Below are 72,089 nucleotides of genomic sequence, written 5' to 3' on the forward strand. Positions count from 1 at the left end.
ACAGCTTCAGTGTTTACTGTAACTGTGGTTCTCTGTTTGAGCCCCAGTAACACAATATAACACCATAAAACATAACACAGACACGACACAGCAGAACATCACATAACACACAATAACTCTGGGTAAAACTTAAGAGTTTGTATCATCCTGAGAGTCTGCACCAACACACACGGAGGAACAAGTTTATTATCTGTGTTAATAAACCTTCAGATACACAATATAATAACACAGATATCTCAACATTATCTGTGAAGAACATGTTTTTTTAGCTTTGCTCTGTCAGGAAACTACAGCTCTACCATGCTGGATAACACATTTCCCATCATGCAACTGGGAGGTAACGTTCTTCAGAAAGTGAAACAAAGATAGGATGGAACTTTGTTAATCCTGAAGGAGTTCATAGTGCCAGATTTATCCAAAAATACAGTACAAAATTAGATAAATACAAAGAACTGAAATATAACAGTAAATATAAAGTACATGGGTTAATGCAAAAGAGACAGTGACTGTAATAACAATATTACAATAAGTGATCTACAAAATAAGCCCAAAGTTTTTGTTGCAGTTAAATCGACAGTAGTATTGACAAAGCACAACAAATTGCCAACTAAACAAAGCAAAGGTTCAGGTATACACTGTATATGAAGAGAGGCTGAGGAGTGGACACAGGAGAGCAGGTGACTCCAGGTGTGATTCTTGCAGTAACAGGTGTCTACATGTAGAGAGGAGGGGGAGTGAGGACAGCTGTTGGAGGGAAGGAGAACTGCAGGATCAGAGAGTGTCTTTGTGTGTTATGAAGAGTGAGGAGGTATTTTCTGATAAACTGCTGTTCTCTGTTTAAAGTCTGAATGATAATGGACACAGAGGTTTTAATGAATTTTATATTTTACATGTTTATGTAAATTTAAATATTTTATTTGTTCGTAGTGAATGTAATATATCCTGTTATAATCTGTTGTTATCTGTTATAATTTGCGATCTGTTATGATCTGTTGTGATCTGTTATCATCTGTTATCATCTGTTATCATTTGTGATCTGTTATGATCTGTTATAATCTGTTATCATCTGTTATCATGTGTTATCATCTGTTATCATCTGTTATAATCTGTTATCATCTGTTATCATGTGTTATCATCTGTTATCATCTGTTATAATCTGTTATCATCTGTTATGATCTGTTATGATCTGTTATCATCTGTTATCATTTGTAATATGTTATGATTTGTTATGATCTGTTATCATCTATTATGATCTGTTATCATCTGTTATCATCTGTTATCATCTGTTATCATTTGTGATCTGTTATGATCTGTTATCATCTGTTATAATCTGTTATCTGTTATGATCTGTTATCATCTGTTATGATCTGTTATCATCTGTTATCATCTGTTATCATTTGTAATTTGTTATGATCTGTTATCATCTGTTATAATCTGTAATGATCTGTTTTCATCTGTTATCATTGGTTGTAATGTGTTTGACCTGTTATGATCTGTTATCATTTGTTATCTGTTAGGATCTGTTTTCATCTGTTATCATTGGTTATAATGTGTTATCACCTGTTATGATCTCCTTAATAACTGTGTTTATTTTGTTAACAAACATTATGATAAAGTCTGTATTCATAGTGTACTGGCCCTTTAAAAGTTTGTGTGAGTGCGTGTGTTTTGAGGCCACTGCTGACAGCTGAGTACACGTTGAATGAAATGACCCCCCCCCCCCCCCCCTAATAATGAAGCTTTGTCTACAGTCTGCACAGAGTGAACCACAGAGACCTGCAGGGACACACTGAGAGGAAGCACAGGACCACCCAGACCCCACAGGATCACCCACAGGATCCACCAGAACCCACAGGATCATCCAGCAGAGGATCAGGATCGTTAGAGGAGGTTTTGGACCCTTCAGGATTAGTGAGTTTTTGTGTTTTCGTGTGTGTTGTTTCAGAAGCAGCTTGTGTTTCCTCTCTGTGTTTTCTTTCTGTTTTCTCTCAGTGTTTCCTCTCAGTGTTTCCTCGTTTCCTCTGTGTTTTCGCTCAGTGTTTCCTCTCAGTGTTTCCTCATTACCTCTCAGTGTTTTCTCTCAGTGTTTTCTGTCAGTGTTTCCTCTCCGCAGACTGATTAATAATTGTTCACAGATGTCTCTGCATAAAAGTAAAAGTTAAATAAATCAGAGTTCTGGTTTTATAGAGAGATCAACTGTTCTTTTCAGATATGTGTTTCTCAGCAGCATTAATCTCATCTGGAATTCTTAATCTGTGTGTGTGTGTGTGTGTGTGTGTGTGTGTTCTTATTAATGATACTGAAAAAACAACACTCATGTGTGCTAAACACACTCACACACTCCTGACACACAACAGCAAACATTCCTCTGAAGATCTCAACAAACAAACACACCTCCTCCTCCTCCTCACGTCAAAGATTGAAAATACAGAGTTCAGTTCAGAGAGTTAAAAGAACAGAAGAGTCAATGGTTTTAAAGACGAGTTACAGATTCAGTGACGGCAGTGTGATGTGATGTGATGTGTGATGAAAGTTAGTGAGTTAATATATTGCCGTCAAACGAAAGCTGACGTGTTCTGAGATTGAACATCTGAGGTTCTGATGTTTTGAGATAGAGCACACTTACTCTAATAAGTTAACACTTTATTCTCCTGATGTTAGCAGGTCTCTATGTCTGGCCTGAGGAGCTCTCTAATGGGGGTTCTGATAGGGATTCTGGTCCTGGTCCTGTTGGGCCCCTTCCCTGCCCTGTCGGCCCCCCCAGGAGAACCTGATGGAGAAGTGTTTGACCTGGAGAGCTATGACCTGACCAGTGAGACAGACTGGGAGAACCTGGACGTCAACATTTACGGAGATGGTTACGACTACGATGACCTGGACCAGGAGGTGAGGGGGTGGGGGGGTCATATAACATATATGATAACTTGTAGGGGGGGTTATATATGGTATATATGATAACATGTAGGGGGAGTATATATGGTATATATGATAACATGTAGGGGGAGTATATATGGTATATATGATAATGTGTACGAGGGATTATATATATATGATAACATGTAGGGGGGTTATATATGTTATAAATGATAACATGTAGGGGGGTTTATATGGTACATATGATAACATGTAGGGTGGGTTAAATATAATATATATAATAACATGTAGGGGGTATATATGGTATATATGGTATATATAATAACATGTACGAGGGGTTACATATATGATAACATGTAGGGGGTTATATATGGTATATATGATAACATGTGGGGGGGGTTATAAATAGTATATATAATAACATGTAGGAGGGGTATATATGGTACATATAACATGTAGGGTGGGTTAAATATGATATATATGATAACATGTGGGGGGGTTATATATGGTATATATGATAACATGTAGGGGGGTTATGATAAGATGTGGGGGGGGGATATATGGTATATATGACAACATGTGGGGGGGTTATATATGGTATATATGATAACATGTAGGGGGGTTATATATGATATATATGATAAGATGTGGGGGGGTTATATATGGTATATATGATAACATGTAGGGGGGTTATATATGGTATATATGATAACATGTGGGGGGGTTATATATGATATATATGATAACATGTGGGGGGGTTATATATGGTATATATGATAACATGTAGGGGGTTATGATAAGATGTGGGGGGGTATATATGGTATACATGATAACATGTAGGGGGGTTATATATGGTATATATGATAACATGTGGGGGGGTTATATATGGTATATATGATAACATGTAGGGGGTTATGATAAGATGTGGGGGGGTATATATGGTATACATGATAACATGTAGGGGGGTTATATATGGTATATATGATAACATGTACAGGGGTTATATATGATATGATAACATGTGGAAAGTAAAGCATGTTCTTCAGTCTGAGTCTCCTGTAAACAGTGTGGAACAACTGCAGCTGTTGGTGTTCCAGGGAGAGAAGGGGAGGAGCAGTGTTTACTCTGTAATATGATCAGAGAAAAAACTTCAAAAACAAAGACATAAATCCAACGTTCAGATAAAGACAAACAGTGAGAACTCTGAGAAAGAATGTTGATGGATCTCTGTTACAATGAGGTCCAAAACACACCAAAGGGCACCAAATGCCAAAGATGTCTCTGTCTGTCTGTCTGTCTGTCTGTCTCAGATCGAGGTGGGCTCCATAGCACCAGACTCCGCCCCCCCAACCCCCCAGCCCACACCTGAGCACCATGAGGAGGAGGTGACTCCGCCCACCTCTCACCCAATCCCTTCCCAGCCTCCAGCCCCTGTCACTCTGGACTTTAAGGGTCCAGGTCTGTTTGGACCTGAGACCGGTCTGGGTATGTCAGCCTTTTAATGTGCTTTCATTCAAAGTTTTTGTTTATACACCTGTGTTAAAGCTCAGCCCCCTGTCTGCTTGCAGGTATGCCCACCTGTCTGCTGTGTGTGTGTATCAGTGGGAGTGTGTACTGTGACGACACGGGTCTGGATCAGATCCCCCCCCTCCCCAAAGACACAACCCGGTTCTATGGACGATTCAACAGAATCCGGCACGTGAAGAACACTGACTTCATGAACCTGCGTGAGGAGACTCACCTGCACACATACATATTAAATATAAATATTATTATGACACACCTGTCGAACGGTAGATATTAATATATATCTGAGACGCCTCACCTGCATACATACACTGATTATCTGAGATGCCTCAGCTGCCCACATACTATGATATATTATATATATTATGACACACCTGTCAAGCCTCTCAGGTAGATATTAATCTAGTGTTTGTGTGTGATCCAGAGCGTCTCCTGTCTGTGGACTTGTCGGGGAACAGGATCTCTGGGATGGACGAGGACGTGTTTGTGTCTCTGTCTCACCTGCAGGAGGTCCTGCTGTCTGATAACCACCTGAAGATTCTACCTGAGCTACCACGCTCTCTGAGGCTCATCGACCTGAGGAACAACCAGCTGGGTAGCAGAGGCGTGCATGCAGAGGCCTTCAAGGTAAACTACCTTTATACTTAAAACTGGTCTTTAATGTATTAATTAGGCTGCAACAGAAACTTTATTAACAGGAGAATAAAACTGTGTCTCCATGGAGACGGTTGTCAGTGAAGTCACATGTCACATGATGTCCTACCTTTAGCTGAATCTTTATAAATAAGTTTTTGACAAACACACATACGATCACACAGACCAACCACGGACAGAGCGCGCTCAGTCTGAAGCAACATTTACACAAAGAGCTGCAGAATTCATCTGCCTATAACATGAAGGGGTGAATACTCGATTCTGATTGGCTTGTAAATTATTTTTACATCATTACATTATTAATCAGTTAGAACATGAGCACATTATTGATCAGTTAGAGCATGAACACGTTATTGTTCAGTTAGAAAATGAGCACATTATTGATCAGTTAGAACATGAACATGTTATTGATCAGATAGAACATGAGCACATTATTGATCAGTTAGAACATGAACATGTTATCCATCAGTTAGAGCATGAACACGTTATTGATCAGTTAGAACATGAACACGTTATTCATGTTATTGATCAGTTAGAACATGAACACGTTATTGATCAGATAGAACATGAGCACATTATTGATCAGTTAGAGCATGAACACGTTATTGATCAGTTAGAGCATGAACACGTTATTGATCAGATAGAACATGAACACGTTATTGATCAGTTAGAACACGAACACGTTATTCATGTTATTGATCAGTTAGAACATGAACATGTTATTGATCAGATAGAACATGAACATGTTATTGATCAGATAGAACATGAACACGTTATTCATGTTATTGATCAGTTAGAACATGAACATGTTATTGATCAGTTAGAGCATGAACATGTTATTGATCAGATAGAACATGAACATGTTATTGATCAGTTAGAACATGAGCACATTATTGATCAGTTAGAGCATGAACACATTATTGATCAGTTAGAGCATGAACACGTTATTGATCAGTTAGAACATGAACACGTTATTCATGTTATTGATCAGTTAGAACATGAACATGTTATTGATTCGTTATAACATGAACACGTTATTGATCAGATAGAACATGAACATGTTACTAATCAGTTAGAACATGAACACGTTATTGATCATTTAAAATATGAACACGTTATTGATCAGTTAGAACATGAAGACGTTATTGATCAGTTAGAACATAAACACGTTATTGATCAGTTAGAACATAAACACGTTATTGATCAGATAGAACATGAACATGTTACTGATCAGTTAGAGCATGAACACGTTATTGATCAGTTAGAACATGAACACGTTATTGATCAGTTAGAACATGAACATGTTATTGATAATTTAAAATATGAACACGTTATTGATCAGTTAGAACATGAACACATTATTGATCAGATAGAACATGAACACGTTATTGATCAGTTAGAACATGAACACGTTATTGATCAGTTAGAACATGAACATGTTATTGATAATTTAAAATATGAACACGTTATTGATCAGTTAGAACATGAACATATTATTGATAATGTTCAAGTAGAAGAATCACAGTAAGATCAGTTTTCTCATCTTGTAGCCTTACTGATTCTTCATGGAATAAAACGTGTTTAACATGTGTCTAAGTGAACTCACTTTGTCATTCAGAGTGTGCTTAGCTGTTATTCAGAGGCAGTGCTCCCCCTTGTGGACACTCTCATGTATGACTGTGATGTGTTTTTGTCGTCCCTGAAGGATATGAGTCAGCTCGAGTTTCTCTACCTGTCCGATAATAATCTGGATTACGTCCCAGCCCCGCTGCCTCTGAGCCTCAGAGTGTTACACCTGCAGGTACACACACACCTCAACACATTCTTTGTTTAGGTGAGCAGTTTAACATAAGGACTAAAAAACATATTTTCCTTACTCTCACATTAATCACAGCAGCATTCATCATTCACTTCACTATAATCACATATGTCAGACTCTGTGGAGAGCTTTGGATCAGTTACCATGTTTCTCTGTTTCAATGTTGATAACTTTGAAAGGGCAGGGTTTAAATAAATGGTGAAATATAATATACAGACTGAGCCTCCACAGATATTAAACTCTGTCTCTGCCGATCAGAATAACAACATCCAGTCTCTGCACGAGGACACCTTCTGCAACCGACACGACAGAAACTTCATCCGCAGGAACCTGGAGGACATCCGTCTGGACGGAAACCCGCTCAACATCAACCTGTTCCCCTCCGCCTACGTCTGCCTGCCCCGCCTACCTGTGGGGGGGCACTGATGTCCACGAGCGTCCTCCAAGATTCAACACAGAAATATACAACCTGTTATTTTACCTGTTTCATCGGTCTCACTGTTTTCTCTGATCTGTGGATGTTGGTCATGTGTGTTGAATCATTTGAGTTTTTTAGTGTTTTAAAAATTATTTAGTCTAAATATTTAATTTTCATTTTTACGCCAAAAATCTGCAGAATGAAAAAAACATGGATAATAACCTCTGCAGACCTGAAACGGATGTTTGATAATTAAATATAGGTAACATGTTAGTAAACAGTTTCCTATTTACAATTTCAGCTGACATGTAGCAGCATTAGCATTAGCTGTCCACTGGCAGGAAGTGTGAAGAGGGTTCATCAGAAAACAGCTGCTGCTTATTAGCATCTCTATTTAGAGACAGGTGGTCACTGCACGTCTAAACTTCACAACGTATATCAAGCTTCTGTGTTTGAATATGTTTAAAATAATTTTTGATATAAGTTTGTGAAAAATCTGGATTGTTATGTCGTCATGTCTGTGTTCACACACAAACAACAATCAGTGCTTGAAGTTTGGTTCTCTGGTTCACTGCAGAGCTCTTTATGTGTGTATGTTGTATGATTGCTGTGTGAGGGTCAGAATAATGTTTAGTCACAGTCACATGAATCCTTGAATGTGTGTTTAATGACGCTAAATGTTTTCAGCTGCTGTCAGGCGTCTGAATCTGTCTGTTAAAGTCAATAAATAAGATTTTCAAAGCGATACGAACAAATCACTTTGAATGATCTAGGTCTAAAACTTCAGTCAAATCTAAACTGTTATTTTCAAGGAAAGTCTAAGTTAGTTGTTTTACCATAAATCAAACTGGAACATTAAGAACTGGTTCTTATAAAGTGACTCACCTTTAAACAGATGGATCAATGATGAGAGCAGAAGGTTAAAAAGTGTGAACAGCTGCTGCTCACTAATGAAACCACCTAAATCACCGAATCACTTTCAGCTGGACTTAACAACACAAGAGTTAAGGAGAGTGACGTATATTGAAGAGAAAAGAGACTTTACAACATGTTTCATTGGAAGCATGAGTTATAGAAGTAAAATGTCCTGCTGCGGGTTGATGTTGAAATGCTGTTTTAAGAGTTTAAAGTGAAAGATCCTACCAGGAAATTCATCAACACTGAAACTTTAATCAGTCATTTGTAATATTTATCCTGGAGGAAGTGTGGGAATCAGGCAAGTTAACGCCTCTCCCACCTTAAATACATTAAAATAGTTTTAGTAAGAAGGACAATTAGATATTACCGTCAGAGAGGAAGATTTTGTTGCCATAAACATCAGGAGGAAAGTTTCAGATAGATGCACACCCCCACACATGACAGACATGAACAACAGGACTAAAAAGGACATGAATGTTTGTACAGCTTCTGACCAGGTGCAGGTCACAGAAAGGCCTAACAAGTATGAGGGATTCATGTTCTCTCATGAAGTTATAGTAGTGTGAAATAAACACCAGTTAACACGTTCTCACCCCAGAGTTTAAAACCTTATAAAAGTATTCCAGTCTCAGTCTTTTTTTGCTCTCATAGTTTCAATCAGAGTCTGCAGTGAGTCTAGAAAGTGTTGCTTTGCAGCCACTCTCATCACCATCGTCCTCTGCCTCCGTGAGGAGCTGCAGCTGAAGTCCTCCGTCATTGATCCGAGGTCAGAGGTCAGCTCTTCAAACTGTTAATACAGACTGAAAACAGAGAGAGTCAAACAGCTTTCACAGCAGGCTACAGACAAATCACTGTGAGAATAAATTTCACAAAAGCAGAATTCAGAAATCCAGGATAAGAGAAAAAGCCAGGATTGACCTACAGTAGCCTAGTTGGTACATCCTGGTTTAATCGGTTACACGTAGGCCAAGCCAGACTGAATAGGTGCAACTAAGTCAAGCCAGGTGTAAGAATGACTTGTCATTTGCTTTACAACTCCTATCAATTGATGTTCATACCATATTTGTCACAGTTCATGTCTTTGGATTATTTTATTTTGATATTTTTTTCCTCTCGTCTGTCTCCTGTGTTTTATTTTGTCGCTCACATCTGTCTCATTCCAGATCTCTCCACTTCCCAGCGTGGTTCCCGCTCCCTTGACTACCTGCAATTACCTGTCTGATAGTCTCCCCCTCCCTTTGGGTATTTAAGTCTCAGTCCGTGTCTTCCCCAGTGCCAGTTCGTTAGTCTTTGTACTTCGTTCCAGCACTCCTAGTAGTATTTCCTAGTGTTTCCTTGTGTGTTATTATCCCATTATCGGCTATTTGTTTTTTGATTCTTGCCTGTTCCTTTGGATACCTTTGCCACACCGACTTGTTTTTCTGGATTAAAGACCACTGTTTAAACTTTGAGTCTGCTTTTTGAGTCCTTGCCCTTTTGTGATTCAGACGATATTGGTTTATACAGAACAAATTAGGGCTGTCAATCCGTTAAAATATTTAATCGAGATTAATCGCATGGTGGTCCATCGCTAACTCATGATTAATCACAAATGAATCGCACATTTTTTACCTGTTGTTCCTTAAAGAGATATTTTTTAAGTTTTTAATACTCTTATCAACATGGACAAATATTCTTCCTTTATGCAAATGTTGTTTATTATTATTGCAACATTCCAAAACAATGACAAATACTGTCCAGAATATTCTACAGAATAACCTCAAAGGTACTGCATGCTCAGAGAATATGCTGAAAGCAGAACATGTCAAACTGAAACCCAACAAGCAACAACACACGGGCATGTTGACCTGAATGTAACATTCCTAAGTCATTGAGTCTGCAGGAGGAGATAGAAATAATCATTTTAGTCAAAGTGTAATCACTTAAAGACATGTTTCACAACCTGGGGCTCTCTGCATCTGCTGTGTGCTTGGCCAGCAAGCAAATCGACGGGCTCCGGATGTAATTCAGTTCACATCGACAGTAAATACAAATAACTGTTGTCTTGTCCAGAAAACCATCTAGCAGGGCTTTGAGGCTGAACTTGCCATTAAAAGACCCTTTTCTTTAATCATTTCTGTGTTAACGTATTATTATCGTGTTAACTTTGACAGCCCTAGAACAAACATGATGGGACAAAAGAGGATCTGGCAACAAGTAAAGATTAAATACATTTTTCATACTGGTAAGGGCCTCAATAACTTTGTTATAACGTTGATTATAATGTCCAGATGAGGTGTATCAATCCCAGTGAGCACCAACTGGGATTGATACACCAACGTTGAAATTTGATTGAAAACAGGGTGAAATCAGGTCTGAACGTCTAATACCTAATTTCAACCTTTTTTCAACTGGCTAAAATACGGTTACGACATCCACATGTCAGGAACACATTTTTGTTTAATCCTTTGTTAATTTGTTCATTTCAGCAATGAAAGGGTGACCAAAGTGATGATTGTAGCGGCATTTCTCCAAAATCATTTGCAGCGGTTGGTGTAATCCAGTCTACACAAAGACGTTATTTCAACGCATTTTATTTTTAATTTAAAAAAATCATAAATACGGAGTTTATGGGCTGTGTGATGCTGACAAGAAGGTTCAGAGACGTCGTAAAGGAAGTAGCTGTTCTGAACATTTTCCACAGAGGAAGAAAAGAGAAGACTGAGCATGCCAAGGTACCTGAGCTGTGCAGCTCTGACTGTAATAACCCCTGGATGCTGACGTACTTCATTTATACCTGACGGACATTAAATCCCCGAGACAATTCGGTAGCCGACAGGTTTGAGTACTCGGGGTGAATGCAGTTTTCATGGGAACGAGTCCAGGTAAACCCATTATGCAAAAAGAATTTCCTTGGTGACTGTGATGCACTGCTCACTTATATATTAATTTTAGCCGCTATGAGACTTGAAAATTGCAGGTAATATGTATGATGAATCTTGTGACAAGCTTTTCAGCAGGGGCCATAGTCGTCATTTAAACGTCTTTTCAATGGAAAAATGCTTGCTGGGATTACTTGAAGTTTCCTGCTCATGCACATATAGGTTTCCGATCGCAGTGACTGCTGACTGAATTGATAACTGGTACCAGGATTAACCAAGCCTGGCTGTTAGCCCGGCCTGGAGCAGGCTAGCTGCACAGAATAAATCTCCATGGTAACTGTGCCACTGCTTTCTTGAAACCGAGTCACGACTAAATTCAGCCAGGATAGCTGGAAAATCCCGGCTCAATCTGCTACCTAGGTTTTGTGTAACCTCAGGTTACAGTCATAGGCAGCTGGTGACTGACTCCATTCACACCTGTTGTCTGCTCTGATCTGCCCATCAGTCACCTGCTCACCTGTCTCATTCAGTCGCATTCTGTCTTTGTTTTTTGGTCATGTGATCCTGGTTGTGTCTTTAATATTCAGTGGGGCGCTCTGACTTTACCTTCCGTCGTGTTGCGTTCTGGTGTTCATGTTGTTGTTGTTGTTGTTGTTGATTCCCTCAGCCATCTGTAGGGGGCGCTGGTTGGTGGCCAGGTTGGTGTTGGCTGCGTCTCCCTCTACAGAGAACGGGTCAGAGTGGTTCCCAAACAGGCTGCCCTGCCTCTGTGTGAGAGGAAACGGGTATCGTGGGAAGGATTCAAACACATCTGTCTGATTTAATAATAATGTTAACATAGAAACACGGCAGGTTTTCGACGCTCCGTCATTTATCTGCATTTTTATAGTTCACTGTGTTTTTATTGGTCAGAAGTTAACAAGGACCACTGCAACGGAGCTGCAAGAAATGATCTCCAGCTCCCTCCGCAGAGTCACGGATATAAAACTCATGAGCTGTTTACAAGTTAAAAACCCTGTGATCTAAGCTTTAAATTGTCTCTATAGCCTTCAATGCTGAATGTTTAATTATAATAAAATCATCTGGACTCTCAAAACTTACAAAAATAAAACTGCAGTTCCTCGAGTGTCCACTTGAGGCTCCTAAAGTGAGTCAGTCCCCATAGAGCTCTATGTTAAAATAAACATGTCTACAGGGTTTTGTGTCTCAGGTCCTACATCCTCCTGGATCCATGTCTCATGTTTGTGATCTATCTGTAATTTGTGCTCTATAATGTGAATATTCTGTGATTCTTTTCTGTGCACTCAACGTCTACTTCCTGTCTGCCTGTCCTGGAGGATGGTGTTCTCTGTTTCTCTTCCTGTTTCCAACATTTGCTCGTCGGTTTGGAGGTTTCTTTATTCAAAGTGTTAAATGACTGGGGTCGAGGTGTGATGTACAGACCACCTTCTGTCAAACTGTCATTTGTGAGTTTTATACTAATTGAAATTAACTTCATGGTGTTACCCTGAAGATGGTCTCTGTCGCTTCATCAATAGCTCGTTCCATGTCCTCCTCAGTGACGAGGTCGCCGGAGATCGTTCTGTGGAGTTCAGGAGCCGCTTCCTCCTCGATGTTCCTCAGACCCGCCTGATCCACACAGAGGCAAACCGGGTTTATATTTCAGAACAAAATAATGGAAAATATTTTTTTATTCTAAATAAAAATACTAAATTAAATTTCTGAAGAAGAATTAAACGACTGGACTTCTCACCTGTATCTCATGTGTGGCGTTTTTCTTTGTAGGTCTGCAGCCGTAGTATTCCTCCTGTCTCTTCTTTAGTTTCCTGAAATAATCCTGGATCAGGAAGGTGGCGTAAAACTTCCCCACTGTCACCTCGTCATCTGTGAAAACACAGAAAAGTCTGTGCTGTTAATTAATTGTAATAATGGAGAGCTCGTTGTCCCCCTGCAGGTGTTAAACAGGTGTGTTATTTTGATGACAGCTGACCTCCTATTGGGGGGATGACCTGGTCCAGGAGTTTCATGCTGGTTCGTTTCCAGATCTTCTTTATAATCCCCCTCAGCTCCTCGTTCGCTTGTTCAAAGTTACCTGATAAGCCAAGAGGAATCATAAGTCAGGAATCAGTGACATTAAATTGATTGTAAAGCATATTCAAATATACGTGCTGTGTATGTATATATACATAAACATACACAGTACAGATGCAGAACATGCAGTACACACACAGACCTTCAGTCTTGATCTTCAGAGCCGTTCTGACCAGAGCGAAGAGTGTGGCATTAAATGTGACTGTCCCATCACTGTTCAGAGGCATGTTCATGGACACCAGCCTCTGTAAACACACACACACACACACACACACACACACACACACACACACACACACACGCACACAGGAGGTAAAGGTGCTGAAGGTGCCGACTCATTGAGGAGGATCAGCATCACACTGACGTTCTCTCACCTTGCAGGCAATACGATGAGGACAAAACTTTCCAAACCCCAGAGGAGGAGGAATCCTACGCAAGAGAGTCACCACGTCAAGGTGCTTAATACGCCCCCTACAGGAGAGAAACATAAACACACATGCTTATTACTCACACAATTGAATAAACAGTTTGGACATTTTTAAGAGGAGGCTGATCTGTTAACTGTTTACACCTGGGCCAACATGTTGAACAAGATTTCAATCTGAGTTAATAAGAGCATTTTAAAATCAGCATAGAGTGTTTACTGTATCATACTGTCACATTCTGTATAATACTGTAGAATATATGAGAAATAAACATATTAGGGTGGTTCTTACGTGGCTTCAGGATCGTATTCAGCCCAGATCTTCTTGAACTCGTCCAGGTGCTGCGGGCCGAGAATCGACCAATCACGAGTCAGGTAGTCGAAGTTATCCATGATGACGGCCACGAACAGGTTGATGATCTGTGAGGAACAACAAGGTGTGTTTACTGTGTGTGCAATCTTCGATCCCATCAGAGAAGGTAGCCGACGGTTAGCGATAAACAACTTGCTTTTTCCCATACAGAAAAAGAACCTGTTTTTCTTGTGATTTATTCATAATTAACGGGTCTGACCTTTGCAGAAATTTCAACATCATGATGCAGATTTGTAAGAAGTAAAAATGCAGCTTTGTCAGGTCTGTCCTCAAGAGGAGAGGAAAACTATTTTAAAATGCTCGTTTGTTGAACGGAGGTCGGATCGATCTGATGCATTCAAGGGAAATCTGAAAGCTGAACGGCTTTCGTGACACAGCATCAGGGAATTTATCTCAAGTTGAATTTAAGATCAAGAACGGATCGTTAGCTGTTAGCATGCAGATGTCTGTTTATAGAGATTAATAAGAAGCTAAATGTTTTTACTGTATATGAATGTTTGTGTGTGTGTGTGTGTGTGTGTGTGTCTAGTGTTACCAGAAATGCACACAGCATGTAGAAGCTCATGAAGTAGATGATGGCGAAGTTTGACCCACAGGTGTTCTCCTCTCCGGGCAGGTAATCAGATTTTGGGTCACACTTTTTCCCGTACATACTCGCTAACATGACCTCGTGCCACGCCTCACCTGTAGCACACCTGCCCAGCAGAGAGATCAGCATGTTGAAAAACACACCTGCAGCCTCATACTCTGGCTGAAGAATTGATAAAATCATTTCAGTTACAGATTAAGGTAACAGCAGGTCTGATTAGGTCAACAAAGACTTGAGTGCATATTAAATTACTTTGTGTTTTATAACCTTTTGTTCTTTTAACTTTCATATTTTTATTTGCATATTTTAACAATGTTGTTTATTTGCAGAAAAGTAATATAAAAATGAAAAGCGAAAATTCACATCAACAAGAAGCCGATTGGATCTTTGTTCTTGTGCAATCGTGCAACCTGTTTATTTTTTTGCTCAAATGTAATAACAAGGATTTGAGTGAAACAATTAAAGGGTCAAATGTGATAACGTTGAATTTTACACCACACAGAAGATTTTCTCTTTGAATGGAGTGGTGTCAGAGAGAGTTTTATGGATTTATAACAGAAGATTACTCACCTGAATAACAACAGCACGGCTTGTGGAAATGTCTGAAAGTTGTTATTCCTGTTGATGTATGTGCCGTCAACCAACGCTATTTTACCAAATATCTGCAAAAAAAAGATGATGTAGTTATATTAGTGTCAGGTATCAGTCTGAGAACTGGGTAGTTGTAAGTATGCAGTTGTATACCTTTTCATCCTGACAATAATGTGTCAGATTTTATTACATTTTTTAAATCACCCTCAATGGTGGTCAGAGGAGTTCCCCAGGGATCTATTCTGGGGCCATTTCTGCTTACTAAATTTTTTACAAAATTGTCAACAAAAAAATAATACTTTGAGATTAGAAAGTCTTAATATTCATTCTAATAATATTATATTCTTCTGAACCCTCAACCCTCTGACACACTTTCATTAACAGACTGATATTCTCTGTCTCAATATAAAATATAAACAAACAATACATCAGGTGTGTACCTGCATTCCAACGACAGCGTATATAAAGAACAGCATGAGGATGAGGAGAGCCACATAGGGAAGAGCCTGAAACACAAAAACACCTGTCAGACTTAGAAATGATCATAATACTCATACTGCTGCTGTAATAATAAAAACAGAAATAAAGACCTGCAGGGACTTGATGAAGGTCCAAAGAAGATTCCGGATTCCCTCAGATCGATTCAACAGTTTCACCAAACGCATCACACGGAACAGCCTGAAGAACGTCACTGATACACTCATGTTCTCTGAGGACTGATCACAGGTCAGTTTGAACATTAGTCACTGATACGCTCATGTTCTCTGAGGACTGATCGCAGGTCAGTTTGAACATTAGTCACTGATACGCTCATGTTCTCTGAGGACTGATCGCAGGTCAGTTTGAACATTAGTCACTGATACACTCATGTTCTCTGAGGACTGATCGCAGATCAGTTTGAACATTAGTCACTGATACACTCATGTTCTCTGAGGACTGATCGCAGGTCATTTTGAACATTAGTCACTGATACACTCATGTTCTCTGAGGACTGGTCACAGATCAGTTTGAACATTAGTCACTGATACACTCATGTTCTCTGAGGACTGATCACAGATCAGTTTGAACATTAGTCACTGATACACTCATGTTCTCTGAGGACTGATCACAGATCAGTTTGAACATTAGTCACTGATACACTCATGTTCTCTGAGGACTGGTCACAGGTCAGTTTGAACACAGATTCAACAGAAGTTAAAGAAACTCACCGCGATGGCCTGCATTGGATCCACAGCCTGCAGAAACAAATTATGTATATTTTTTAAAGTAAAGCTCACATTGAAAACACTGTTAGTATCAACACAAACACATCGCTTAAAGTTTACCCCTGAATGACAAAGAGAACGATTTTATGAACATGCAGGTAAACATCAGTGTTAGATCAAATGAGATCGAACTGTCACAATGTATGTTCTATTGAAGGTTTAAACAGTCATTCTTTCCAAAATCATAATAACAACAGCTTGATCATTTATCAGTTTAAGTGCCAATAATTCTGATATAAAAGGTAATGTCTCCAGCAGTCAACCAGGTAGACTCAGGTTACATATAAAATGTATTTAATTTCTACAAGAAAAATACTGTGCCAGATATTTGAAACTACTTGTGATGCCTCCAAATCTCTCAGAATCCTGGGAAATAAAATCAACGTAATTCTTCCTCTCGAATCTGTAGTATTACAATAATTCTGCTGTAGGAATACTCTTCCCTTCCTTGGCTATGTGACATTCATACTGAATGAAATGACTGCATGGTTAACCTGCCTGTCTACCTGGGCACACTGTGCACTCAATGCACATCTACCACTAGCTAAAGCTAATGTTAGAGCAACATTATTTAAAGCTCCTGTTTGAGACTTTGGATTTGTGTTGATTTTGCCGCCCCCTGTGGACAAAGCTGTACCTCTTTAAAGTGTTTCTCTGAATGCTCACACATGCATTCATTTCTCACAGCAGAACGTAACAATGAATTTACAGACATGCTGTCAGAGCTTCTTAGTAAGGTAATGTGTCTGTGGTAAAATAATGCTAAACACACTTCAAGGTAACGTCACACATTCACTTTCACTCTCACACACACTTAGCACAAATTCACAGACACAGTCTCAGTATTACTGTGCTGGGACACTGTTGTTTAGTCGATGCTTGATCATTTAATATGTGCTGTTCAGTAAACTGTTTTGCTCCTCTGTAAGTGAGACCAGCTGTTGACATTTAAACACCTAATCATAAGGTTTTTTTAATTTTAGCCTCTCGAGTCTTTAGGTTGAGCAGGTCCTGGATTTAAACTCTGCCAGTCTCAGTCATGTTCAGACATGTTTTATGCAAAAGTAGCAGATGATGGGAAGTCACCATTCAATGAAGGAGTACCCCAGAGTTCTATTCTGGTACCACTTATTTTTACATCATATACAAACAATATTGTCACAAAGTAGTAAACTGTAAGATTCATCATTACGCTGATGACACAATATTATATCCTGTGAATCTTCAGGGGAAGCTCTGTCAGATTTACAGACTTCTTAAAACTCAATCCAACAAGATCTATCTGGTCTGGTATATTAAACCCAGTACGTGATATTGTCCATAACATTGACCCCATTGATGCTACTGTCTCCACATTGTAGACAATAAATGTGTCTAACAGTTTTAGTACTTTGGGCTGGCTAGAGTTGAGTGGTCTTTAAAAAGTTTTTATATTTTAGTCTCTTGATGCTTGATGACAGGTGTTGTGTCGGTCATGTGACAGTCATGCAGAAGTGCAGCAGGTGGATAGTTACAGCACAGCCATGAAGACAGTAAAGTCCTCCAGAGGAGGCCAGTGCTGCCTGTGGGAGAAGACATACAAAGGAAGTGATGTCAGAGAGAAAAAACAGGTGATTAAGCTGTGAAGGGTGTGCATGTGATCAGAGATAGGAAGTGATAGAGAGAGAGGAAACCATGAAGGTGTGCATGTGGCCGAAGTGGCAGTAAAAGGTAAAGGAATAAATATAAAAAGGAGAAAATGAATTATTAAAATTAACTATAAAACAAGAGATGTACACTCATATAGTGTATACAATACACTGTATATGTATAGTTTTTGATAAAGGCCACATTGGGTAGAGCAGCCAGTAAATTATTTAGTAATAATCATCCTAAAAGAAAGAGAAAGAAAGACAGAGAGAAGACATCCTCATACTCACATCGATCTCGCTCAGAATCACGTCTACAACACTTCCAATGACGATGACAAAGTCAAACACATTCCAGGGGTCTCCAAAGTAACCCTTCAACAAAATAACACAGTGAGCCAGTGTGTGTGTGTGTGTGTGTGTGTGTCTGTCTGTGTGTGTGTGTGTGTGCGTGTGTGTGTATGATGTATGCATGCTCTGAATGCATCTACTTCAGTGATGTCTCTCACAATCAGTATAATAAAGAAACAATGTGTGGTCTGTTGTTTGTAATGTAAAGCCTCTGATCACTAATGAGTAATTACAATTTTGCAAAGTTAAAATTACAATTACAAATAATAATTATAAATATAAATAAAATACTTATTAACAAGATAAAACTCACAGGTGAAACATAGTGACCTAAACTATCTGTGTGATATAATAATCTAATATAGAGACTGACCTTTGCTTTGAAGGCCATGAGCTTCAGGATCATCTCCACTGTGAAGAGGACGGTGAAGATCACGTTCAGCATGTCAGACAGGTGAGTGACGTGATCAGACTGGTTACAGTGCTGTGACAGGTGAATATTCAGTAATAATATATTTATCTATCACACAGAATACATATTTCTGATAATGTATTAATCATAACAGAGCAAATCTTTAAAAATAATCAATAACACAGGTTCAGACAGGTGAGTGATGTGAAATGAATAAATGTGTTGTATGTCCTTGATTTGATGTTATATGATGTGTGTATCGTGTCTGTGAATGTTTGTTGTATGTAATTAGTGTGTTGTGCGTTTGAGATGTGTATAATGTGTGTTGTGTGTCATATGATGTGTTGTTTGTGATGTGTGCTGTATATAATAAGTGTGCTGTATGTCTGTGATATATGTTGTATGTTCAATGTGTGTTGTATGTCCGTGATGTGTGTTGTATGTTCACTGTGTGTTGTATGTTCACTGTGTGTTGTATGTCCGTGATGTGTGTTGTATTTGATACCTGCATCCCCAGACACATGGTGTTGAGCATGATGAGCAGGAACATGAGGTACTCAAAGTAACAGGAAGTGACGATGTACCACACCTGGTACTGATACGGGTTCTTAGGTATGTAACACCTGAGGGGGCGGGCCTTAAGAGCGTACTGCACACACTGACGCTGCAGGTTGAACGGGTGAGAAACATATAGTTATAAACGAGGAAGGACTTTAACTGATACATACAAAAATACATACGTATCATCCTGATGCTTCATTTAGATAAAAAAATGTATTGTACAACAAGTGTTTTATTAGGTATTAATTATATATTTATTATCAGTTCCTCTTTGATCAAACTGCAGTGCACACACAGAACCTGATTGGTGGTCTGTACACACACACACACACACACACACACACACACACACACACAGAGAGAGAGCTGTGTTGGAATTTTGCTGCTGTGGAAACGAGATTGCAGGTGAAAAAATCTAAGTTGTGTGGCGACTTTGTAAAACATACAGGTCATGATGAATGTGAGAAATAAGAAGCACACAGGTACAAAGTTATTTTCACAGTAGTTTACGCAGTTTTAAATAGAGTGACATATTGCTCGCTGCCATGTTTTATATTCAAAAGTGGGTCAGGCCTGGGCCCTACCGCTCCATGGGAAAGGCAACGATACACATTTTCCTTCACTGCTCACCTGGTTCTAGTCCAGCTCACAATTCTTGTAGTGTGTGTGTGTGTCTGTGTACCTGGTTCTTGTCCAGCTCACAGTTCTTGTACTCTTGCTCTCCCTGCTCCTGGAAGGTAACGATGACGAAGCCGACAAAGATGTTCATCATGAAGAAGGCGATGAGGATGAGGTAGATGATGAAGAAGATGGAGATGGCCACTCTGTTGTTGTACACGGGGCCTTTGTCCTCCAGGTTTGAATCAATGGCTTTATATAGGAGCCTATGATAAAAAAAACAACAACACACAAATACACAAACACGCAATAAACAACCGAAGTATGACAAGGACAGGGACTAGAATCAGGAAAACCAGGATCAGGAGTAGGATCAGGACCGACCTGGGCCAGCCTTCAAAGGTAGAGATGGTGAACAGGGCAAGCATGCCGTTAAGGATGTTGTCAAAGTTCAGCTCTGAGTTGGTCCAGTGTCTCTGATGGAGCTCCATCTCATGCAGCGCCCCCTCCTGGTACCTGATGTACCAGCCCCTGAAAACAGAGATGAGATGCAGTAAAAATCCTTTAGCATTATTTACCTTATTATTTAAATACTGTCAGTATTTATCTGAAAAACAGTCATACTTGCACATCTCCTCTGTCATCTTGTCTGGGTCAGTGCACGAGTAAAACTTCCCCTGAAGAAGAAGATCAATAAAGGTTAAATGGATAGAGTAGTTTGTTATTATTATTATTATTATTAACACAGCGAGCAGAGACATTAATATTAACAAACAGTTGATCATCACTGAGACAGTTTATTACTTCTTCACTCACTTTAAACAGCTGAACTCCAATGCAGGCGAACATGAAGTCCAGCAGCATCGTGACCAGGACGATGTTTCCAATCGTCTTCACAGCCACAAACACACACTGGACCACGTGCTATAATCAATAATAAACAATAAATAAACAATCAACAATATAATACACATATAATACACATACAAAATCAATACTAAACCCATGTATTTTAAAGCTACATTAACACACTGGACCACATGCTGAGGACATGACTAATATACATATGTTGGATTGTACCGACAGAGATGTTATATGTAGATGATGCATCAGGTCAGAATAAGGACAGATTTCAGTCTTCTCATACCTTCAGTCCCTTGGCTCTGTTGATGGCCCTCAGGGGCCGGAGAACCCTCAACACTCTGAGGATCTTCACCACTGAGATGGCACTGGATCTGAATCACACACAAAGGAACACATGTGAGTTTGGTTCACATATAGAGAAGAGCTCTGAGGAAACAGGAGCTCAGTCAGAATAGTACTGGTATGTCTTGCATATATGGTATATATGGTGTATATGGTATATACTATATATATTGTATGTGTAGAGTGTGTAGTGAGGTGTATGTTGTAAGAGTAGACTCACTCCATGCCCATGGACAGCAGAGACACGCTGACCACCAGCAGGTCCAGGATGTTGAATGAGTTCCTGCAGAAAGACCCGGTATGAAGAATGGCTCCATATGTTGTCATCTGAAAGAGAAGCCTGAAGTACATGATTTTTATAATACTCATAAACAAAAAGAGCACATTCACTGAGGTGTCGTTAATGTATATCAACAAAAACTGGACTGTTTTTACCTTCAGAACGATCTCTGCTGTGAACACTGACGTGAAGACGATGTCAGCGTATGCCAACACCTGAAACAAATGTATTCCATTAATAATAATGTTTACATTTTTTTATTATATTAATAATATGTACAGCATATTTTAGTATTATTAGAATCTTTGCTCTGGTGGAACCAGTGGCAACCAGGAACAGACTGGTTGACGACCAAGAAAAGGTTGCTGACCACTGGAGAGACAGTTGACAGCTTGGAAAGACAGCACTAGGGACCCAAAGCAAGAAAAGGTTCGAATCAAGTGGCCACAGGCCTGCAAACTACAATTTGGGAGCAGTTTGATGAGGATGTCATGTCTATGAGGTTCCCATCTCCATCTCCATCGTACAGAACTTGGAGAGGAAAGTCAGTGGCTGTCTCAGGAGATGGTTCGGGTTTCCGAGAAGCCTTAGTAATATCGCCCTCTATGGAAAAAACATGAAGCTCCAGTTGCCATTGAAATCTATGGAAAATGAGTTCCAACACCACAGTGAGGGAGTTGCAAGGGGAAGGAGAAGCGAAAGCGGGCTGCAGGAGGTGGAGAGGTTAAGCAGAGCTGGCAGCATGAGACAGCAGGGGGCCTGGACGAGATGGGAGCAAGCCATGGACCGGAAAGTTACATGGACAGACCTCTGGCAGACAGAGCCGTACCAAATCACTTTCCTGATTTGCTCGGTGTACGATGTCCTTCCTGGCCCAGCAAATCTCTTTTGCTGGGGAAAATTGGAGTCTCCAAGCTGCCCACTGTGATCAGCAGGAGGGACTTTGGAGCATATATTGAGCTTCTGCCCAAAAGCAATTAGCCAGAGCCATTACACTTGGCGCCACAACCAGGTGCTGAAACCTATTGTTTTTGTTAAGGCAGGAGAGCAGCCAAGGGCACATGCAAGGCAGAAGAGCACAGCAGGGATCCTGGACACTGCACAGGGCTGGCAGCTTTCAGTGGACCTCGAGAAACAGCTTAGGTTCCCCCAGCACATTGTCAGCACAACTCTGAGGCCAGACATCCTCCTGGTTTCAGAGAGCACATTATCATCCTGGAGCTGACAGTGCCATGGAAGGACTGCACTGAGGAGGCCCACGAAAGGAAGAGGATGAAGTACGACAAACTGTGTGCTGGGCATCAGAGGACTGGCAAGGAGCAGAGCCATCAAGGACATCACAGAAGCAGCCATAAAAGCCTCAAGATGGCCCATGGGGATTAGAGAGCGCTTCATGAACACAAGCCGTGGCCTGATCAGGCATGGCTGGGTCACCTGGGCGAGGGTGTCTGATGTTTGAAAGACCCGAAACATCCTATGACCCCAGGATACATCACTGAAGATGCGTTCATGTGCAGCAGAAGATGTACCAAATTAATAAAAATAATATTAATAATATACTAACTGTAATGCATTACATGCAACTAAGTGAGTGTTTTTGGTCACCTGGTTCCTAAAGGACATGGGGTCGATGGGGTCCTCAGCAGCCAGAGAGATGGACGACAGTAGGATGAAGAGGAGGATGATGTTGGTGAAGGTGGTAGCGTTAATGATACGATGGCAGAGCTTCCTGAACCTGAACGATAAAAGACATGTTAATTGTTCTCAGTCTGTTTCATGGAGGTGAGTGAATTTCATCTCCGTCTAACTGACGTAGTGTTAAAATGTGCAGCTGTTTCACAGCAGTAAACTGACCGTAGTGTGAGTGCTTTACGTGTCCATCAGGAGGTTTGACTGTCAGAACTAAAGGGAGACCAGTTCTCTTCATTACGTTTATGTTTCCCTCACTTTCTGCTTTCTTTTATTTAATTCTCTCCCAGTGAAATGAGAAGAAAGGATGTGTCGCAGAGGAATCGAGGAAACGAAGTTTACTCTCAGTTCTGACATTGATCTGAGTTTAAGGAGGACTTCTTTAAGCTTACTGTGAAAACATTAAGATGCTGCCACTGCAGGCGTCACTGCTCACAGTTCATCCTCATCATATATGTATCCATATATTTATACCAATACCATCAGCAGCATCGTACTTGTTCTGAGGTCCAAAGATAAAAAACGAGCTTGCTTCTGGCATCGGCACGGCCTCCTCCTTCAGCTGCAGGTCTGCCATTGGACGAGGTCTGGGACTCTCTGGGATCTCGGGGTCCTCCTCTTCATCGTCACCTGGTCAGAGACAGAGGGATCAATGAGCTGCTCTAACCTCTGAACAGTTTGATTCATCGATGATGCATGATGATTTACCAGGAAAGTCTGCAGGAGGGAACGGGTCTTTGATCTCATTTACGTTGGACTCAAACTCGTCAATTTTTAGCTGCACAATTTTAAAAGAAAACAGTTCAAAGAAATAACGAGGGTGAGATTCATTCTCATGTTGTATGAAAACCGTCTGATGCCTCACCTTGGCGGTAGTCGAGGTGCCTTCCGCACCTTTGGCCCTCTGTTCAGCTAACTTCTTAGCCAGGTTAGCTTTCTCCTCTGTAGCTTTGTCAGGCATGTTGGCTCTATGATCAAAACATGAACAAAAGGATAGCTGTAATGTTGAAGAAATTTAAAGGATTTTACAGCTTGAATCATCACGTGCTGATTAAACATCTCTATGTTACATACGTTATTTTACACTGCACGACTTACTGGAAACAGTCGCACATTGGATTTCATCATCACTTATGAACTAATGATTGATGTTTCTGATGACTGAACGCAGAGTCCCTACTATAACAAAAACTCAATGCTTTTATTTGTACTCACATCATGAAGTGTTTTCAAACCTGAACCAAACAACCAAGAGTGTTTCATGTTATACCTACATGTTAAAAAGGAGTCAACAGGTGCTGTCTTGTGACAAAGCATCAGTATCTGATGACCTGCAGTGAGAACACGTCATACTTTAACAAAGAGGAAAACTTACCTGAGAGCTTTCTTACGTTTCTTCTCCTCTGCTTTCTCTTTCTGAGCCAAAGTCAGAGACTCGGCTTCAGCCAGATTATCCACAGCGATCGCCAGGAAGACGTTCAGCAGGATGACTGAATACCGTCAAAGATCAAGCTTCAGGGATTGTACAATTTCAAGGGTCTGCTCAAAGTCATTTTAGTGATATGTGAAAAACAGCATTCTGTCCATTTAAATGTTTTACTGTTTTTCTTTTTTGAATTTTCTTAAATTCTAAATTGCGTCGTAATTTACCTCTTTATGTTAATTAAGTTATGAGATTAAAACTTAAGATACAGATTTAAGTTGTGCCTCAGTTTTGTCAGTGTCAATGGCAGTTTCTGGCTTTTTATACGTCCAGAGACTTATTGTGTTGGGCAAATAGATCAATGGAAGCCACTATCTGTGTTGCCCTCCACACTGCCTTTGATCACAAAGAAAGACCTGACACATATGTCAGGATGCTTTTCTTGGACTTCAGCCTTTAACACTGTCATTCCCAACAGCCTAGTATCCAAACTTCACACACTGGGCTTGAATACAACTGCAACTGGACTCTGAACTTCCTTATGGGCACAAATATGAGTCCTATCCTGCATGCCTTCTTCCCCCATGACATGCCTACCTGTCCATGCAATAAACATGACCACAGTCATAGGCCTGATCTCCAACGATGAGTCATCATACAGAGGTGAGGAACCTGACAGCCTGGTGTTCTACTAACAACCCCATTCTTAATAACAAGAAGACAAAGAAGATTGTTGTAGACTTTAGGAAGACTAAGAGAACAAACCCTAGTCCGACATCATTTGTAAGGCAGTAGAGAGAGTCTCCAGTTTCACATTTTTGAGGATGTACATCACTGAAGACTTCCGCAGAGTATCATCACATACTGCAGCACAACGTGGTTACAGCTGCGCCAAGAAGGGCCAGACCGCACTGCTAAGGACCACCAGGGCAGCCCAGATTATCACTGCCAGCTGCCAGCAACCGAGGACATCTATCAGGCCCGCTGCTGGAGCAGAGCCTTAAACATGTCCGTGACCCAACTCACCCTGACTACCACCTCTTCCAACGACTCCCCTCTTCCAACCAATACAGAACAATACACAATAAAAAAAAAAACCATACACGCACGACAAAACATAAAACAGCTTTTCCCCCTAAGCTGTTAAACACCTGAACATGGCCTGAACTGGACATTAACGATGTCCCCTGTTGGCTCAGTGGTCCCCTATTGCTAAAGGTGTAATAACAAGGTCCTCTGTTAGATAGGTAAACAAGTACACACACACACACACACATATATATAAGCACTCTCTCTCTATGAGGATACAGTTTCCACAGACGAAAAGGATGATGAAGTAGATGCTGACGAGGATGCCGGGCATGCTGGGTCCTCCATGAGCCATGATGCCATCGTACATGACGGCATTCCAGTCCTCACCTGTCAGGATCTGAAGAGAGGAGAAAGTTTATATGTGAGAGCTGTAACTACTCAGGAAGCTTCATCATCGTAAGAAAGCAAAAAAATGACACAGAATCGACTTATTGACATTGAGCTTTTGGCCCACCAATGTTCTATCATTTTAATACTTGTTCCTATGATTGTACCTGGAAGACGGTGATGAGAGCCTGAGGGAAGCTGTCGAATGTGCTGCGGGGTTTCAGATGGTTGGGAAAGTTGAACTTCCCCCCGAACACCTGCATCCCCAGCAGGGAGAAGATGACAATGAAGAGGAAGAGGAGCAGCAGCAGGCAGGCGATGGAGCGGACGGAGTTCAGGAGAGAAGCCACCAGATTACTAAGAGACGTCCAGTATCTACAAGAGGAGGAGAAGATACCATCAGATATTCAGAGTGTCTGCTAGAAAAGACCCTTAAAGGTCTTACAGGAGATAAATGATAAAATCAAACACCTTCAGACTCAGAAGACCATCGTCGTTAACAATCAGTATTTAAACCTCAGCCTTTTATCATTTCTATGCTGTTCTTGGTAAACTTACACATCTGTACCTCATGGTTTTGATTAAACAAACTGGGGTTCAACTTGCATGAGATTTGGCCACAAGATCTCAAAGCGCGAAAAACAAAACCACTCGAGAGAGAGAGAGAGTTATGGGGAAAGGCATACTGTATAACAACATGTCAAAAATACACTCGAGGCCAAAGCCAACGCTAACAGAGTGTAACATAAACATCAGTGCAACTGATATCTCTGTTGTAGGTGAAGTAAATAAGTCCGGGCATCTCTCCCTCACTGCCGTGTTTCGAGGGGCTGAGCTAAGTCGTGCTGCGTTCAGGAGCGCTCAGAAACATGAGTGATCAGACACGTTCTTACACACAGTTTTAAAGATCGATCTTGGGATTTGTGAATGGATATTGTGTCATTCAAATGAGAATTCGAATCATAAAAATCTATTTTGTAAACCCAGTGCCAGTATGTATTATCTGTTTTTGTTGTAACAGGAACATACGTTGTTGTTGTTGCTCTGTCGGCCTGTCTCTATCCTGCATCTCCCTCTATGCCATTATTTGGCCCGTCGAGGCAGATGGCTGTTCAACATGAGCCTGGTTCTGCTCGAGGTTCCTGCCTGCTAAAGGAAGTTTTTCTGCCACTGTGCCAAATGTTGCTAAGTACTGCTCATGGTGATTCATGTTGGGTCTCTCTCTAAATAATATGAAAGAGTACGGTCTTGACCTGCTCTGTTTGAGATAACTTTGGTTATGATTTGGCGATATACAAATAAAATTTGATTGATTGATTGATGAACAATTGTCCAGCCTTGATATAATAAAAATAATTACATATAATGAATAGTAATAAAATATATGATGATAAATTCTGACCGTGTGACTTTGAGAAGGCGCAGCAGGCGGATGCAGCGCAGCACAGAGATCCCCATCACGGACATGATGTCCGTGTGCACGAGGACGAGCTCCATGATGCCCGTCGTCACCACGAAGCAGTCGAAGCGATTAAACAGAGACATGAAGTACGAGGGCAGACCCAGAGCGTACATCTTCATCATCATCTCCACTGCAAACATGGACAGCAGCAGCTTGTTGGCGTTGTCTGATCGCAGAGGAGGTCGACAAGATGAATGGGAGGAGAGGGATGAAGAGTTATTTAGTTGTTTTAAGACGTATGTAGTCAACAGCATGTGAAGCAGCAATCTTGGATCCCATCAGCTATAGTCTGACGACAATATAGCCTTTGGGGACACGTGAACATGCTGGGGCGTGTAGCCGGCGGTTAGCAATAAACGACCTTTTTGGCGTGCTGAAAAAGAACACGTTCTTCTTGTGATTTACTTAGATTAACGGGTCTTACCTTTGCCGAAAATTCAACATCATGATGCAGATTAGTTAAAGGTCAAACTGAAGCTTTGTCAGGTCAAGAGGGGAAGAAAACTACTCTAAAATGAGAAGTTTGTTGAACGGAGGTCGGATCGATCTGATGCATTCGAGAAAGTCGGGGAACGTGACATCACGTCAGGGAATTTATCTCAAGTTGAATTTTAGATCTAGAATGGTTTGTTAGCTGTTAGCATGCAGATAGAGATTAATAAGAAACTAAATCATCGTCAGATCGTGCTGATGGGAGCCGGATGTCATTACAGTGGATCACGTTCTGCCTGTTTTTCCTGCATACGCCACAGCCTGCTGAAACGTGATTGGTCAATATTACTCGGGCTACAAGCGTACTACAAACAGAAACCAGCACACTTGCCATGAAGTCGTGAAGCCAGACACCCCCGTCCCTGCCTACAGATTCTACATTTCTGTGTAGAATCTGTAAATAGAGATTAGTGAAGTCGTCACAAACCTTAACAGCAAGACTAGGTCCAAACCTAGTATGTGGCTGACCGCATCAGGTCTCCCTGAACAAAGTATCCAGAGCCGTATAAACAGAGAGTCCCGTCAGTGGAGGTCCAATATGCTTACAACTCTCTCTCTCTACGGCCCTAAAAGTACCGTCACTCACTCAGTCAGTCACATGCAGACCTGTGTGTAAGGCTGACCCGGGCACTTAAATGTGTGTGTGTGTGAGTTGTTTCATTCTGACCTTGCCAGTTTGTGAGTCTCTCAGACTGTTTGTGGTGTTCAGTGGCGATGGCGAGCGTGTTGAAGAAGACGAGCATGATGACCCACCAGTAGAAGAGTCGTGACTTCACATAAACTCGACATCGACGCCGCAGCCAGCGGTTCCACTTACGAGCCAGTTTACTGCACACGGAAAATAAAAACTGTTAAATTCAAAACTCGTAGCGATTAAAGAAAGCATAATGATTAATTGATGCTCAGCTCGATCCTGTCGATCTGTGGTCCTCTACAGAATTTTAAAATTAAAAGCATTTCAGTATAAGATTCAGGTCTCAGATTTTAATGTTTAATGTAATTCCTGTCACCTGTAGAACAAGTGAAGCAGCAGGGGGCAGGAGAGCACAGGAAGGAGTTATTTTACTTTATAAAGTAAACTTTAAGAACATTATGTTCTGTCTGTCTCAAATCCAGTCAGCGAGGCAGCTGAGGAACATATATATAATTATTACATCTCCTAAACTTACATATTAAACATTAAAAAAGTAAAAGTTCACTGACTAGTAATAAATGATGAGCTGCATCGTGTCCATCTTACTGACACTTCCTGTTTCCGATCCTCCATTTTCTGTGTCCAGCAGACCTGAGGACACACACACACACACACACACACACACACACACACACACACTTATGACACATATCCCACATAGAAGTTGAGGAACACTCGTTTGATCGTATCAAAGTGAAATAGGGAGACAATGGGGAGGAATTACAAAGCGGAAGTAAAGCGGGACAGTGGGTTAAAATGAGGGAGACTCGACAAATGGGGAATGTTGGCAGGTGTGTTAAAGTGTCTCTGTCGGTCCTCCTCACCCTGTCCCTCCTGGTCGTTGTCCATCACTTCTGCCTGAGTGATCCACTCCATGTAACCCTTCAGATCTTCATCCAGCTGCTGAGTCTCCCTCAGCTTCTGAAACTCTCCTCTGGACTTCGCCTTCTCTCGCTCTTTAGTGAACTCTCTGAGCAGAAATAAGTCAGAAAGGACTGGAATAAATACCTGAACAAAGTGATGCAAAGATGTGGGACAAATAATAAGAATAAATTAATCATTTAAAAGAGATGAATATTCTGGACATCATACCCACTGAGCACGCCCAGAACCAGGTTGAGGACAAAGAAGGATCCTACGAGGATGAGTGTAGTGAAATAGATCCAGGGCCACTCCATTCCTATAGCATCATTCACCTGCCGGACACAGCAAACTGTGTCTGTAAGAAACAGCTCAGGTGGTAGAAATTACTCTGTGTCTGAATAAAGTGTCTTAAATAAAGTGTCTTTCTTGAAACAGTTATAAAAGAAATCATTTATACTACTGATACTGATGTCTGACCCAGTACAGCACGTCGGTCCAGCCCTGCGTGGTGATGCACTGGTACACCGTCAGCATGGAGAAGCCCAGGTTGTCAAAGTGAGTGATGCCGTGGTTTGGACCGGGCCAGCCCGCCCGACACTCTGTGCCGTTAATCGAACAGCGACGACCGTTTCCTGCCTGAGCACAGGGGGACGGCTTCTCATTCTCCACTGTGGCTATGATGTCTGAAGAGGGTAAATATAAAGAACAGGTTAATATGTACCGATCAGCCATAACATCATGACCACCTGCCTAATGTTGTGTAGGTCCCCTTTTGCTGCTGAAACACTCCTGACCCATCGAGGCATGGACTCCACTAGACCTGCGAATGTGTGCTGAGGTATCTGGCACCAAGACGTTTGCAGCAGATCCTTTAAGTCCTGTAAGTTGCAAGGTGAGGCCTCCATGGAGCAGCACATCCCACAGATGCTCGATTGGGTTGAGATCTGGGGAATTTGGAGGCCAAGTCAACACCTTGAACTCTTTGTCGTGTTCCTTAAATAATTCCTGAACCATGTTTGCAGTGTGGCAGGGCGCATTGTCCTGCTGAAAGAGGCCACTGCCATTAGGGAATACCGTTTCAATGAAGGGGTGTGCTTGGTGTGCGGCAATTTTTAGGTAGGTGGTACGTGTCAAAGTAACATCCACATGAATGATAGGACCCAAGGATTCCCAGCAGAACATTGTCCAAAGCATCACACCGCCTCCACCAGCTTGCCTTCATCCCATTGTGCATCCTAGTGCCATGTCTTGCCCAGGTAAGAGACACCCACGGCCATCCACATGATGTAAGAGAAAACGTGATTCATCAAACCAGGCATGGGCACCCCGACCGGTCCGCGGCTACACAGCAACATACACAACATACTGTGATGTTCTGTTTGTGACACCTTTCTTTCAGAACCAGCATGAACTTTTTCAGCAGTTTCAGTTACAGTAGCTCTTCTGTTGGATCGGACCACACGGGCCAGCCTTTGCTCCCCACACACATCAATGAGCCTTCCTTGGAGCACTTTTGGTAGGTACTGACCGCTGCAGACCGGGAACACCCCACAAGAGCTGCAGGTTTGGAAATGCTCTGACCCAGTCGTCTAGCCATCACAACTTGGCCCTTGTCAAAGTTGCTCACATTGACCATTTTTCCTGCTTCCAACACATCAACTTCAAGGACAAAATGTTCACTTGCTGCCTAACATACCCCACCCACTGACAGGGGGCTATTGTGCTATTGAGATAATCAACATTATTCACTTCACCTGTCAGTGGTCATCATGTTATGGCTGATCAGGTTAATGTATATCTACGAACTGTTTTAAAGCTTCTTCTCGACTTCTCACTATTTCCTTTCTCATCGTTCTTTAAACTTCCTGTTTGTGTCCTTTCACATTAAAATCATGTGAACTGCAGCAGTCCCACTGTACTGTCTGTGTTTAGACATGACACTGATATTAGTTCCACTTAACAGAATTCATTTTTGCACAAAATCAGAGACTTTCTTATGAACGATGTGTTAAATAAGGTGAGTATAAACTGATCCACCAATCAGACGGCTGCATACTTCATAAACATTCAACCCTCTGAGCTGTAACTGAACCTGTGCCAGTGTAGTAGCAGGTCTTGTGCATCTTGCACTTGAACAGCTCAAGGCCCATGATGGAGTAGATGGTGACCATGAAGAGGACGAGGAGGGTGATGTGGAAGAGAGGAAGCATGGACTTAAGGATGGAGTTCATCACCACCTGCAGGCCTGACGGAGGAAAGAAACAGGACATAAATGAGTGATTGTGATAACTGTATTGATCAGAGCAGGATTACTGATCAGACCGGTGACTCACTGGGAACTCCAGAGACCAGTCTCAGAGGTCTGAGCACTCTGAACGCTCTCAGAGCTTTCATGTCGAAGCCTCCACCCTTTTCTCCCACCGGAGCCTCCACCCCGCTGATGTGGTTAATGGCATCCACCGCCACCGTGAACAAGCTGCAGACAAAACATTATATATTCAGAAACAGAACAGGAGACATCAACATGATCATTATTCAACATGACACCGTGGAGACGCTGCTGGTCAGATTGGTTTAACTGTGGAGTCTTTGAAGCTCCGTCTGTGATCAGAGGAGCTGATGAACTGAATAATAATCAAAGCCCAGTTAAAACACTGTTAATTTAATTACTGATATTCTCACATGGGGAAAAACAACATAAATATCTTCAACTGAATATACAGTGTTCTGGTTTCTGTCTGTAGTCCGAGTATTGACCAATCACGTATCAGCAGGCTTTGGTGTATGCAGGAAAAACTGTCTGTGTGGAGAGCAAAAGAGGAGGAACACAATCCTCTGTAACATCCTGGTTTCATTGGCTTAATCTGAAGACGATTTGTCTTCTTATTAATCTCTGTAAACACACATTAGCATGCTAACAGCTAACAATCTGTTCTTAAACGTCGTCTCTCAACTCCAACTCTATCCTTACTGCTCAAGGTTCTAGGATTGTAAACAATGCAGCGCACGGAGAAGGATGTCTTGGCCTGAAGTTGTTTCACGCTAACCGCCGGATTCACCAGAAGCCCTGAAAAGTTGGGTGTCGCTCCCAGAGGATGTTTCGTCTTTAGAGGATAGTTCAAAGGTCAGAGATTGGACCAACAAGTTTGAATATGTGAATAACTATTCAGTAGTCTAATTGTTAGAGAAAAGGAAATCATGTAAATTTAACATAACAAACTGAATGAATTATTTGTCTCACTGACACTAAAAGCTTTTCATCTTTAACACATCACTCAGACTCATGTGACATCACCCCTCAGAGCTAATGTCCTCTTTAAGACGCGTTTGAAACATGTGTCATTGTTCAGGTTGGGTTCACACAGACCTGTTCATAACACACCAACAGAACCTGTGTGAAAGTTTTAATGAGGACTAACACGGACAGGTCATGTGACTAGCTGTCAGAATAAATCTTTTGCTGCTCTCTGATCACTTAAAGAGTACATTAAAGATGTTTACACCTGCCACAGATTATTCCAGCAGTAAGAACCTCGTCCAGGTCGACTGAAACTCTGAGAGGAGGAGGAGGCTCAGACTCGTCATCACTGACTGAACGTACGTTTGTTACTGTGAAGCTAAAGTTTGTCCTGCTGTAACTCGCCAAGTGTGTGTGTGTCTAGTACAGGCATCAGATCCAATGATGAAACACTGAGGCTTCATGCTCCCCTTAAACAACAATGATTATATTACTGATATCATTCAAAGGGACAACAGGAAGTGTTTTTATGAGTCGATGGAGTCTGCGAACACAAACTGAACTCACCCGACAGACACACAAACAAAGTCCAGAATGTTCCAGCAGTTTCTTAAATAAGCGTCTGCATGGAAGAGAAACCCGTACGCCACGATCTTCAGGAAACACTCGATGGAGAAGATGATGAGGAAGATGTACTCCAGGCTCTCCTGAAACAACAAACAACAACATCATCAACAACAATAAAAACAACATCAACACAGCAACATCATCAACATTCACCGCTACCTCTTACACGCCTGCTTCATGGCGTGTGCATAAATGTGCACAGCATCTCTCTTGATTTGGAAAAGCACTGTGTGGGATAAGCATAGGTCTGTGCAGAGCTGTGTGTTCAGTGTGGGGGCACAATGGAAGGAGAGAAGTTACATGAGCAGACCAAAGCCTGGTCTACTAAAAAGGAAGGCTGTAATCCGCTGTGTAAATAGCAACATGCCTGCCTGCAGGAACACCTGACATTTAAAGGTAATGAGAGCTGACACTGTGATTGGTTTGATCCAGGCTACACTGAAAAACACACCTATGAATAATAAAGACACTTAATCCAACCTCTTTGCACCCTGTGCCTAACTTTGCGCCCAGATTGTGCACCACTTCAGAAGCAAAAGGTATTTTGGCATGCCCTAATAGACTTTTTAAATAGGGCCCCACATGTTTAGGTTGTTATTTTATGAGCAGTTCATGGTATTCACAATCTAATGTTAAGTTTAAAATGTGTAAAAACTTAACAAATGAGACTTCCTGCTGTTTATGTGATTTATTGCTTTAATGTTAAAATGTCAGAGTCTTTATGATTTAAACTTCTGGTCACATGATCAGCCTCATCTTTCTGACCGCTTTAGTTTGATGACGACTCTCACAGAGGAACGTTTATGAGCTCTCCCGTTTCAGTAGCAGTCTATTTAAATACACAGTGTGTGTGTGTGTGTGTGTGTGTGTGTGTGTGTGTGTGTGTGTGTGTGTTTAAATAGACACACAGCTGAGTCACATTGATATCTGAGATCTATATTGTCCTTGTTCTCTGTCCTTGAAAGAAACTATTTAAAATACCTAGTTTGTTAAGCTGAGTTCTGAATCTCTGCCTTAAAAAAGACAAAAAATCTAATTAAATAACAAAGAAAATTAAGTTAATGTTTAAATTTTTTTGCTCTATATGTTCTAATAAATAGACTGTGAATAAGAGCCTGTATCCACCAACAGTTTGTTTGTAATGTCACTTTTCCCTTACCGACCAATCAAAATTAAGAAGGAGCGGGACCACTGGTGTCAACTTTGTCAACAGCAATGGTGGAGGAGAAGCTAATCCTTTTGTTTTTTTCGAGGGTACAATTTCCAGGTGTACAGCTGCTGCTAATGCAGGTCACAATTCCTTTACATTGTTCTTATGTTTCCTTTGTAAAAATGTCATTACATAAAAGGAAATATTAAGCATACAGAGCAATTTAGATTTGATTATGCAATATTAAATTATATTTTATTATATTATGGATGAGCAATCAAAGAAACCTGGTGGTTGAGAAGATGGCTGCATGGTCACGGATGAGTTTCAACCCATGAAAATCAAGGAGTCTTAATTTCCTTAAAGGACAGCAGCTGAGAACAACCTTCAGTATCCAAGGATTGGAGATCCCCATGATACAAGAACAAGGAATACAATGCCTTAGACGGAATTACGACAGTATCCTGTTGGACAGCGGTAACATCAAAGACTCCATGGCTCAACTAAACACCTGGCTCACAATAATTGACAACAGCCAGGAGATAGGTTAAAGGTGTGGTGCTTGAGCAGTCAGCGCAATGCAACTGTCCAAAAAAAGGAAAGTCAAACAAGCCAGCAAGACCATCAAGTGTGGCAGGAAATGGAAACCCCAGGAAGCAGTAAAGGAAGCGGAGGCATACTGGAATCATCAAGAGATCATCGGAGCGGTTTGTAAGGGACGGCAGGGGCTTGGAACTACAATGCCATGAGCTGGAGCAAGGCCAAAGCCAGTGGCAAGAGACAACTTGTGGCACAGAAGGTCTGAGAGGCAGCGGAGGAAGACCGGAGTGTGAAAGTGGTAGATCTCGCAAGGCAGGGTCAGTGGAATAGGAACAGGTAGTTGAGCATTTGCTGTCTTGGAAAGATCTCTGGGTTACCGATCAGGGCAAGCTTCCTCCTGCGCGCCGTGGCCAACCTTTTGCCAACTCCCAACAACCTCAGGGTTTGGGGCAAAGAAGAAGATTCATTCTGCAAGCAGTGCGGAGTGGCACCCTGAACCCTGGCTTTTTCCCCATCCAAATGGGCTGTTGTGGATTCCTATCAACATCAGTGCGCTACTTCTTGGTTGTCGTGACAAGAGCTCGCAGTTAGAACCCTGTCACAAGTGAAGGTCAATTTAGTATTTGCTGCCCCACTCAGGCGAGGCATACAGGTTAAGGGGAGAAATGCCTGTGACCCCAGGATAGCTGCTGAAAATGCAGAAAGGCGCAAATGCTCTGTCCACCCTGCGATGGAAAACCATCATCGGTAGTTAAATCTTGGCACGCTTATCTCAAACATAGCTCTTGCAGTTTGCAGTTTCTGCTTGTAGCAAAGCATCTTTGATGTTTATTTCACCTGTAAATATTCCATCTTTACTCAAACAGCTCCGGTTCTCTGCAGACATACAGATAAATATTAAGTTATATATATACTGTGCATGTGTGTGTGTATGTGTATGAATACACACATACACATTATACTGTAAATATAAAGTTAACTTAACAACATGCACTGCAGTTTTTTCTTGATAGTTTTGTTCTGCTGTTCCCACGTTTGTTGAAAGATAATATATTTTATAGAAATGTTTGTGGCCCCGACTGACCTAAACCACCATAACACACTACAAATCATTACACTGTATTATCACACAGCCACACATTAACACACACACACACACACACATGCTGACGCACCAGGTTGCTGTTGGTGTTGTTGCTGTCTTCCTCAGGCATGGGCAGGTACACAGCCAGAGCAACGCAGTTAGCAAAGATGGCTAAAAGGATGATGATCTCAAAAGGTCTGAAGGGGATTTAAGGTAGCTAACATGGCAACGAAAAAGAAGCACATGGAAATCATAGACTGTATAAAAAGATGTACAACAGGACAGCTCCCCTAAAGTGAAGTCAAAACCTCTCTATCTCTCTCTCCTATACTGACTCTATACTATAATATACAATACTGACTATATAAAGCCTGCAGTATAGGTCATAAAGCCTGCTTTATAATAAAGCTTGTCATAAAGCCCACCTCCTCCATGTTAACAGATGGGACATGGGTCAAACTATATAATCAAAACACATGTCAAATACATTTTTGTCAAACATGGTTTCTGTCATTATAGTTAGTTCTTATCATAATGATTTATGTCCATTTTTCTGACAAGTTTACTTGTAATTAGTTATAAAAAGGGGGTGTGACCTCATGATTGATGGCTCTGTTGACAAATCAGGCTCCTGCAGCGTTCTGTTTCCAAGCAGCAGAGTAGAGCAGGAACGTCGAGAGGAGACGTAACTAACACTAACACTACAGTCATTGAACTTTCAATATCTGCTTCAGACCAACACAAGAAGCTGCTGCAGACTGAGCCCATCTGAGGGCTCCAACATGCCAAGGCCACAAGGTAAAGGTGCGTTTTGGGTAGAGGAAGGAGTGGGACGTCAATACTGTGGCTCCACCAGCCGATCTCTACTGCACACACTCTGGATACAAAAAAGCAAGATGGCAGCACCCGCTCCTGGGGTATTTTGTACGAGAGGAAGTGGAGATGTGTCGGCCATCATTATATACAGTCAATGATGGAAAGCATAAAGAAGCTAAAAACCATAGAGCTGCACACATAGATAATGCTACATGATAAAGGTGAAACACTTTTATTCTCACTTCAGCTGACAAAACATTGAATGATATAGATCCATAGACAATGTAGATATCTATTCTATTATTATTATTATTATTATTATCATTGCTGTGATTATCCACATTACCTGTAATTGTGGTGATTATTCACATTATCTATAATTACCATGATTATCTACATTATATATAATGACTGTGAATATCTACATTATCCATAATGACAGTGGATATCTACATGATCTATAATTACTGTGATTATCTACATTATCCATAATTGCAGTGATTATCCACATTATAATTACTGTGATTATCCACATTATGTATAATTGCCATGATTATCTACATTATCTATAATTACTGTGATTACCTACATTATCCATAATTGCAGTGATTATCCACATTATAATTACTGTGATTATCCACATTATAATTACTGTGATTATCTACATTATCCATAATTGCAGTGATTATCCACATTATAAGTACTGTGATTATCTACATTATCCATAATTGCAGTGATTATCCACATTATAATTACTGTGATTATCTACATTATCCATAATTGCAGTGATTATCTACATTATCTAGAATTACTGTGATTATCCACATTATCTTTAATTACTGTGATTATCCACATTATCTTTAATTACTGTGAGTATCTACAGTATCTGTGCAGCAGGATACTTCCACTCGACGATGCTGATGCAGGCCTTTCTGAAGGGGTTCCTCAGAGTGAGGAAGAGGAGGGAGCGAGCAGGTCTGGGGTTTCCTCCTGTAGCCATCAGTTTCTTCAGCTTCTCCTTCTGTTTCCTCTTCAGGGTCTCCTCGTCCATGATATAGGACGTCAGTGGGGGGCTGCTGCTGTCCGCCATGACGAATCCAGGAGAGGGTTTGTACCGAGTTTACTCTGATTGAGTTTCCAAAAGGGTAGATGAAGAAGTGTGGTAGTCCTGAGGGCTCGATTAAGCTTCTTAATTAGTCTCAATCATCTCTCTCAGTTGGTTTCTGATGAGGAACACCGAGCTCCTGTCTGTCGGTTTCTGATGGTCTTTCTCAGCTCCTCTGTCTGTCTGACACTAGTTTCACTCCGGGCTCTCTGTGGAATGGCAGCTGTCGACGTGTAAGGGATTTCTTTTCTGAGCAGCTGTTTGGTCGAGAGAATAAATATAGACAATGAGCATGACAGCAGGAGGCTGACAAAGAGGCTCTGATAGTCCTGCTGGTGGTTATTATTTTAGATGTGAGCGTGTCCTGAACTGAGAGGGTTAAAGTTTAAAAAATATTTAAAAAAATTAAAAACAGGACACCATAAAAAAAATCCTTTGTGGTGTCGGGGTACAAACAGTCCAGCCCATAGATCTTACTGCAGAAGACAGTTTCAGTGAGTTGGTTCAGAGATCAGTCTCACTGTGAGGCCGACAGGAAGCTGCAGGACTGATACCAGCACGCTCTTTTTGTTTGTTTAATCATTGTTGTTATAACACATTAATCTGAATAACTGCAGTTTACTCAGAATTACACTTTTGTTGAAAGGAACATTTAAATTAATGTTTTAAACATCTGAAACTATGAGTTCTACTCTTGATAATTAGTTACAATAATCAGTTACAGTCTGTGAAGGACATTTATTTATATCTGACCCCTGAGTAGGTTTCTAACAGAGTGTGTTGACAGGACTGAACCTTGATCAGAGATTATCAGTATGAGATTCTGGATCTAAATATGTTACCATTTCAGTCCTTATTATAATCCTGAAGCCTCCAGAGAGAGACTAATGTTATATAACTTATATACATACTGTAATATAAAGCACTGTATTTATTTTTCACTTTTATACTGCACCTTATATCGTACAATATCGTATACCTGAGACCTCATACCATACTGTATTATCTCATCCTGCTAAAATGTTGCTGTTACCCTTACCATGTCACTTTATCCCATAACTGTCACTTACTCCTACCTGTATATAACTCATATTGTATTTTACTTTTTATCTATTCTTAGTTTTGTACAGTTTTTACTTACTTGCTTTTCTGTCTTCGCATTGCTGCAACACCCGCATTTCCCCTCTGGGGATCAATAAAGGATTATCTTATCTTATGTACAATACCTTTTATTAATGGGTTTCATGTATTGAGGTATGAAGCAATGCTGTCGATTCAACACAAGGTGGATCTGTTGCCCCATTAAGTAGGTTTAGTTAGTTTTCTTAAAGGACAACATATAGACCACATTTTATTTATATTAACTTCAAGAGGGAAGTGGACTCGATGTATTTCTAAAAATCTAATTATGAATAGTGAACTGTATTTTACAGCAGGGAGAGTCTAACCTGATAATTGGCTTTAGATTCACTAAATAAGTAAATTCAACTTAAGGGGATTCATAGCATAGTTCATGTTATAATAATGCTTTATTTCCTTTTAAAGTGCAGACTAAATTAAAGCTTGAGATGAGTTAAGACAACTGAGTACATTACCTGAAATAAATGAAAAGTCTGCTTCATCCTGATGGTGTCCTGTAGAATTCTTTTGATCTGTTTTATTTAGTTCAGTGTTTGTGTGTGTGACATTCATGCTTCTAGTGCGTATTGCTTATCGTCCTGACTTTGTGTGTTTTTCCGCTTATGTGATGTGTGCCCTTCCCTTATTGTTCTCACCTTTGCCTTAATTGTCTCACCTGTGCCTGATTACACTACTTCCCCAGTTTATTTAGACTTTGTCTTCCCCTGTTCGTGTGCCACTACTTTCTCAAACCTTGCTTCATGTGTGGATGTGTTACTCATGTTAATCTGTTTTCACTGTGTTTTCCGGACCTTGTCACCTTTTATATTTAATTACTACCTGCTACACTTGGACTGTTACAGTTGGTCTTGTTGATTGACTAAGAAATCTTATTTCAGAGCTTGTTTCTTTAAGTTTACTGTTTTTACACACATGGGACTCCTGCCCTGTTACAATCAGTCTGATGTGTTGGTTTAATAGGAAGTCTTTTTTTGCTCAGTTGTAATGTCTACTTTTGTTCATTGGTTCGTACATTGTTTACAAAGCCTCCAATCCTGGAACCCATCGGTTCTTACGATGGTTTAGCCTCTGTTTGTATCAGCCACTTTTTGGGTGGGCTTCCAGTGTTGCCAGCACTTATTCAGATAAGCAATAAAGGATTTAATCTCCAAGTATTTCTTTTGTGTAAGATCATCATTTTTTACAGTCTGACTACAGCTTGAGATGTAAGGATGTAATTTAATTCAAAATCAGAATTAAATTGATTGTTTGATTTTGGGGGAGACGGGGAGACATGAAAATCTGCTTCTTTTTCAGGTTCATAACGCTGAAGGAAGCCAGAGTGCAGCCTCTGTGTAACTTACTATTTACAGTGAAACTGAGACTCAGCACAAACAGATGAATGGGCGCTCCTCCAGGGATGTAATAAACCAAGAAATGACAGCGATTATTTTGCAGACATATCTGGAGGAGAGAATTTCACTTCACTTTTCATCTGAACACGCGGTCACTTGTCAAGTTGCTAACTGGACTGTAAACAATGCAGCGCACGGAAAAGGAAGTCTTGGCTGGAAGTCCTTATCGCTGACTGCTGGCTAAACCGGAATGTTCGCCAAATTCAGCGTCATTCCCAGAGTCTATATCGTCAGCAGCCGAAAGCCAATGAGTTCCGAGATTTCATTGCACTTGAGCCCAGCGATCTGTGTGGATGTATAGGATCAGTTTATCCTGTGTGGTTGTGTAAGATCCAGTGTTTCTGTGTGGTTGTGTAGGATCCAATGTTTCTGTGTGGTTGTGTAGGATCCAGTGTTTCTGTGTGGCTTATTAGGATCCAGTGTTTCTGTGTGGTTGTGTAGGATCCAGTGTTTCTGTGTGGTTGTGTAGGATCCAGTGTTTCTGTGTGGTTGTGTAGGATCCAGTGTTTCTGTGTGGTTGTGTAGGATCCAGTGTTTCTATGTGGTTGTGTAGGATCCAGTGTTTCTGTGTGGTTGTGTAGGATCCAGTGTTTCTGTGTGGTTGTGTAAGATCCAGTGTTTCTGTGTGGTTGTGTAGGATCCAGTGTTTCTGTGTGGTTGTGTAGGATCCAGTGTTTCTGTGTGGTTGTGTAAGATCCAGTGTTTCTGTGTGGTTGTGTAGGATCCAGTGTTTCTGTGTGGCAAAGTAGGATCCAGTGTTTCTATGTGGTTGTGTAGGATCCAGTGTTTCTGTGTGGTTGTGTAGGATCCAGTGTTTCTGTGTGGTTGTGTAAGATCCAGTGTTTCTGTGTGGTTGTGTAGGATCCAGTGTTTCTGTGTGGTTGTGTAAGATCCAGTGTTTCTGTGTGGTTGTGTAGGATCCAGTGTTTCTGTGTGGTTGTGTATGATCCAGTGTTTCTGTGTGCCAAAGTAGGATCCAGTGTTTCTGTGTGCCAAAGTAGGATCCAGTGTTTCTATGTGGTTATGTAGGATCCAGTGTTTCTGTGTGGTTGTGTATGATCCAGTGTTTCTGTGTGGCTTATTAGGATCCAGTGATTCTGTGTGGTTGTGTAGGATCCAGTGTTTCTGTGTGGTCAAGTAAGATCCAGTGTTTCTGTGTGGTTGTGTAGGATCCAGTGTTTCTGTGTGGCTTATTAGGATCCAGTGATTCTGTGTGGTTGTGTAGGATCCAGTGTTTCTGTGTGGTCAAGTAAGATCCAGTGTTTCTGTGTGGTTGTGTAGGATCCAGTGTTTCTGTGTGGTTGTGTAGGATCCAGTGTTTCTGTGTGGTCAAGGAGGATCCAGTATTTCTTTGTGGTTTATTAGGATCCAGTGATTCTGTGTGGTCAATTATTAGGATCCAGTGATCCTGTGTGGTTGTGTAGGGTCCAGTGTTTCTGTGTGGTCAAGTAGGATCCAGTGTTTCTGTGTGGTCAAGTAGGATCCAATGTTTCTGTGTGGTTTATTAGGATCCAGTGATTCTGTGTAGTTGTGTAGGCTCCAGTGATTCTGTGTGGTCCTGTAGGATCCAGTGTTTGTGTGGTTTATTAGGATCCAGTGTTTCTGTGTGGTCAAGTAGGATCCAGTGTTTGTGTGGTTTATTAGGATCCAGTGTTTCTCCGTGGTCAAGTAGGATCCAGTGTTTCTGTGTGGTTGTGTAGGATCCAGTGTTTCTGTGTGGTTGTGTAGGATCCAATGTTTCTGTGTGGTCAATTATTAGGATCCAGTGATTCTGTGTGGTTGTGTAGGATCCAGTGATTCTGTGTGGTTGTTTAGGATCCAGTGTTTCTGTGTGATCAAGTAGGATCCATTGTTTGTGTGGTTTATTAGGATCCAGTGTTTCTGTGTGCTTTTGTAGCAACCAGTGTTTCTGTGTGGTCCTGTAGGATCAGGTTTTGCTGTATGTGTTGTGTTTGTAGCAGTGCAATCCAACATCATTGCAGTTCATACTTTAAGTAAAAGGTTTTCTACAAACATATCAAACATCTTCAGTCAGCCTTACAGTTTTAATATTCAAAAGGAACATTTTTATTCAAAGTGGTTCAATGATGAAGAATCATGTGTATGTCTGCTATCAAATTTTACTGATCATGGATTTAATATGAATTTATTCAGCGAACATTAAAAAGAGCATGTTAATTGATGTCTAATCTGTGTGTGCAGAGCGTGAAATGAACATTGTCGGTCATAATATTATCAAGAGCAGGGTCAGTGTGGACAGACTCTTCAGCCGGTTACAGTGTACGCTGGAGGCTCAGTCAGACCAGGGAGGAATTGTCCGTCTGTGTCTTTAGGGTATATTCCTACCTGCAAAACAATACAGCACAATCACAACCAGATTTACATCCAGAACCACAATGACATTTATTGATCAAGTGTTTGACCACATGAGGTATTTTTCACTGTACTCTTGACAAAACTACACAAAACATATTTGTTGTGTTTATGTGAAGCACTTTGTGACTATATGAGTAATATTTATTTTACTTACTGTGGATTATCATATGAATACTTTATATTAACAGTGTGATGTAGTGATAATGATGTAAATGTTTAAAACAGTGCATTTGAATGTAATCAATAACAAAGTTAGAGGTTGTTTTAGTCTTTCAGGTCATTGACGTTCTCTGACTGATGTGACCTGTTCATCAGAATTACAATCTAGGGAAACAAACTCTTATTTCTGCTTTTTTGAATGAGCTCTGTTGCCAGCTCACCTGTGGGGGGGGCTGAGCCACAGAGACAGGTGTGGCATGGGAAGTGGGCACAGCTTGTGCAGCCTCTGAAGCATTTGCAGGAACGACAAAGAGGCATGGTTGCTAAAGGACAAACGGCACACACAGAACATAACTTATTTCACCTTTCTCTGCAGGTGTTTCTTTCATTTCAGATTTATAAAGAAAAATTTAAAGTCTAGTCGATTTTCAGATCACAACATTCAGAAGAAATATTTTAACTCACCGGTGAGTTACAGTTGCAGGTCGCTTTGCAGGCAAAAGCTGCAACAGTGATTGAAACAATGAACTCCAATAAATGGAACACAGCCAGGACCCCTGAGAAGCCCTTCATCAGTTGCTGCAACACACAGACACACAGACACACACACACACACACTGAGACTGTAAGGTTGTTATGACTAAAGCTAAACCATTCAGACAGGTCAGGTATGCTGCTTATTTCCAACAGATTTCATCAAGTTTGAATGTTATAAAAGCATGAATCATGTGTGAATGTTCTAAATCAAATCAGACTCGTACAGTTTAAAACTAAATGTGTCCGTTGTGTAAGACAAAAAGAAACACGACACTGGATCCTACACAACCCTACAGAAACACACTACTTAACAAAACATCTGCAGATGGTGTAAATAACCAACAAACTACATACCCAATAAACGTAGCAGTAATAGCGCGACTCCGAGTCGTAGTTGTAGCAGTACATCAACACTCCTGTAGCATCCATAGTGTACAGGATGATGGCAGTAGATGAAACTACAGATGCTACGATGTTAAAGGCCAGAGTGGTGTTCACCTGGACGCAAGGAGAGATGTCATACCCATTAGTCCACGAACAACACATCAGAAGACAAACAACACGTCAGACAACAAACAACACATCCAACAACAAACATCTCAGACATCAAATGACACATCAGAAGACAACACAAACAAACAACACAGATGACAAACAACACGTCAGAAGACAAACAACACAGATGACAAACGACACGTCAGAAGACAAACAACACGTCAGACAACAAACAACACAACAGAAGACAAACAACATGTCAGACAACAAACAACACATTACAAGACAAACAACATGTCAGACAACAAACAACACATCAGAAGACAAACAACATGACAGACAACAAACAACACATCACAAGACAAACAACATGTCAGACAACAAACAACACATCAGAAGACAAACAACATGTCAGACAACAAACAACACATCAGAAGACAAACAACATGTCAGAAGACAAACAATACGTCAGACAACAAACTACACCTCAGAAGACAAACAACACATCAGACAACAAACGATACATCACAAGACAAACAACACATCAGACAACAAAAGACTCGTCAGAAGACAAACAATACGTCAGACAACAAACAACACATCAGAAGAGAAACAACATGTCAGACAACAAACAACACCTCAGAAGACAAAAAACATTTCAGACAAACAACACAGGAAGTAATTTACCAAACAGCGGTTGAAAGACTTCCCAGCAGCCACTGTGAGAGATCCAGCTGTGACGTACTGAGACAGAGACAAAATATTCTAAGACAAACATCTGGAAACACGTTAAAACATCCTGACACTGACGTCCTTTTTGTACAGATATCTGCTGATTGTCATTTATAATTTATACTATGTAAAACATTCTGTCCTCTGGTGTCATCATGTTTAGATAAATACAGTGAAGAGAAATACATTAAACGTATCATTATCATCATGTAGTTTTTTATTTTTCCATCTCTGTGATACACTTTTATTAAACTTTATATTTTCACATCAGTATTTAAATAAAGCAGCAGGAAGAGGATGACTCACAAACCCAGCTCCCCAGACAAATATCCCGCTGAAAACTGACAGACTTTGTGCATTGATCGCCATCACCACCCCGAACAGCAGGGTCATCAGACCTATCACGATCTGAACAGCCTGCAGATACACAAACACACAGAAAGAAAGATGGTGGAACTTCCTGTTTGACATGATAAAGATTAACAGTTTCCACAGGAAGAATTTATTAAAACTATGAAAACGAGAGGGATAACAGTTACAGATGACAGTCAAAGATGACAGTTACAGATGACAGTCAGAGATGACAGAGATGACGGTTAGAGATGACAGTCAGAGATGACACTTACAGATGACAGTCAGAGATGGCAGTCAGAGATAACAGCGATGACAGTTAGAGATGACAGTCAGAGGTAACAGCGATGACAGTTAGAAATAACAGTTAGAGATGACAGTCAGAGATGACAGTTAGAGATGACAGTTACAGATGACAGTCAGAGATGACAGTCAGAGATGACAGAGATGACAGAGATGACAGTTAGAGATGACAGTTAGAGATGACAGTTAGTGATGACAGTCAGAGATGACAGTTAGAGATGACAGTCAGAGATGACAGAGATGACAGTCAGAGATGACAGTCAGAGATGACAGAGATGACAGAGATGACAGTTAGTGATGACAGTCAGAGATGACAGTTAGAGATGACAGTCAGAGATGACAGAGATGACAGTCAGAGATGACAGAGATGACAGTTAGAGATGACAGTTAGCGATGACAGTCAAAGGTAACAGCGATGACAGTTAGAAATAACAGTTAGAGATGACAGTCAGAGATGACAGTTAGAGATGACAGTTAGAGTTGACAGTCAGAATTGATAGTAAGAGATGACAGTTAGAGATGACAGTTAGAAATAACAGTTAGAGATGACAGTCAGAGATGACAGTTAGAGATGACAGTCAGAGATAACAGCGATGACAGTTAGAAATAACAGATAGAGATGACAGTTACAGATGACAGTTACAGATGACAGTCAGAGATGACAGAGATGACAGTTAGAGATGACAGTTAGCGATGACAGTCAGAGATGACAGAGATGACAGTTAGAGATGACAGTTAGCGATGACAGTCAGAGGTAACAGCGATGACAGTTAGAAATAACAGTTAGAGATGACAGTCAGAGATGACAGTTAGAGATGACAGTTAGAGTTGACAGTCAGAGATGACAGTCAGAGATGACAGTTAGAGTTGACAGTCAGAGTTGATAGTAAGAGATGACAGTTAGAGATGACAGTTAGAAATAACAGTTAGAGATGACAGTCAGAGATGACAGCGATGACAGTCAGAGATAACAGCGATGTCAGTTAGAAATAACAGTTAGAGATGACAGTCAGAGATGACAGCGATGACAGTCAGAGGTAACAGCGATGACAGTTAGAAATAACAGATAGAGATGACAGTTACAGATGACAGTTACAGATGACAGTCAGAGATGACAGAGATGACAGTTAGAGATGACAGTTACAGATGACAGTCAGAGATGACAGAGATGACAGTTAGAGATGACAGTTAGCGATGACAGTCAGAGGTAACAGCGATGACAGTTAGAAATAACAGTTAGAGATGACAATTAGAGTTGACAGTCAGAATTGATAGTTAGAGATGACAGTTAGAGATGACAGTTAGAAATAACAGTTAGAGATGACAGTCAGAGATGACAGAGATGACAGTTACAGATGACAGTTACAGATGACAGTCAGAGATGACAGAGATGACAGTTACAGATGACAGTTACAGATGACAGTCAGAGATGACAGAGATGACAGTTACAGATGACAGTTACAGATGACAGTCAGAGATGACAGAGATGACAGTTAGAGATGACAGTTAGCGATGACAGTTAGAAATAACAGTTAGAGATGACAGTTAGAGTTGACAGTCAGAATTGATAGTTAGAGATGACAGTCAGAGATGACAGAGATGACAGTTACAGATGACAGTCAGAGATAACAGCGATGACAGTCAGAGGTAACAGCGATGTCAGTTAGAAATAACAGTTAGAGATGACAGTCAGAGATGACAGCGATGACAGTCAGAGGTAACAGCGATGACAGTTAGAAATAACAGATAGAGATGACAGTTACAGATGACAGTTACAGATGACAGTCAGAGATGACAGAGATGACAGTTAGAGATGACAGTTACAGATGACAGTCAGAGATGACAGAGATGACAGTTAGAGATGACAGTTAGCGATGACAGTCAGAGGTAACAGCGATGACAGTTAGAAATAACAGTTAGAGATGACAATTAGAGTTGACAGTCAGAATTGATAGTTAGAGATGACAGTTAGAGATGACAGTTAGAAATAACAGTTAGAGGTGACAGTCAGAGATGACAGAGATGACAGTTACAGATGACAGTTACAGATGACAGTCAGAGATGACAGAGATGACAGTTACAGATGACAGTTACAGATGACAGTCAGAGATGACAGAGATGACAGTTACAGATGACAGTTACAGATGACAGTCAGAGATGACAGAGATGACAGTTAGAGATGACAGTTAGCGATGACAGTTAGAAATAACAGTTAGAGATGACAGTTAGAGTTGACAGTCAGAATTGATAGTTAGAGATGACAGTTAGAGATGACAGTTAGAAATAACAGTTAGAGATGACAGTCAGAGATGACAGAGATGACAGTTACAGATGACAGTCAGAGATAACAGCGATGACAGTCAGAGGTAACAGCGATGACAGTCAGAGGTAAAAGCGATGACAGTCAGAAATAACAGTCAGAGATGACAGTTACAGATGACAGTTACAGATGACAGTCAGAGATGACAGTTAGAGATGACAGTCAGAGATGACAGAGATGACAGTTAGAGATGACAGTTAGCGATGACAGTCAGAAATAACAGTCAGAGATGACAGTTAGAGATGACAGTTAGAAATAACAGATAGAGATGACAGTCAGAGATGACAGTTAGAGATGACAGTCAGAGATGACAGAGATGACAGTTAGAGATGACAGTCAGAGATGACAGAGATGACAGTTAGAGATGACAGTTAGCGATGACAGTCAGAAATAACAGTTAGAGATGACAGTTAGAGATGACAGTCAGAGATGACAGTTAGAGATGACAGTTAGAGTTGATAGTTAGAGATGACAGTTAGAGATAACGGTTAGAAATAACAGTTAGAGATGACAGTCAGAGATGACAGAGATGACAGTTAGAGATGACAGTCAGAGATAACAGCGATGACAGTCAGAGATAACAGCGATGACAGTTAGAAATATCAGTTAGCGATGACAGTCAGAGGTAACAGAGATGACAGAAATAACAGTTAGAGATGACAGAGATGACAGTTAGAAATAAAAGAGATGACAATCAGAGATGACAGTTGGAAATAACAGTGAGAGATGACAGTTAGAGTAACACGACCTGTGTGCAAAGTTTGCTTGTATTTCAAACAAAAACAAAAAACAAACAAAAGAAGAGGAAGATTACAGGAGGAAACTGATGAACACTGAGAGTAAATCAGTAAGTTATCATCTGATGCATTTTATCATCCATGATTTTATCAGCCTGTTTTTCCTCTGAGTGACTGCAGTCATATGATTATCACGTTGTTTTTATGAATACAATCTTTCTGATATGACGTCCTGCTCTGATGACTGTAATTATCATAAAGACATAAAACATGGATCACAGCCATCTTTAGAGACTCTCTAACGTCTCTGTTGATGTTTGTTTTTTTTCTCCTTATCGAACAACAAAGTTTTTGCAGATTTTTTTTCCACAATATAAAGGTAAAAAATAAGATGATCATACTGAGGAAACCTGTTTCCACTAACATATAACACATGAAACTGCAGAGTTCATGTTACATTCAAGTTTTCACTGTGTTAGAGATAAAGAAAGGTATGTAACATGTTTGTGTGCTGCATAATGGAGTTTTATTAAACGTTTAATCTTAAACAGAAGAATCTCTTTTTGGTCTCAAACTGAAAATCTAAAACAGAAAGCTTGAAACATTAAAACATACCCCGAGAGCGAGAGGATGGGCCTTGCCGAACTTCTGCGTCCCCACACACCCCGGCTGCACTGCATGCGGATGATTAATAGGGTACCCCTGAGTGACCACGAACACTCCCCCTGCCGTTGTCAACACTGGCGAAGACATGATCCAGACCGGTGTATGGATTCAGAGCTGATGGATTCAGGTTAAATGAGGATGTTTCAGATGATGGGTAGTTTCAGGTGTGGTGGTCCTCTGAGTTCTGACCTGCAGCTTCCTGATCGGACGGAAAAATGCTTTCAGGTTAATTATTGATCAGATATAATAGATGCTGACACCTCCTACTCTGATGTCATTGATGTGTCGTTATTGGACAGAAACTACAACACACAATGCCTTGTTTGTGTGTGTGTCTGTGTGTGTGTAGACTTTCACCTCTGACTTCAGCGGTCAGCAGAAACATGTTCCAGATTTTGATTTAATTTCTCTCTGATATGTAATGTGAATGAAAATGATTCAGTAACTTTATACGAACTCTCAGCTGAGCTCTCTGTGTTAATCGATAAAACCTTTATTTCTTTAAGGAGGGATTTGCTTTGCAATAAGAACATAAAACCACATGACAGCACATAAACACTGAAACATGAAACAAAATCATCATGAAGCCTCGTGAGGTGACCTGAGAGAGAAAATAAATTCTGATTTAAGACCAAAGAAAAGAGTTTGTATATGTGTTCAGGAGACAGAGAGCTGTGCATGAATGAGACTAATCTACATTCATAAACGCCTCATGAGGTCAAAGTTTGATTTGAGACCATGTGATCAGAGGTGGTTCAGCAGCTGTGACACATATGATGTGAATCCTGGACTTTAACACCTGAATGAAGATTATCAATTAGCCCACATTGTCTCACAGTGGAGCTCCATGTCAGTCTGTTATCCGTGAAAATGATCGCGTCGTTCACATAAACAGACGGAGAGGAGTTTTATTCTAAAATCAAAGATTTCTTTAGTTTGTTTAAAGCCAGCGAGTGATCCACACAGCAGGTGTGAAAGTGATTTATCTGTTAGAGTAACATCAAACGATTTAATCAGAATGCATGTATAGTTATTAGTGTCTGTTATGCGAGTGGCAGTTTTCTTTTGACCAAGAATGCAGAACAGAGATGCAGTTTAAGCAGTTAAAGAGTTGTAATGCAGTTTTGGTTACAGACAGGTAACTCTGAGATGGAGGCTGAGTGGAGGCTGACCCTGACCTGGATCCTGGAGCACAGGAGAACTAGGTTACATGAGAGATAAGATAATCCTTTATTGAGAAGGAAATTTGGGTGTAGCAGCAACATAAGGACACATAAATACAAATGGGAACACAAGAGAAACACAGGGGAAATGACGGGGTCAGGTTATTCTCTGAACACCACGCTGTATTACTGCAGAGTGGGCTGGCACACAGTCATAGGGGGTAGAGAAGTGGACTCAGCTTACAGCCTTTGCACCAGTTCTTACTAGTGTGGTGGAGGAGGAAATGTGGGGGCCAAGTCTGATGCTTTGTGGGCGATTTGTGAGAAAGTTCCTGCTCCAGGAGCAGATAGGGAAGAAGAGGCCAAGGTCCAGCAGCTTGCTGACTAAAACATTCAGGATGATTGTATTGAAGGCCGAAAAGAAGTCAGTGAAGAGCGTCCTCACGTAGCTCTCCCGGTGTTCTAAGCGGCTTAGCGCTGCGTGATTTGCTATGGCAATGGGGTCCTCCGTGGACCTGTGAGCTCTGTAAGCAAACTGATGTGGATCAAAAGATGGAGTATGTGTTGCGCCCTGAAAAAGGGAGATATCAATGAAGACGCTCAGACACGATGCTTCCTCTCTAGCAGCTTCATCAAGAACTGTATTTATTTATATTTATACATTTACACAAGTACAAAAATTCTTCAGTTTACAATATTCTATACATTTTCACATTAATGTGATTTTTCTTTCTTTAACATGTCAATATTACAATATAATTTCCTTTTGTTTCACTTATTTTTTTTTACAGGTATTAAACTCACATTTCCCACTTTTCCTCGAAACAGGTTCAATTAACCGTTACAGGTAAGTATACTTGAAAAGAATATCTTGTTTGGCACAAGTAACATTATATTCCCTTCATGCCATTTTCCTTGTTCCTTATGATACACAGTTACTAAGAGAGGACTACAAACATCTATTGGTAACTAATTACACAAATAACAAATTATGAAATCAAATCATAAACATGTATATTTGCTGTTTCATAGTCTACTGAGCTAAACAGAAGACAGAAATACACACCTAATTCTGCTAACACTGACCATGTGCTGCGCCATGGCAGCAGCAGACAACACAAAGCTAAACTAGCCTAACACAGTATATCGATTAACGGTCTTTGAAATGTCTCAAAACACTCAAAATTCGGTTTGCATGCTTACAAAATACCAGCGAACAGTTTATCAAACATGTTTCACAATTTAAGTGCATAAAAAATTAGTTCTGTACCTGAAAAAGGGAGATATCAATGAAGACGCTCAGACACAATGCTTCCTCTGTGGCAGCTTCATCAAGAATGAGGCATCGTGGCCGAGAGCTCCCCCTTCAGGTCCATAAAGGCATGACTAATTAATCACAAGCTTCATCTCTCAGAAGGCTTAACAGGTAGATCACAGATTACTGACTCCGGCAGGAAGATATTCTTGTGTTTTTAAAGAGTTTTAACCTATTTATAGTTTTTAAAGCATTTTAATCTCTTTTAGAGGACTTTGTTTTAAACACTTAAACCATTTAGAGATTTTTTAACCTTTTCTGAAATCGCATTTATATTTAACCTTGTAACAAGGAATTAACTGTTTTTAAGTCACTTCCTGTTTTTAAGTCACTTCCTGTTTCCAGGTCCTGGCTTTTCAGAACAGGGATGGTGGTGACTGATCACTGGTGTCATCATGTTTAGATAAATACAGTGAAGAGAAATACATTAAACGTATCATTATCATCATGTAGTTTTTTTTTTCATCTCTGTGATACACTTTTATTAAACTTTATATTTTCACATCAGTATTTAAATAAAGCAGCAGGAAGAGGATGACTCACAAACGCAGCTCCCCAGACAAATATCCCGCTGAAAACTGACAGACTGTCTGCATTGATCGCCATCGCCACCCCGAACAGCAGGGTCATCAGACCTATCATGATCTGAACCGCCTGCAGATACACAAACACACAGACAGAAAGATGGTGGAACTTCCTGTTTGACATGATAAAGATCAAGAGTTTCCACAGGAAGAATTTATTAAAACTATGAAAACGAGCAGATCACGAGAGGGATAACAGTGAGAGATGACAGTTGGAAAAAACAGGTATCAAGAAGGTGGTCATGAACTTCCTCTGTTAACCCAGGCTTTCTGCTTCAGGCGGAGTATGCTCACAGAGAAAAGGGGAAAGTTATTATGACAAGCTGCTGCTATCATGAGGAAAGAGGAATGCTGCTGAAAATAATCATGTCAATAAGTCAATTCATATATTTATTTTATCCCCCGATATGCTCTCATTGCCTCCTGTTTATTCCTAATGTTTCTAGCGAACTTTGTCGAGCTTCATAGAGAGTAAAACAGACTCGGCAGGAAATCCTGACCAAACATAAAAATGTAATCCACAGTGTGTAGCTGCTGAATTCATGTAGGTTGCATCCTGAGACGAGACAGTTTGATCTGCTGTAGCTGCTCGGCTGAGGAAAAAAAGAGAAAGAGGAGGAGGAGAAAAAAAGAAATGTTCTGTCAGCAGAACAGTCTAAAACTAAAACAAACATCTTGAATGTATGTATCTATAATCCACACATTACAGTGTCCGGGTGTGAAGGCCACAGCCACACAAGGGTATTATCACCACCTCTCACCACCAGCTCTTAAGGGCCCAATCCCAATCTCCACCCTAAAGCCTAAGCACTGAGCACTCACTGACTTTAATGGCGTCAGGTGTGCAGTGTGTGAGTGTGTGAGGGTTTGAGAACTGCATAAAAATGAGGAATGGGATGCACTATCATGGCATCGCACGTTGCCTGGAAACCAGATGGGCCATTAAATCTAATAAGTAAAATTACCGACCTGCAGCGTGTATTTGTGTGTCTTACAGTGTTTACATATTTTAAGATAAGATAGGCTTTATTTAACAAACTATCAAAAGTCAGAAAGGCATTAATGTTAATCATTTGCGAATATTTAATTGTTGTCACTTACAGATAAACGTATTTGCGGTTCCCATCACCGTCCATGCTCGCATTGTTTACATTTCTTATTATTTTTTGGTCAAACTTTAATGAATCCTACGTCAATGTACTTAGGCCAAGGAGAAGAAAAAGAGAAGACGTTGTCTTCATGGAAGAGTTGCAGCCAAAAAGCCATACCTCTGACATGGAAACAAGGCCAAGCGACTCAACTATGCACGAAAACATTAAAATATTTGTCTGTAGCAGCAGGCAGTTTGTTCGCAGAAGGGCTGGAGAGCAGTACAATAATGAATGTCTGCAGGCAACAGTGAAGCATGGTGGAGGTTCCTTGCAAGTTTGGGGCTGCATTTTCTACAAATGGAGTTGGAGATTTGGTCAGGATTAATGTTGTCCTCAGTGCTGAGAAATACAGGCAGATAGTGATATGATATGTGAACTCCCCAAAAGTGTTCTGCAGCAGGACAACGACCTTAAACATACAGCCAGTGTCATTAAGAACGACCTTCAGTGTTAAGAAGAACAAGAAGCCCTGATCTCAACATCATCGAGTCCGTCTGGGATGACATGAAGGGACAGAAGGATCTGAGGAAGCATACATCCACAGAAGATCTGCGGTTAGTTCTCCAAGATGTTTGGAACGACCTACCAACCGAGTTTAAAACTGTGTGCAATTGTACCTCGAAGAATTGAGGCAAAGGGTGGTCACACCAAATATCGATGTGATTTGGATTTCTCTTCTGTTCATTCACTGCATTTTGTTCATTGATGAAAATAAACTATTAACACTTCCACTTTTGAAAGCATTCTTAGTTTACAGCATTGTGTGTGTGTGTGTGTGTGTGTGTGTGTGTGTGTGTGTGTAGTAATCTGCAGTAATCTGATATGTGAAGAGTTTTCAGTCAGACAGAATCTATTTTGAACATAGACTGTATAAATAATGGATGTAGTCTCAGTGACGTTGCCCACTGGTTTCTGACGGAGCGTTTTGAAGCCTGACAAGGCTAACAAGCAGCTAAAGCGAGCACAGTATACCTGCTACTTAGTGCTAAAAATATTTTAATACGATAACACGAGCATTTAAGTCACCGAAAAACTGGAGCTCAGACTTAAATCCCACAGAGAGACAGATTATTTGTGCAAACTTTAAATGAAAAAAATCCCCAAAAGGCTCCAACAACACAAACGGATGAAGTTACTCCCCCGTACAGTTATCCTGAACAATAAAATAAACATGTTTATTTCTGTGGTAAAAAAATAGCTTTATCCCAACTTATTTTCTTGTTAAGAACCCCCCCCAACACACACACACACACACACACAACCACACCGGTTTTTAAATAGAGCTGCAGCTGCCTGACTGTGTCTGCATGTTTGACCCACATAAGCCTTTAAAGGCTGCTGCAGCTAAACTTATTTATAGACTGAAGCTGATGATGGAAAATAATGTTTAATTTTATTTGATAGGGAGGATTTAATTCAACATAGTTCCAGTACAGAGCATGAAACCGATGTGTTGTATCATTTTTAACGTCCCTAGTTGAGCCTCTACAAACATAGTGTGATAAAAAAAAAAGATAAAGCAACGGTTTAATGTATAAATAAATAAGATATCATTCATAAAGCAACAGTTTAATGTATAAATAAATAAGATATAATTCATATGCCAATTGTTTAAATCAATCAATCATCAATCAGTCAAAGCTTCTGAGGTTGAAGATCTTTTCTGAAAACAATTAAATATAACTGGTCTATTTGAGCTATAAACTGTATATATACATATACATTTATATTAAATTATATCATGTTTAATACATATTTTATTAAATCCATTCTGATCACCTGAAGCCAAAAATCACCTTTGGAAGCGTTAAAGATAAAAGTGTTCTTAGATCTTTGAGGGTTTTATTTTATCAGAATGTAAGATTATATTATATCATATTAAATCCAGCTTTGAGAATACTATTTGGACGTGATTATGAGTTCAATATGAGCCTCTCTCTTCCCCTCTCTCTCTGTCTGTCTATGATCTGTCCAGCTCTCTTTACCACCACCCTCCCCCCATTTAGTTACTCTTCGTCCCATCTGTTGAGTCAGTTTTAGTCTCAACTCCTCTGTCTGTAGCGCTGTATCTACCTCTCGTCTTTTACAACAATTTATTTTATTCACACACTCTAAGAAGTTTGTGTCATGGCTGATAAAAGTCGTTCCGTAACGAAGAAAAAGGAGAAAAAAGAGAAGGAGTCAGCTGAAGTGATGAAAGAGGCGAAGGAGGTAAAGAATGAAGCAAAGAAGGAAAAAGAAGAGGGTTCTTCTGAAGCGGCCGTCAGTAACGGAGAAAATGGAGAAGTTCAGGTGGAACCGATAGAACTTCCTCCGTTTGAAATCATCGCAGGGTGAGTTTATGTCTCTCCGTCAGTTTATATCGTCACGTTAAAGAGATTATATCTATCGTCACGTTGGAGTTTATACGTCACGTTAAAGAGTTTATATCTATCGTCACGTTAAAGAGTTTACATCGTTACGTTTCGGAGTTTATAACGTCACATGAAAGACTTTATATCGTCACGTTTAGGAGTTTATACGTCACGTTAAAGAGTTTATTTCATCACGTTAAAGAGTTTATACCGTTACATTAAATACTTTTAACGTCACGTTAAAGAGTTTATACTGTCACATGAAAGACTTTATATCATCACGTTGGAGTTTATCAACACGTTAAAGAGTTTATATCGTCACGTTAAAGAGTTTAAATCTCCATCACGTTAAAGAGTTTAAATCTCCATCACGTTAAAGAGTTTATACTGTCACGTTAAAGAGTTGATTTCATCACATAAAAGAATTTCTATCGTCACATTATTGAGTTTATGTTTTCACGTTAAAGAGTTTATGCCGTCACCTTAAAGAGTTTATATCGTCACATTAAAGCATTTATACCGTCATATTAAAGACTTTATATCGTCCGATAGAGTTTATACCATCACTTTAAAGAGTTTGTATCGTCACGTGAAAGAGTTTATATCTCCATCACGTTTAAGAGTTTATTTCATCACTTAAATGAATTTATATCGTCATATTAAAGAGTTTACACCGTTACGTTATAGAGTTTATTTCATCACGTTAAAGAGTTACATCATCACTTTAAAGAGTTTATATCGTCACATTTAAGAGTTTATTTCATCACATGAAAGAAATTATATCGTCACGTTAAAGAGTTTATACAGTCACATTAAAGAGTGTATATTATCACGTTAGTTTAAATCATCACGTTAGAGTTTATTTAATCACATTAAAGAGTTTATATCGTCACATTAATTAGTTATTTCATCACATTAAAGAAATTATTTAGTCACATTAAAGAGTTTATATCGTCACGTTAAAGAGTTTATTTCATCACATTAAAGAGTTTATTTCATCACGTTAAAGAGTTTATACAGTTACATTAAAGAGTTTATTTCATCACGTTAAAGAGTTTATACAGTTACATTAAAGAGTTTATTTCAGCACGTTAAAGAGTTTGTCATCATGTTAAAGATTTATATAGTCATGTTAAAGCTCCTGTGAGGAGTTTTTCACTGGTAGTGAAACAGACTGAAATTAATTCTGATGACTGCATATGAGCTACAAAAGCAAACAAAACAGCAGCATCAACACTGATTATTTCTATATAGTTATTTTTAATGCCTGAAACTGCTGGTGGGGTGTCAGACGAAGTGATGCACGCTGACTTTGTTTACATTTTCCCATTTTCCAGGACAAACAATTAAAGTGAGTGACACATATGACTGTTAAAGAACACAGGATGAGATTTTTTGTTTTAAACCACCATGTAAGCATGTGCAGGACAAATTCAGCAAAAAGAGAAAAGATATGGCTTTGTCCACAGGGGGCGCCAAAATCAACACAAACCGAAAGTTCCTCACAGGAGCTTTAAAGAGTTTGTATAGTCACATAAAAGAGTTTATTTCGTCACGTTAAAGAGTTTATATAATCACGCTAAAGAGTTTATATAATCATGTTAAAGAGTTTACATAGTCACGTTAAAGAGTTAATTTCATCACAGTAGAGTTTATATAGATAAGATAATCCTTTATTGATCCCCAGGGGGGAAATTTGGGTGTTACAGCAGTACCAAGACAAAATAGCAAGTCAGTGAATACAGTATAAAAGGAAAAAAAGAATAGATACATAAATTAAAAATTAAAAATTCGAGGGTTATACAGCTAGGAGTAAGTGACAAGATAAGTAAAGTGACAGTTGTGGGATAAAGTGACATGGTATGCAGAATAAGAAATAATGGCTCGGAGCTGCAGCAACAGGCTGCCAACCTCGCAGCGCCCGGAAGTAGAAGAACACCGAGTTTATTTCATCATGTTAAAGAGTTTATATAATCACATAAAAGAATTTCTATCGTCACATTAAAGAGTTTACATTTTCACGTTAAAGAGTTTGTACCGTGACATCAAAGAGTTAACGAGTTTCATCACATTAAAGAGTTTATATTTTCACGTTTAAGAGTATATCACTTGATTTATGTGTATCTAATGAGCTGATTAACGTTTTTCTAATGAGCTGATTCACGTGTCAGTCTGAACTGGTTCACACAGAAACCTCCGCAGTCTAATTATACTGCGGAGGTATTCAGCACCCCCCCCCCCCACCACACACACACACACACACACACATATCAGAAACAGGTGCTGTACTTAAATCTCACTCTGCCATATATCCTATCATCTATTTAAAGAAGGCATCGATGGTTTCTCATATGCTGAGTAACTACAACAGGCTACCTGAATATAATTTTTTAGAAATATGTTGAACTTTTTGAGCAGGTGCAGGAAGTAAGTCCTGGTTTTTATGATGTCTCATGTTGAAAGTGGTAGATTGTAGATCCCAGAAGGTTTAAGGTCTATGTCACGGTTTAGGGTTTAAACAAACGGTTAAGGACCCAGATGCAGATTGAAATAAGAATTTATTTAAACAAAAAGGCAGAAGGCGAAACAAAACAAAAGGCTTACTCATGTGAGGAATCCAAGGGGGGCAGGCAAACAAAATCCAATGGTAAAAAGGTCCAACAAAACAGGCAATAAAACAGAAGGTGAAAAATCCAGGGAACACTGAGATTACTGAGAATAACAGGACGCATGGACATGGACAGACGACAACAAACTAGCACAGGGACAAGGGAAGACAAAGACTAAATACACTGGGGAGGTGAAACTAATTGAGCACAGGTGAGACAATCAAGGGAGCAGGTGAAAACAATAAGGACAGGGCACATAATCCAACAGGCGGGAAAACACACAAAGGCAGGAAGTAAAACAAGACAAAACATACATAGGGCAAGAACTACAAAATAAAACAGGAAACACTAAAACCCAAACTCAGGACTGTGATAGCAGAAATCTCTAGACAATGAAACACAAATGAATTACATAACTAAACAAGACTAAATAAAGGCAAGAACACAATATATTAAATACAAAATTAAACAACTCATGACAGTCTACCTGACTTCTTATTCTTCATTCCTTCATGAGGGCAAATTGGTCACATACCTGAACTTTATTTCAGTTAAGATGTAAAGTTTCCCATCAAAATTATCATCACAACTCCTCACTGTTGGTTTTCTCAGACTTTGATCGTCTGACTTTTGAACATTTCTTCATCTGAAACCATGTTTATGTGATATGAATACAGTGACAATATTAACATCTTTTATTAAAGACATGTTTAACTAGTTTGATAGATAGGAGATCTGACTGTGGTCTTTTGGCCGGTTAGACAATAATAGAATGTGTTTTTGTTCATAATGTGACACTATTTCCCGATAATCTGTATTTCATCCACAGGGACCGGATTGATCCTTTCATCTATAAGTTCCAGTTTAAAAACGTGGAGTACTCGTCGGGCCGGAATAAGACGTTCCTGTGTTACTTGGTGGATAGAGGAGACATACCTGATGGGCTGCTAAGAGGATATCTGGAGGATGAACACAATGGACCTCATGCGGAAGAAGCATTCTTCACACAGTGTCTTCCTAACTATGACCCTGCTATTACATACACAGTCACCTGGTAATAACCTCTGATAATGAAAACTTTCTCTTAATCTTTCTATGTTTTGAAAAAATATGTAAATGATAAATATCGTTTTACTCTTCAGAAACGTAATAATGTCCCTTTTTCAGCTGCGTCGCACATATTTTTGTTTAAAGCTGCTATATGTAACTTTCAGAAAATCCTCATCCCGAGTGACACGGTCGGCCGTTGAGGGAACTACAGTCAACCTTGTTGTAGACGCTCGCACGCATGAACGAGCATCCGGAACTCACTGGCTCTGTTTACTTTTACTGACGAGATGATGACTGATGATGATTTACCTGCATCATGTTTTCCAAAATCAACACTGTTTGTCATAATACCTCAGTTAATATCATGTTAGGTGGCAAAGTTATTTGTCAAGTTATTCTGACAACACTGACATGTACACTTGGATAGTATTTTTAACGTTAGTGAGCATGCTAAGGTTAGCCAACTAGCTCTTACATAACTACAGTGCATGGGTCTGGCATCGTGCTTCGTAACCAAACGGCAAAGTACTCCATTACCAGCCAGATCAGCCCCGGGAGTCTGCGTGAGTTAGTTGATGTTGGCCAAAATCAATACCGTTTGTCAGGTTGGCTGGTGAAGTTATTTGTCAAGCTAGATAACGGAAATACGCACTCAGTATTTTGGTAGTCATAACATTAGCGAGCATGCTAAGGTTAGCCAACTAGCTCTAACATAAATAGCAGAGGGGCTGGAGAGAGGTGGGATGAAGCACTTGTGCTGTGAGAGAAAAAACGCTGCACCCGGTGAGAGAAAAAAGGCTGCCCACAAATTTTGTGGGTCTGTTTTGATCCCCAAAAGCAGTCGAAGGTCTCTGCATGATTCGCATGCCCTGCCGATGTTGACTCTAGTTTTACCCCCCTTCTAACATTGGCAACAAAAAAATTATATTTGATTGATGAATACATGTAAAATCTTACATATAGCCCCTTTAAACAATGATCAGCTTTGGGTTCAAACAGTTGCCCTCTGCTGGCTGGTGTACCAACAAATAGTTACCTCTGAAATCTGAAATATTGAAAAATGGAATAATATAATAACTTGTCATGACGAGTAAACTGACCTGAGATGAAGAGTCAGTGGACTGGAACTAACAACCTGATCTGTCTTTACTCTCATGTAGGTATGTGTCCTCCAGTCCGTGCTCTGCTTGTGCAGCAAAGATTGCTGAAGTGTTGAAGGCGAGGAAAAATATCAAGCTGGCCGTGTTTGCCGCTCGGCTGTTTGAGTGGGAAGAGTCAGAGATTCAGGATGGACTGAAGATTCTGCACGCTGCTGGCTGTAAGCTGAGGGTGATGAAGCCTCTGGACTTCTCCTACACCTGGGAAACGTTTGTTGAGAATGAGGAACAACCTCTTAACCTGTGGGAGGACTGCAAAGAAAACTACGAGTATTACCAAGAGAAGCTGGCCGACATTCTACAGTGACAAGTGTAATATTTTACTAAACATTTTACCAAATATTTCACAACATTGGTCTCATTTTCTGTTATTTTTGTCGTATTTTGTCTCATTTATTATTATTACCATATTTACATATAAATTGGAGAATGGAGAAATAATTGAAATGGAGAATGTCCCGCGTTGGCTCAGTGGTCCCCAGTTGGCCCCGATTGCCTCAGTAGTACCAGGTTGGCTCATCGGTCCCTGTATGCGTCCGTTGTCCCCAGTTGGCTCAGTGGTCCTCGGCTTGGACAGTAGTCCCAGGTTGGCCCAGTATTCCTGCGTGACTCAGTACTTCCCAGTTTACTTAGTTTTCTTCTGTTGGTTCAGTGGTCCTCATTTGGCTCAGTTGTCCCCAGTTTTTGTCCCAAGATTATTTTTTTGGTTTTAGCCCTTATTTATAGAACAGCTGAAGAGAGACAGGAAATATGGGGTGTAGAGAGTGGGGGAAGACATGCGTCAAATGACCAGCAGACTGGGAGTCGACCTTGCGATCAGTGCTTTGAGGATTGCAGCCTCTGAACATGGGGCGCCTGCTCTACCAACTGAACTAAATCAGCTGTCCCCGGTTGGCTCAGTGGTATTCGGCTTGCACAGTAGTCCCTGGTTGGCGCAGTGGTCCCGTTATCCTGGACAAAAGAAAGCGAATAGAGCCTCACGGGTTGTGTTTAGTGGTTTTTGTTTCTCTCCTGTTACAGCCATGAAATACTTGTCTCTACAAAAGCAACATTTGAGAAATGTGAACAAAAAACTAAATGCAGGATGGTCTCCACCAACTAATTAAAACTTTAAAGAAATTACAGTTAGGGTTATCAGAATAACGTATTACTGTTAATGCAAAGTAATTAAAGTAACCTGATGACCTGAAGTATCTCTTCTTAACCTGTTAGACTTTCGTTAAGAGTTTTGTCTCAGTATGTGATGTTATGTGAGTCTGATTAAATGGTCTGATTTATGAAAGCTGATATTTTGAATGCTAATGATTAAAGCATGTGTAGTAATGAATGTACATCTCTCTCTCTCTTTCTGTTCTCTCAGGATTCCTTTGGGAACTCGTGCACCATCAAACATCACCATCACATCTTGAAAGAGGACTCATGTTGATATATTAATTTATTATAATACAATAGTACAAGAACAGCTGTGTACATCAATCCACTTGTTTCCTTTTCTTTAGTGCATTCATGAATTCTGTAAATACAGTTTCCGTGCCACTGATCCCACAACACCTGTCAGTGATCCTAACAGCACCTTTGTCAGTCCTGGTCTCAGATAGCAGAGCTTTACACGACTTTTCATGACTGTTTTTTATTTAATTTTTTCTAAATTTTTGCACAGTGATTGTTATGTGGTGCTAGAGGTTTTCCAGTTTGAAAAGTTAAAATACTGTTGATGTAATGTGTCAGAATACGTTTTTATTCAGGACATGGAAGGTAAGAAATAAAGAAATGTGTTTTTTTCTAACTGCTTGTGAAGATGTTTGTTTGAATCCTCCACGTTCAGCTTTTTCCACCTCAGAGTTAAAGTCAAGGATAGACCTGTCTGTCTGTCGGATTAAACACATCTCTGCTGGATTAGGTGTGTGCGTGCGTGCGTGTGTGTGTGTAAGAGCTGTTTTTACAAGAGAAAGCCTTAAGAATTTAATCTGGCTAATATCCGTTAAATATATGAAATAAATGCACTGTGATCTGATTCAAACTGGACTTTGTGGGGTTGACTTGCCTTCATGTTTAGAGTGAACTAAGTATCTACTACTGCCTGTATGTTCTCAGGTATAGACCGACAGGGGGGGTTAGGGTTAGTTTGTTTACTTTGTTCACACTCCACCACTGTTGCAGTGTGCAGGTCCCCCTGTCTCCCTGACTGTCTGCCTGCATGTCTGTCTCTCCCACTCTCTCCATCCACTCTCTTCAGATGCGTGTTCTCCATGAGTCTGGTTCTGTTCAAGGTCTGTTACAGGAAGTGTTTCTGTCTCGTGGTGGATTCATGTTGGTCTCTGTAAATTATATAACAGAGTACGCTCTACACCTGCTGTTAATGTAAATGTTATAAAATAACTTTTTTTAGAATTTGGAAATTTACTAATAAAAATGGATTGATTGATAAATTGATTGAGTCACTGAACATCTGAGTTGAGCTGCTGATCTGAGAGTGTCTGACTTCCGTCCATCTTATCCTGTTCAGGGTCGATGGGGGGCTGGAGCCTATCCCAGCTGTCATTGGGTGAGAGGCGGGGTTACACCAGGTCACCAGTCAATCACAGGGCTGACACATAGAGACAGGCAACCTTTCACACTCACACTTAGACATACGGGCAATTTAGAGTCACCAGAGAACCTAACGAGCATGTCTTAGGTTCAGCCGGAGTACCCGGTGGAAACCCACGCATGCACAGGGAGAACATGCAAACTGCACACAGAAAGGCCCCCTACGTTCAAACCGGGATTTGAACCAGGAAAACTTCTTGCTGTGAGGCGACAGCGCTAACTGATTTCAGGACAAACACACAAATAACCATTCGATCAATCGATCAAATGTTATTTTATAAAGCACCAGATTATAACAAAAGTTATTTTGGCCCACTTTACATATTAAGCAGGTCTGGACCGTATTCTTTGTTATATCATAACACAATACAAAGTATACATTTGGTTTATAAAACTATTGTTTTGTCAAATCCTTCCAAAAAAATAGCACAAAAGTATGTGAGTAAGTGCTTAGACAGTGACAGCAAAGCAAATGTATTAAACATAATATGTATAAATGTGTCACGATGAGTCTTCACCTAAAACAAATTGTAAACAGGCAGAGAGACGCATGATAGTCAGGTCTGAAACTCTGTGACTGACGGTGTGCTCAGTGTTGCCAGATCAGGTTGGTAGTTTCCAGCCCAATTACAACTGAAAACAATTCAATCAATACAGCCCAAATCATAGCCTTGCCAGAAACCCATGTAAAACCGTAAAACCATTACACACACATAGAGAACAGGCCATAAGCACTCAAAGCTTCATGTCAGCATCAAGTAAGCAAAGATAAAATGTTACATGCATATGATATCGCAGCCCAGAAAGAGTTTAGTTAGACAAACAAATACAGAAATTGGTGTTGGCGAAACCACGATAAAGTTATCGAACACTGACGTGAAATGTGACATCAAAACATCAAAATCCATTCTTCAAAAACAATAAGGATTAATGATGAATGAAACTGCCAAAATCAAGCATGAATAAATAAAAAATATTAAAAAATAAGGCATTATTTAAGCATTAATTGAATAATTAGAATCTAACTCTAACTTATGTCAATAAAATGGGTAAAGTTAGTGGAAACCATGAAATCTTTGTTTTTGACCATAATATGACAGCTTGTTTGGTGTTCAGTACCCCGCCGAATGTTGACAGAAGCAGCCCAAAATTCATCTACCAGCCCAACGGTATTTTCCCCAGGCCAAGGTAAACCTGCCCAATCTGGTAACCCTGGGTGTGCTGCTGTTCAGCCCTGATAATGTCTGCTTAATCTTTCTGAAGTGTCTTTATACTCAACCACCACAGAGGGGCACCATGCATTAAACTTCCTCTCTCTGTCAGCGCTTCAGGTATGCACAGACAACAGGCAGGCAGTTAGTGATGACTTCATGGACTGTTATTAATTATGTTGGTTTCAAACCGAGTGAATAAAATCTAGGCTCAGTGTTAAAGCAGCTCATGACCAGGATTTGTTTGAGTGTTGCACCTTCAGGTTAAGGTCCGTAAAGACAACAGGCAGTTCTATAATTACTGTATGATGTTGGATTGTTTTTAAATATGTAGGACGGATAAAGTTAATACAATCTCAACGATAAAGAACAAACAAAGTCATCTGCTGATCGTTTATCATGCATTGTACTTGTTTTAATTTCTGCAGTGTGATTCCGAGAGCAGCACAAAGGTGTCGGGTATGTCTGGTTTTTACACCTGCAGGTTGGACAGGTGAGACATTTTCAGTCATTGTTTTAAAGGGACATATTTGATGCCCATTATGTTTCTGAGACAGCTTCACTATCAGATCGCTGAAATCAACAAACAGCCAAATACCCAAAAACCAGCCAAACCTGATTTCCTTGTTACCCCCCACCCCACAGTCTGGCCGCTGGGTGATGACAGACAGTCATTGTGCTAAGAACAGCTCACTACCTTCGCAGCCATTTATTCATAAGGTTAATTTATATATGAACATTAAGTTTTTACAGTCAAAGAACTGACAAATAAAAAGTCCAGCATTATTTGAAATCACCGGCCGTCCCCGACCTCTAACCCAAGCCAACTTTCTGTCCGTCTGCTTCGTCACTCACAACAGTTTATCTGAGCATAGATGTTGCTGCAGATGAGTTTCCATTATAGTTACTTGAAAGCTTAGTGCGTGTCATGCAGACGCTGAAGGGAACCTTGAGTGAGGGCTTTGACTAAGCGTCTGTATTTAAAAACTCGGGACTGAGAACAGGCTGGCATCTTTATTCAGTTGGGAAACTGATCCACGGGACTGATGGAGCAGGTCCTGAAACAGAGCAGACCTTGTCGACCTACTGTTTCATGTCTTAGGAGGTACAGCTCAAAACATCACCTCTTTAACACTCTTAACTGTGCAGCTGAAAGAGAGCGAGTTCCAAGAAATTAATAATTATCTAAAGACAGCACCAGCTCTCCACTCATAAGGTGCAACTACGAGGAAAGGTATTCCCTTTTTCTGTCCACAAATACTCAAAGACAACACAACCCCAGGTCCAGTGAACTGTGACTCATCATCTGTGGAGATACTTTTAGTTCATGAACAAACTGCTAATGATTCACAAGTTGCTGATTTGCATGCAGGGTGAAGGGATTTTCCCTCGCGTTCTCAGGAAGTACTCTGCATTTGTTTAAACATGAGTTCACCGAGTTCCGCCAAGGCACAGACACATCAACAAATCAAAGACAGTGTTCAGAGCTCTCCAGGGGGTGTGGGGGTTACCTCCTAAACCCTGGCAGCAATTATAACTGAAAATTAAGACACAACACGCTCAACTCACAGATAAACCTAAAGGACTGGGTGCTGAATCCACAAAATATCGCTGCTAAAAAACGGAAACTAGGTCAGCACTCCAATTTATACTTTTATTGCCACGCAAACGTTTCGGGCAAGACGCCCTTCTTCAGCGTGTGTTCTGGCAATTACACAAACAATAAAGTGAAAAATAAAATGCAGCAAACACAACAGTAAATAATATATACTTCATAGAAAACAGGCAAATGAAATCTCCTCATTTGTTCTATTTTTTATGTTAAATTTTTTAATTTTGGTATACTGAGTATGATACAGTATGAAATGTTGATGATGATGATGATGATGATAAAAGCTTGGGGCTCCCCCCATTTGAATTTGTTTGAATGTTGCACGGACTATGGTCATTTATAATTAAACCCACCTGTGCATATTGTTTGTGTAATTGCCAGACTACATGCTGAAGAAGGGCGTCTTGCCCGAAACGTTTGTGTGGTAATAAAATGATAAATTGGAGTGCTGTCCTAGTTTCATTTTTTATCAGCAATTATAAGTGGACATAATCAGTGCTGCATGGTTCAATATATTAAGCTGAAACTCTCCCGAGTAACACATTAGGTCTATTACCTTAAACAGTCATTCCCATCTTATACAGCTCTAATGCAATGGAAGTCACTAATGGCGCAATGCCTGCGAGCCAGAACAGGCAGTCAACTCAAGCCCCACTGTTATACACGTCTCATTCCAAACAATCAACCAACAAACACCCCAACCAAGACAGCGTTCTGAAAGTAGCAACATTATAAATATGAAGTTTCTCTCTCTCTCTTTTGCTGCATCCCTGTAAGCAAAGTTTTCATTTTCTACTAACAGGTTGAAGAAATGTTGAAGTCCATCATTGTTGTAATTAGATGTCAGCTTGTTAACGAGTTGCATAAATTAACCCTAATCCCCCCGTCACCCTCCAGCAAATCAGAATCCAGTATTTACCCAGACCATGGGCCTGTTGGAAACAGAAAAGTAAGACCTGTGGCACATCAGCGCTTTCTTATTTTTTCTAGAATTTAGATCATGCTCACCCCAACATCACTCCACCATTCATCTTTTAAATATTACAGAAAATCAGATTGTGTAACTTCTGCTTCACAGTCTAAGAAAACAAACAAACTGGTGTACCCTCGAATATGTGTTTCTGTCTCCCGTTGGATCCAGATTCTGTAAAATCATACAAAGTTGACTGTTTGCTGGAAAGTAATGTTATGCTAAATTACTGGATACTTTGACCTAACCCAAAGTGTTTGTGATTAACCAGCACTAAAGTGCAGATCAGATACGTTTTTACACATTTGTACCATTATTATTGGTGTTGTAACCATAAGTATTATCTCTTGTTGTTGTTGTTGTAACAAGAGCATGTGTTGTTGCTGCTCTGTTTGCCTGTCTCTATCCTTCATCTCCCTCTTTCTCATTTTTTGGCCCATCCAGTCGAGGCAGATGTTTGTTCAACATGAGTCTGGTTCTTCTCGAGGTTTTTGCCTGTTAAAGGAAGTTTTTCTGCCACTGTGCCAAATGTTGCTCCTCATGGTGATTCATGTTGGGCCTCTCTCTAAATAACATAACAAAGAGTACGGTCCAGACCTGCTCTGTCTGTAAAGTGTCTTGAGATAACTTTGGTTATGATTTGGAGCTATACAAATAAAATTTGATTGATTGAATTTGCTAGATACGTCCTAATAAAGAACTAATGTGGTTAGTAAGACACCCTCTCACACATTAAAACACATTCTGGTGACACTTGCCAAGAGTTCAGTCTCAGTTTTCACACCTGGGTCTGTGGTGATACCGGCTCCTTTCAGGTTTCTCCTCCTCCTCCTGCTCCACACTGTCGTTCTCGTAATCTTACCTTCCTCAGACAGTCCAGTGGGAATCACAGAGATGAAAGATGAGATCTGTTTCTAAAATGCTGCATCAAAATCTAACCCTGCCCCTGAAAGCACACCAACAACACCAACAACAATAGTGGAACACCAACAATTGCCTGTGGGCTCCACAAAGTGCAGGGCAGCCATAGTTATCTGGGAATGTGTTATATAATACACTTTGCTGTGAGAAAACAGTGTGTGTTTCTTTGTCTGTGCGTGTGTGTGTGTGTGTGTGTGTGTGTGTGTGTGTGTGTGTGTGTGTGTGTGTGTGTGTGTGTGTGTGTGTTCTATGAGCTCTAACAGAATTATGTGAGCTGTTTTAAAGTTCTATGAGCTCTAACAGAAGTATGTGAACTGTTTTAAAGTTGTGTGAGCTTTTTAACAGAATTATGTGAGCTCTTTTAAAGTTGTGTGAGCTCTAACAGAATTATGTGAGCTCTTTTAAAGTTGTGTGAGCTCTAATATAATTATGTGAGCTCTTTTGAAGTTGTGTGAGCTCTAATATAATTATGTGAGCTCTTTTGAAGTTGTGTGAGCTCTAATATAATTATGTGAGCTCTTTTGAAGTTGTGTGAGCTCTAACAGAATTATGTGAGCTCTTTTAAAGTTGTGTGAGCTCTAATATAATTATGTGAGCTCTTTTGAAGTTGTGTGAGCTCTAACAGAATTATGTGAGCTCTTTTAAAGTTGTGTGAGCTCTAACAGAATTATGTGAGCTGTTTTAAAGTTCTATGAGCTCTAACAGAATTATGTGAGCTGTTTTAAAGTTGTCTGAGCTCTAACAGAATAATGTGAGCTGTTTTAAAGTTCTGTGAGCTCTAACAGAAGTATGTGAGCAGTTTTAAAGTTGTGTGAGCTTTTTAACAGAATTATGTGAGCTCTTTTGAAGTTGTGTGAGCTCTAACAGAATAATGTGAGCTGTTTTAAAGTTGTGTGAGCTCTAATAGAGTTATGTGAGCTCTTTTAAAGTTGTGTGAGCTCTAACAGAATAATGTGAGCTCTTTTAAAGTTGTGTGAGCTCTAAGAGAATAATGTGAGCTCTTTTAAAGTTGTGTGAGCTCTAACAGAATAATGTGAGCTCTTTTAAAGTTGTGTGAGCTCTAACAGAATAATGTGAGCTGTTTAAAGTTGTGTGAGCTCTTTAACAGAATTATGTGAGCTGTTTTAAAGCTCTTTAACATTCACGTGTGCGTAGATGAAAGTACTCTCTGTCAAGACGTCAGTCAGTGTTGGAACTCAGTGGTTGGCCAGGCTAGTCCCACTATTGTTCACATCTGGTAAACTGACACTTGAATCACCTTTTGTCTTCTCATAATGGTTCAATTGTGTTCATGTGACTGGTTCAGTTGCTTCAGATGATATGTGATAGCGTTTGTTGTACACATAATGATGTAATGGACAGGAAAGAATTCTTTTGTCTCGCTCGAGCATTGTTAACTGCTGAAAGGTTCGGCTTCTTGATGAATGTTGCAGTAAATGTCAGTACACACTCATGTCAACATGGTCTTTGACAAAGATTTCAACTCATCTGTCTTTAATAAATTCCACTGAGTGCTTTAAACTGATGTTGACATTTCAGACGTGCTGGGGGGGCTGTTGAGTCAGCTGAACACTGTCATCCTCCATCACCTCCTGTTTTCTCCTTTTCATTTCTATATATTTTGTTTACAAGTATGCTGTGGCAGTTTGTGTAAACCTTTCCTGTCAGTAAACGATTCGGTTTCTTTTAACATATTCATTTTACACTCAGAACTCGGTTCTTCGTTTTTTTTTAATTATAAAACAAACCAAAAACATCTCTTATTTAGATCTGAACTTATGGAAATCACAAATGTGTTTTGGTCCACACTTATGCGTTGGTTAGATCTACAAATAAACACCAAAACAGCGTAATATTTTCTTATGGAGAACTGAATCCTGACATCAGGCGCTGCCCTGGAGCTCTGTCAGTCAACATATTTAAACAAATCCAATCGACAATTTTATACATTTGTAACACTCCAGTCTCCAGTCAGGTGATTTTCATCACCTGAATTATACTGTACCTGTATTATACAGTTTGAATACCTAAACAGTTTTTTTACCTGAGCAGTCGTACTACCTGAAAAGTGTTTTACCTGAACAGTTTTTGCCTTCGCAGATGTATAATTTTAAGTTTGAAATATTATGATTTGTGATTATCATACTAAATAACACGACAATCATACATGACTTCATACATTCTATAATATATATTATTATACATCATCTTACAACACAGTCATACATTATAAATAATATGAATATTATACATAATTATTTGGGCTGTCGATTTATTTTTTAAAAATCACTGATTAATCGCACAATTTGCTGTGATTAATCACGATTAATCACTTTTTTTCTTCCATAAGACTGAAGCTTGTAATAATGGATATTTAAATGTTAAATTGTGAAATCAATGCAGAATCAGCACAAAAGAGGTATACTTAAGTTCAAATACTATTGTTTAATAGCATCTTTTTAACTTTAAACACAGATTCTCTCCTGTGAACCACAGATTTCCAATAGAACCCTCAAGGCCATCAAAACTGACAGCTTGAAAGGCATATTTCTTATATGTACTAAAAGAAATAATAACAAAACCGAGGCCTGTAAGTGCCAGTTGAATTTCAAAACCATCATTGTCCTGATCCATCTTTAGCCAGGATGTCGTTGGCCGCTGTCCTCTTCCTGCCCGCTGCCCCAGACTAGCCCCGCCTGCCCCTGACTGCCTGCGCAGTGCTGCTGTGCGCGGGACAAGAAAGCTTGATCCATTGTTTCCATTTAGAGTCCTTGCTCTGCTGATAACAGGTGACAGTGGAGATCATGTGTGTCGTGTTGGAGACACTCCTTGGCTTTGACCCCTTCAACCTCACGCTTCTGCCAGGAAATCTTTACTGTTCTGACTTTATGACTATACCGAAAACAGTAAACTGACTTTATGGCTGTGATTCTGTAAACTGGAAGCTGTTCAGTGACGACAGAGTTGACCTTGAAAACACTCTGTTATCAACCAGGCAAAAGGCCGTGATGACGGGCCCTAGATGACAAGAGGCCCTGGTTTACCTGGCCCTGGTCTGATGTTGTGTTATAAATTATCTAATCATTTAAGAGTTGTCTGGCAATAAACCGCTGATTACAAATTCAACTAAAGGGTTGAGCAGTAGAAAGTGGGTCTTTTAATTTTTACCTACTGTATAAAAAAAATGATTACACATAGACAGGTTTCTGTCTTTCACCCAAGTCATGTTTGTGACTTCCTGACATAAACGTGCAATGTTTATTGTCTTTGAGATCTGGTTTGGTCTCCAGCAGCTGCTCGGAAAAATATCTAATCAAAAAAACTAGTCCAGGCATTTGTTACTTCTAGGCTGGATTATTGTTTGTTTTGTTTTGTTTTGATCAGGCTGCTCTGATAAGTCTCTAAAGACTCTTCAGGTGTTACAAAATGCTGCAGCACATGTACTGACAAGACCTAGGAAAGGAGATCACATCTCTCCTGTATTAGCCTCTCTGCACTGGCTTCCTGTGAAATCTAGAATAGAATTTAAAATCCTTCTTCTCACCTGACTCTTCATCACTTTGTTGACAGCAAACTTTGTTGATGAAAGTGATGAAGAGTCAGGAGTCAAGGTTCTCAGCTGACTCTTCATCACTTTGTTCCGGTTCTCAGCTGACTCTTCATCACTTTGTTTTGGTTCTCAGCTGACTCTTCATCACTTTGTTTTGGTTCTCAGCTGACTCTTCATCACTTTGTTTTGGTTCTCAGCTTACTCTTCATCACTTTGTTCCGGTTCTCAGCTGACTCTTCATCACTTTGTTTTGGTTCTCAGCTGACTCTTCATCACTTTGTTCCGGTTCTCAGCTGACTCTTCATCACTTTGTTTTGGTTCTCAGCTGACTCTTCATCACTTTGTTCCGGTTCTCAGCTGACTCTTCATCACTTTGTTTTGGTTCTCAGCTGACTCTTCATCACTTTGTTCCGGTTCTCAGCTGACTCTTCATCACTTTGTTTTGGTTCTCAGCTGACTCTTCATCACTTTGTTCCAGTTCTCAGCTGACTCTTCATCACTTTGTTTTGGTTCTCAGCTGACTCTTCATCACTTTGTTCCAGTTCTCAGCTGACTCTTCGTCACTTTGTTTTGGTTCTCA

The 72,089-nt window shown here is 40.2% G+C and overlaps 4 protein-coding genes across 5 annotated transcripts; 2 read left to right on the plus strand and 2 right to left on the minus strand.

Moving 5' to 3' along the window:
- The first annotated feature begins 1,830 nt into the window (after window positions 1-1,830).
- On the plus strand, window positions 1,831-7,730 carry optc (opticin). Its single transcript, XM_069678897.1, has 7 exons — window positions 1,831-1,911; window positions 2,662-2,886; window positions 4,185-4,359; window positions 4,443-4,601; window positions 4,826-5,028; window positions 6,761-6,856; window positions 7,133-7,730. Exons 2-7 carry the CDS (start codon window positions 2,671-2,673, stop codon window positions 7,298-7,300), a joined length of 1,017 nt encoding a protein of 338 aa, XP_069534998.1. The 5' UTR covers window positions 1,831-1,911; window positions 2,662-2,670; the 3' UTR covers window positions 7,301-7,730.
- A 566-nt stretch (window positions 7,731-8,296) lies between these two features.
- On the minus strand, window positions 8,297-38,262 carry LOC138605855 (dihydropyridine-sensitive L-type skeletal muscle calcium channel subunit alpha-1-like). 2 transcript variants are annotated; one of them, XM_069678309.1, is made up of 42 exons: window positions 37,861-38,262; window positions 36,234-36,339; window positions 33,309-33,448; window positions 31,837-31,979; window positions 31,596-31,748; window positions 29,981-30,186; window positions 29,732-29,835; window positions 29,464-29,609; window positions 29,149-29,230; window positions 28,613-28,773; window positions 27,394-27,619; window positions 26,159-26,366; window positions 25,881-26,001; window positions 24,525-24,639; window positions 24,015-24,117; window positions 23,858-23,927; window positions 23,647-23,779; window positions 23,066-23,195; window positions 21,616-21,675; window positions 21,401-21,507; window positions 21,122-21,209; window positions 20,791-20,898; window positions 20,599-20,651; window positions 20,359-20,505; window positions 20,039-20,240; window positions 19,301-19,459; window positions 18,757-18,867; window positions 18,324-18,407; window positions 17,919-17,966; window positions 16,348-16,374; window positions 15,730-15,855; window positions 15,580-15,645; window positions 15,119-15,210; window positions 14,495-14,654; window positions 13,879-14,006; window positions 13,537-13,633; window positions 13,305-13,407; window positions 13,062-13,163; window positions 12,825-12,955; window positions 12,578-12,700; window positions 11,678-11,838; window positions 8,297-9,010 (listed from the first exon to the last, which is right to left on the minus strand). In XM_069678309.1, the coding sequence occupies exons 1-42, from the start codon at window positions 38,046-38,048 to the stop codon at window positions 9,001-9,003; spliced, it is 5,028 nt and encodes a 1,675-aa protein (XP_069534410.1). In that variant the 5' UTR covers window positions 38,049-38,262; the 3' UTR covers window positions 8,297-9,000. The 2 variants fall into 2 exon arrangements, with proteins under 2 accessions (XP_069534410.1, XP_069534409.1); XM_069678308.1 differs by having other exon boundaries at window positions 21,401-21,675.
- A 4,600-nt stretch (window positions 38,263-42,862) lies between these two features.
- Window positions 42,863-49,360, minus strand: LOC138606040 (membrane-spanning 4-domains subfamily A member 4A-like). Its single transcript, XM_069678500.1, has 7 exons — window positions 49,223-49,360; window positions 45,203-45,313; window positions 44,852-44,908; window positions 44,024-44,167; window positions 43,598-43,711; window positions 43,354-43,455; window positions 42,863-42,943 (listed from the first exon to the last, which is right to left on the minus strand). Exons 1-7 carry the CDS (start codon window positions 49,358-49,360, stop codon window positions 42,863-42,865), a joined length of 747 nt encoding a protein of 248 aa, XP_069534601.1.
- Window positions 49,361-55,533: 6,173 nt separating this feature from the next.
- apobec2a (apolipoprotein B mRNA editing enzyme, catalytic polypeptide-like 2a) lies at window positions 55,534-63,005 on the plus strand. Its single transcript, XM_069678763.1, has 4 exons — window positions 55,534-55,819; window positions 59,279-59,503; window positions 60,660-60,968; window positions 62,017-63,005. The coding sequence occupies exons 1-3, from the start codon at window positions 55,614-55,616 to the stop codon at window positions 60,961-60,963; spliced, it is 735 nt and encodes a 244-aa protein (XP_069534864.1). The 5' UTR covers window positions 55,534-55,613; the 3' UTR covers window positions 60,964-60,968; window positions 62,017-63,005.
- Window positions 63,006-72,089: the final 9,084 nt, after the last annotated feature.

The sequence above is a fragment of the Semicossyphus pulcher genome, unplaced genomic scaffold (assembly GCF_022749685.1).
Source record: "Semicossyphus pulcher isolate SPU_LCO1_2020_fin unplaced genomic scaffold, fSemPul1.0.p SCAF_3, whole genome shotgun sequence".
NCBI lineage: Eukaryota > Metazoa > Chordata > Actinopteri > Labriformes > Labridae > Semicossyphus > Semicossyphus pulcher.

Coding starts and splice junctions, on each gene's coding strand:
- optc (XM_069678897.1), top strand. CDS start 2,671: ATGTCTGGCCTGAGGAGCTCTCTAATGGGGGTTCTGATAGGGATTCTG. Junction 4,360..4,442: donor TGGACCTGAGACCGGTCTGG/GTATGTCAGCCT, acceptor GTCTGCTTGCAG/GTATGCCCACCTGTCTGCTG. Junction 6,857..7,132: donor TCAGAGTGTTACACCTGCAG/GTACACACACAC, acceptor TCTGCCGATCAG/AATAACAACATCCAGTCTCT.
- LOC138605855 (XM_069678308.1), bottom strand. CDS start 38,048: ATGGCGGACAGCAGCAGCCCCCCACTGACGTCCTATATCATGGACGAG. Junction 30,187..31,595: donor CTGCTACTACACTGGCACAG/GTTCAGTTACAG, acceptor TACCCTCTTCAG/ACATCATAGCCACAGTGGAG. Junction 19,460..20,038: donor GTGAGCTGGACAAGAACCAG/GTACACAGACAC, acceptor TTCAACCTGCAG/CGTCAGTGTGTGCAGTACGC.
- LOC138606040 (XM_069678500.1), bottom strand. CDS start 49,360: ATGTCTTCGCCAGTGTTGACAACGGCAGGGGGAGTGTTCGTGGTCACT. Junction 45,314..49,222: donor CCCATCCTCTCGCTCTCGGG/GTATGTTTTAAT, acceptor GTGTATCTGCAG/GCTGTTCAGATCGTGATAGG. Junction 42,944..43,353: donor TGGCTCAGCCCCCCCCACAG/GTGAGCTGGCAA, acceptor ATTGTTTTGCAG/GTAGGAATATACCCTAAAGA.
- apobec2a (XM_069678763.1), top strand. CDS start 55,614: ATGGCTGATAAAAGTCGTTCCGTAACGAAGAAAAAGGAGAAAAAAGAG. Junction 55,820..59,278: donor CCGTTTGAAATCATCGCAGG/GTGAGTTTATGT, acceptor TTTCATCCACAG/GGACCGGATTGATCCTTTCA. Junction 59,504..60,659: donor ATTACATACACAGTCACCTG/GTAATAACCTCT, acceptor ACTCTCATGTAG/GTATGTGTCCTCCAGTCCGT.